Here is a 71,271-nt window from a genome sequence, read left to right as displayed (position 1 = left end):
GCAACGAGAAATGTTCTTATGATGAGCACAAATGACTAAATGATGTGGAGTTTGAACAAGTAGTTTTGTGAATTTCATTTCTGATCTGAGAAGCGCTCCAAAGCGACTGAGAAAAACTGTAATTTCAAGAGACCAGACAGGATTCACACTTTCACAGTTTTTCTCATTTACCTTGGAGCATTTCTTAATTCATCCATAGTATTTGCAAACTGGTAAGTACATTTTTAAAAAACAATTTGTACAAGCCAAACAATACATTGGATTTCTTGCAAAAGCTCATCTCTTAAAAGTAAGTATTTGTGTCAATGAACATCACATTGCCATCAGAACAATGATTAAAAATGCACAAGGCTGAATTTCTTATATGTAAATTATATGAATTTCAGCAGCAAAAATGTATTTATTTGATTGCATATTTGATTTATATTGTTTGCTAGAGATAAGACAGGATTCACACTTTAACTGTACTGTAATGTGTCTGTTCATTTCTTAGTTGTTCATCCGTTTTCAGAAATTGTAATTTCTGTTTTGCTCTGTCTGTATATGCTCACCAATTAAACGGTCATGAGATTCACATTAGACCTATTTTAGGTTTAGTTGATCATTGATTGATCTGATGTGGTTCACTCCACTTCATAAGTGACATTCAAGATTCATCTTCACAATTCAGCAATTCAAGTCACATTTACACATAAAATGTTTAATAGAATTTTTGATGACTTATGATGACAACTGGTTTAACCATTTTGCATTTAATAACTTATGCAATGAACTGATGCCTAAATGTTTTTGCGGTTAAAACTATTCAGGTGAAACCAGTATAATATATTTTGTACAACATGACATGAATAACTGATAATGTAGAAAACCGCAGACACTTGTACACAATCAAATAAATAAATGTACCAAAGCAGTCACAATTTGATCAAATCAACAACAATTGCTTTTATGATGTGACTGACTAAATTATGTGAAGGTTGAAGAAGTAGTTTTGAGACTTTCATTCTTGATCTAAGTAACGCTCCAAAGCAACTGAAAAAAACTGTAAGTAAACAGAAGACTGTATGCAAGCATTGTACTGTGATTGAGCAGATGGTCATCATGCCAATTTCTTTTAAGTATTTTGCTTTGGTTGATTCCTTTGTGAGTGCAAATATTAATGTCATCAGCTCAGGATTGTGACGTCATATAGGCAGTCTATAAAATCTCAGTTTTTTGTTTTGTTTTCTGGCTATTCTTACCAATTAAAAAAGGTGCCCTGCTGGTCCTTCACATAAACATAGAATTATGATTACATAGACATGTATGTACCAACTGAGAACTGCCATCTAATACATTTACGTTTACATTTGCGGCATTTAGCAGACGCCCTTATCCAGAGCGACGTACAAAAGTGCTTTATACACTCAAAAGTGCTAAATACACTCTGTCTAAGAATTTAATGTAAAGTATAAGTATCACTTTAATTAAAACCGCAGACAGTTCTAATGCAATGATGTGAGAAGCAGATGCAAGTTCAAATTAATTTATTAATAATACAATAGACAAAAAAAAACAAAACACAAAATAACTAGAAAAATGAACATAAAAATCATAATGGCAAGAAGACAAACATGAGACAATGAGCGTGATGCATAGTGATACTAAATACAAATGCTAATTAACCAAAAATCTGAAATAGGTTCAAACAGTAAAATGCTATGAAACTGTATGAGACAACCTGAAATCTCTTTATACCCACTGACAGCATAAAATCATATACAAATGCATGCAGTCCAAAGCCCAAAATATGTGTAGGCTAAAAAAAAAAACTAACATAATAAAAGAAGATCATTGACACATTCTCATAAAGTTTCATTCTTAGAAAAATCGTAGGGGATTCGCCATGTGGCATGAACTGCAAGAACATTTTATTGGTAAAATTATGCAACCCCCCACATAATTTTACCAATAAAATTTTCTTGTAAAAGCAATAAATCTTGTATCATGCTCTAATAAAATCACACATTTTTAACATAAACCACATTTCAACTGGAATCAGACAAAAGTATTTACCTTAAGCATTTCTGATCATGCTGGTATGGTAATTCATTGGTGCATTGTTATTATAAACATAGTTATAAAGTAAGTTTTAATAAGCTTTTTATAGAGATGACAAAGTGCAATTTTATACCTTTGTGCTGATCAGAGACTATTATTTGATCACTTATATTTGATAATTGACTCTGAGATTACAGTTTTTCTCAATTTCTTTAGAGCTTTTCTCAAATCAGAAATGTAATTCTCAAAACTACTTGTTCATCCTCCCCATCATGTCGTCAATTGTGCAGATCATAACGACAATTTTTTGTTGCTTTGATTAATTGAGCATTTTTGTGCTCTTGTGCATTTTCAATTACTGTAATCCAAACTGTAGATTATATAAGGAAATACTGAAACTGCACAGTCATACTGACAATATTAATAAACATTTTGACGATCTTGTTTGTGAACAATGACAAAGGACTTTTAATTTTAATGGCAATGAGATGTTCATTGACACAAATACTTAATTTTGAGAGATAAACTGAGGATTTTGAGAAAAGTACAGGCTTTTGCAATAAATACAATGCTCTTTTGTACAAATGCACTTTGATTTGCAAATATAAAGGATGATTTGCACTCGTTCTTGATATATAGAGTATAATTAAAAACTATGTGTGTGTGTGTGTGTGTGTGTGTGTGTGGCATAAATACATGCATCAGTTCCTCTATTCATAACAAACAAATATGGAAAAACTAATTTTGCTTATAACCTTATGGAATCATTACTGCATTTTTTTCACAGCTTACATGTCTTGATATCTATCATACCTTCATTACAACTTTTGTTTCATATAACCACTGAGCAGAACCTAAAGGCCACATTTGTAATGGCAAATGACAGCCATGCTCTCCTACTCTACCTCATGTTTTCAATTACAGTGTGTACACTTACACAACTGAACACATATGTTTTGCTTCAGGCTAGAGTATTTTTAGGAACTGGTGGTGTCTGAATGCAACAGATCAGGGCAGAACATAAGTAGACCATTGGACATTATTCGAAGTGTGATCATATGACACACAAATGGTGCGCCTTACCGAGGTTACCGAGGATGTACACAGTCAAACAGAACCTAATTGATTGAGATGGAGGCTTTATCTTACAGCAGAGGCTTTATTTAACTTGTCCCCTGAGTGTTATTATTGTTATTTATGTGAATTCCTTTGTTACACCTGCAAGACACATTACTTACACTTGGAAGCTTCTTTATTCTGCAGTTAAACACAACAGTTTGTAAATAAGTAAATACATAAATACATTAATATATAAATAAGAAATAAAATTTAAGTATGCATAAACCACATATATAAACATTTACTTATGTACTTTAATTGTCTGGCAGTTGGGCTGCTTGTGAAAGACAGCAATGATTAACTTCTATGGCTTGGTGTATTAAAAGCATATGCCAATGTCAATGCACAAAAAACAACAATATTTCATCGTTTTATTTTTACACACAACGGAAAAAAGGAGCAATGGGTTGCTGATTGTATTCTACCAGTTCATATTATGTGAAGAAATCTGTGCATGCCTGTGACTAAACTGGTCTGGATGCTTTCATGGAAAATAAAATCAGTATCATTCCATCTGACAGACCAAATAGTTCACAGCAGCTGGTGGTCAAGGGATGCAGTAGAGAGTGCCTTTAAGGCAGTTGCCACTGAGTCATAGTCTCACGCAAATTTATTTTTACCCAAGTTTAACCCAAGTTTATTTTTAAAACAAGTGGTTGCAGTTGGTGGTTTGCATTTTATCTGAAAGGCAGTTTTAGTCAAAAACAATAAAAAAGAAAACAAAGATGCTTGAGGAGTAATGTGTTATTGAATGCAAATTTAATAGTCACATCTAAAAGACTGATTACATTAGTGATTATACATATGAGGGCATTCCACTGCATTCTGAGTACTGAATTCTACAGCCGAGCTTTAATTGTGAACAGCAAGTTTGGCCTATTTAGTCCATTTAATACATTTCACACCATTCTCAGTACATTCCTGTGTGCCTTGTTTAACCATGAGTGTTCCTGCACCACAGGAGAACAGCATAATTAATAAATTATATTTGCCACATTTAATTCTTTTCTTGGGCACAATTCATTGTGTAATAAACAGTGCTGAAGCATTAAGGGGATTAGTTGATAGTATAAAGCTGTGTGTGATTAGTGGACCCTCTAAAACATTAATTAAGGAAAAGAATACTAAGGATAGATTAAAAAAAAAGCTAAAACGGCATTAACAACAATGAAGAAGCTGTCATCTACAGACTCATAGAGAGCCAATACACTAAAGAAGGCTGTGGGATTTTTGTTGTTGTTGTTGTTTTGTTTTATGTAGCTTTTTTCATTTTTCGCATTGTATATTCATATGTCTTATTCTTTTTCTGATATGGAGGAACAGCTTTGCACAAAGTCTAATTAAATTACTACACTCTTTCATTTGTCTTTAACTTTATTGTAAAGTTCCTGACTTCTACACAACAATGTGTTTGTATGAATTACTGCCAAACTTATAAAGGGAAACAGGAAAATCCCGTAGTTGGTAAAAATATGATTCTAAATCAGGTAAAGGGGAGAAAGTCTTTGTCCTCTGTGTCACCTCGGATACATGTGTGCTGTGCCTTTATCCTCCCTCTCTGTCTTTAGACTCTGCCACCCACAGACAGGTGCTTCCTCTTGCTCTGTCTATGCAGACACATTCAGCACAGCACAGTTCAGGGCCAAGCTGTCTTATTACTACCTTTAGTTTTTACTTCAGTGCTGTGTCCTGGTCTGGTGCTTTCCATTAAACATGACAGGAGAGCAAGCCCACAATCATTTCCCATAAACACTGATGAGAAACAGTGCTAAAGCAACAAATACTAGGGATACAAATCGGGAATCAGGAGTCAGGTGTCAACCTGTGTGTCACATGCAAAGCCAAAAACACAAGTAACTATTCTGTCTGTGATACTCAGATAATCAAAGAAAAATTATTCTCATTCTCTTGAGAGTGGAGGGGGCATCTTTGTCCCCATTAGAAATAATGGTACATTATCATGTATAGAGAAAAGGGTAGTGTCTTAGAGACTTAGGAGGAATCTATGGAACACCAAAGCTTTTTATTTGACTACAATTTTTTTTTTAGTCTACATCTGAAACTATTGCTCTATAGTATAAAATCAAACAAAAAAGAAACAATTGGAAAACTAGAAGATTTCATGAATGTTATTCCTGTTATGCAGTGCTACACTGTATCTTATAAGAATGACTTATGCTTTACAACCTTTTTCTAGGAAAATATGTAGGTAAGAGATATAGTTATGTGGATGTAATAAGTAATAGAATAAAATAGAAGTTTTTAATATCCTCAAAATATACCATGACCCTGTTGCAATCAATGCAAAATTGTTTTCAGCTCCTCTGGTAGCAAGGGCATTTTCATCCAGAACATTTAGCACTTTTTTTAAAATTGAACAAAAAATAAAATAAATGTGTGACAAACAGAAAGAAACATTGATATTTCCATCTAAGACCTACAATTATTTTTCCTCTCTTTCTTGAGATATCATGCATTGAGAAAAGGACAGACAGTTGAACAAATTGACAGGCATAAAGATGGAGGTATGACATAATTTCTCCACCACCAATTTTACACAAAGTTACTCCAGAGACTGCTGAGAGAAACCTTGAAAAAATCTCATCCGTCCTACTGACCTACTGCTGATTTTTGTCTCTGATTAAATTACAGGAAGCAACTAGATATGTATAACTGGTTTTATAAAATGAGGAAAAAAAAGTCTCTTTATAAACCAAATCAACTTTCATTGTGTTGGTATATTGTGCATTCCATAGTGAACATCAACTTTTCCACTGCTGGCTCTTGCCTTGTGTTTACAGCATGTAATCCTGTCCCATAAACAATTTAAGCAGAGAAGCTGCACTAGTTTAACATTTTTTGCATTTTTGCCTGGTTCTTTGGTCTGCGGGGGGTCAATAACTCCAGCATTAATCAAATGGTAGAAAAAGAATCCTGTGGTCTGACTGGGAAAAAAACAAAGCACATCACAACTACATACCCTTCTTGAAGTTAGCATAAAACACATGCTTGAAATGAATGTTAATGTTAGGATGCAAAATACTTTGGTTAAAACAATGAATGACATGTTATTTATGGGTTCAGTATTAGGAAACATTCATTCTAAGCAAAACTGTGATGTCACCATGAACTCTAAAACAAAATTACAGGTTGACGAGCAAATACTTAAGCATTTGCAATCATGATCTAATCAGGATCAAGTGCTGGAAAATTGTTTCGCTTAGTGCTGTGCTGTGCATAACTATTCCATTACTCATGAACTTTTTAGTGTTTTTACTCAGCAAATCTTTGTGTTGCAACCTGAAGTTAAAAATTGATTTTTGAAGTTAAAATTGAGTTCTGTTTTTGTAACAGAACTGAGCAAAGGTTTTAAGTAGTTGTGAAAATGTTGTAAAATGAAAATATTTTTTATCAATTAACACAATGGAAAATAAATGAACAGGAGAGGACTCCAAATCAAATCGATATTTGGTGTGACCACCCTTTGGCTTTTAATTCTTACTTTGTACACAATGTTCAGTTGCACAGTTAGATGTATGATTAACCATTTTCACCAAGCAGGTCCGAGTGATAATCATTTTCATCATTTTCATGCCATCATTACTTGAAACAGAAACAGCTGTGTAGGAGGTTTAAAACTGAGTGAGGAACAGCCAAACTCTGCTCCTAATATGGAGATGTGTTAGACGGTTTCATGCTACAGGACATATACAATGGCAAGACTAAGAACAGCAACAAGACACAATGTAGCTATACTGCATGATATAGGTCTCTCCCAGGTAAAGATTTCAAAGCAATTCAAGCTATTTTGAAGAAGCACAAAGAAATGGGACATTTTGAGGACCATAGACAAAGTGGTCAGTCAAGGAAACAATGTTGTGGATGAAAGACACATTGTGCTTACTTACTTTCAACATTAAAATATGTCCAGCAGTGACATCAATGAAGAACTGTTGGAAACCAGTGGGACCCAGGAATACATGTTTTGAATTGTGGCCAAAAAGCCATATTTCTGACATGGAAACAGGAAAATGGCAGCAGGTGCTCTGGACTAATGAATCAAAATGTAAAATATTTTGCCTGTAGCAAAAAAAAAAAAAAACAAGTGGTTTGTTAAAGGTTTGGAGAGTGGTACAATAATCTGCTCTGCAGGTAACAGTGAAGCAACGTGGAGATTTCTTGCAAGTTTGGGGCTGCTTTTCTGCAAATGGAGTTGGAGATATGGTCAGGATATTCATCATGCAATACCATCAAGGAGGCGATTAATTTATTCTGCAGCAGGACAATGACCCAAAACATACAATACATACAATATCATTAAGAACTATCTTCACTGAAAAAAAGAATGCTGCAACCAATTGCGATCAGAAGTCACATAATTAGTTGATTGGAGTACACCTGGGTGGATTCTTTTGAAAAACATACCCAAACAAATGGATGAATATTAAAGAATATTTTGGGAGAAAGTTCAGGAACTAAAGTATGAATCAAAACTATCCAAATCTTGAGCATCTCGTAAGCATCAATAAATCCAGTATTAAAATAGTGTAAAGAAAAAATGAGTGTGAAAGGAGACTTTTAGTCAAGGAAATGAACATGATCTCACTATGATACCGCCACCATAATAATGAGCAATGTTGGCTTTCAAATCTCAACTTAATTACTCCTTTTTCTTTATGACACTGCTTTTTTTGTATATCCCCCACTAACATTCCAGGAACGGTTGAGATCATGTACCATACAGGTGAATTCAACTAATCATAGGACATTTACATTAATGATATTTAGTAGATGTCCTTATCCAGAGCAACTTACAATTATCTCATTTATACAACTATGCAGTTAGCGGTTAAGGGTCTTGTATATATATATATATATATATATATATATATATATATATATATATATATATATATACAGTGGAACCCACTTTTCTCGACCTCGGTTAACTCGACAACCCTATTAAGTCGACGTTTTTGAAGTGGAACCGCCAAAATCTCGCTTTGTCTAAGCATTTTTTATTGGTTATGTCGACTTTTTTATGTTGCCGAATCCTAATATCTCGAGCACAAGGGGGGAAAAATTTGACATTTAACGTCAGTTATCTTGATCCGCACTGTGCAGCCGCAGAAGAACACGTGAAAGTGGCGGAAAAATCAAGCCTTACAGCTGCTACAGGTGTTGTATTGTATACTGGTGAATCTCTGCTGTTAGTTAGTGCACATATGCCTTTTGTTGTTAAATGTTATGCAATGAACGGGAGGCGAAAGCCGCTTGGTAGGAGCGCGGCGCGGAACGTGGGATGAACAGCAAAAGCATAGAATTAACAACAGCAGGATCGGGGAATCCGCGATGCGCTTTGGGAAGAAAAGAGCAGCCGTTGAGATGAGCGATAACTAGGACCGCCGTGAACCAACATATACCAACAATAAGATCATCGGTTATCTCTATGCTTTTTGGCAACCCCCTAGGAAATCGAAGTAACCGGGTTCCACTGCATATATATTTGTGCTTTTTTACTTTTGTTAAAAAATGTGTAGCAATTAAGCTCAATGCCCATCATATTGTCAAATATATTGAAAATCATATTGTCTGATTTTTTAAAGAATTTATTTGCAAATTATGGTGGAAAATAAGTATTTGGTCAATAACAAAAGTTCATCTCAATACTTTTATATACCCTTTGTTGGCAATGACAGAGATCAAAGGTTTTCTGTAAGTCTCCACAAGGTTTTTAGACACTGTTGCTGGTAATTTGGCCCATTCCTCCATGCAGATCTCCTCTAGAGCAGTGATGTTTTTGGGCTGTTGCTGGGCAACATGGATTTTCAACTCCCTCCAAAAATGTTCTATGGGGTTGAGATCTGGAGACTGGCTAGGCCACTCCAGGACCTTGAAATGCTTCTTGCGAAGCCACTCCTTCGTTGCCCGGGCGGTGTGTTTGAGAACATTGTCATGCTGAAAGATCCAGCCACGTTTTATTTTCAATGCCGTTGCTGATGGAAGGAGGTTTTCACTCAAAATCTCACGATACATGGCCCCATTCATTCTTTCCTTTACACGGATCAGTCGTCCTGGTCCCTTTGCAAAAAAACAGCCCCAAAGTATGATGTTTCCACCCCCATGCTTCACAGTAGGTATGGTGTTCTTTATATGCAACTCAGCATTCTTTCTCATCCAAACACGACAAGTTGAGTTTTTACCAAAATATTCTTTTTTGGTTTTATCTGACCATATGACATTCTCCCAATCCTCTTCTGGATCATTCAAATGCTCTCTAGCAAACTTCAGATGGGCCCGGACATGTACTCACTTAAGCCGAGGGACGTCTGGCACTGCAGGATTTGAGTCCCTGGCGGTGTAGTGTGTTACTGATGGTAGCCTTTGTAACTTTGGTCCCAGCTCTCTGCAGGTCATTCACTAGGTCCCCCCGTGTGGTTCTGGGATTTTTTGCTCACCGTTCTTTTGATCATTTTGACCACATGGGGTGAGATCTTGCGTGGAGCCCCAGATCAAGGAAGATTATCAGTGGTCTTGTATGTCTTCCATTTTCTAATAATTGCTCCCACAGTTGTTTTCTTCACACCAAGCTGCTTACCTATTGCAGATTCAGCCTGGTACAAGTCTACAATTTTGTTTCTGGTGTCCTTTGACTGCTCTTTGGTCTTGGCCATAGTGGAGTTTGGAGTCTGACTGTTTGAGGTTGTGGACAGGTGTCTTTAATACTGATAACGAGTTCAAAAAGGTGCCATTAATACAGGTAACAAGTGGAGGACAAAGGAGCCTCTTAAAGAAGTTACAGGTTTGTTAGAGCCAGAAATCTTGCTTTTTTGTAGGTGACCAAATACTTATTTTCCACCATAAATTGCATATATATTTCTTTAAAAATCTTTTTTCTCATTTTGTCTCTCATAGTTGAAGTGTACCTATGATGAAAATTACAGGCCTCTCTCATCTTTTTAAGTGGGAGAACTTGCATAACTGGTGGCTGACTAAATACTTTTTTGCCCCACTGTATGTTGCCTGGTTCATCAAAACAGAAGTGGCCAGAGTAAAAAAAAAAAAGAAAAAACAAATACAGCTAATGGTATGGTCACTTTTTTCTTTTAGATATAAGTATTGAAACAATTTTATACAAAAATTTAACCATCATATTTTAATCTGGAATAAAGATAAAACTATTAACATTGTGAAGAGATTAATTGTTCCCCTAACTGTAGTGCTTCTAAAAAACATTGCATGAAAGGACTAATTAGATGCAGCCAAAGTGAGACCTAAAATGACCCACGTTGTGTACCATCAATAAAATGCAATATTACGTTAGAAGAACAAAAAAAAAGGTGGAACATAATAGCATGCAGCCACAGGCTTATTCTAAGATTCCAATTGTGTTTTTAATATTGCCTCAAAATGGATGTAAATCAACTACAATTACCTTTTTGATTGCAGCGGGTGAAGAAACAATGTCCTAAGATTGCAGGGGGCTGTTGTGAATTAATTCAACATGTGTGAAGAATGTGTGATAAACATGCAATGAAAGGCAGCCGCTCCATCTGAATATACAGAATATAACACATGTTTATCGTATCACTATAATTCAGAAATATCAACATTTTGTCAGGATATATATCTGTAACAATGCTAAAAAAAATGGCAAAAATCATATTCACTAAATAATGTAGAAACTGTATTTTTTATACCCTAATTGGAAATCATTTAAAAAGTATGATAAATGTCTCTATGTGGTTACTTAATTCATTATTTTATATTTATACTATTATATACTACTCTATACTAATATATTTAATATTAATATTTGAATTTTTCTTAGAAAGTATCTCATTTCAAATTTGCTCACTTAATCCTTAAAAGCCCAGCATTAGCTCATATTTTCCTCTCAGTCAGTGTCTAGCTCTAAAGCCATTAGTTCAGAATAAAGAAACATAGTGCTTTTAATCACTCATGCCCTCCGACAACTTCAGCAAACGATTTAAAGACGCATAGATAACATTCCCTGGACTATTTCTGGCATCGTGTAATTTGTGTTTAAGATACCCCCTGGGCGCTAAGGAATGGAAGTCTAATTCAAACCAGAGGAGATGTGTGTTGCGTGTCAGATGTATTAACTGCCTAACGTTTCTTCTTGATGTTTAATGGATTCACCCATCCTTGACTAGTTCTTATTATTATAAATTGTTTATTCGCTACGTTCATCAGTTTATTGCGATTTCATTGATTAGATCAACATATTTGTCTCGTACAACAATATCAGAAGAGTTGTGGAAAGTTTCAAGAAAGCTGCCCAGCTCATGTTGAGTTCAAGATTGTGCAAGTCTAACACTTTGTTCATGTTCTCATCTCTGTTTGTCTGTGCATATTTGATGGCGTGACCATGGAGAGTGCATAAGCCTGAATGAATCATCGCTTGAATAAGCACATCCAGACTGGATAAGGTGTATGTAAAAGTCTACAAGATTTTGATATGCAAGCGTTTTATGCATAATGCTTTATCAAAATCAGAAGTAATAGCAACAGAGCTGCATTTTCTGGTACTCAATATTGCACATATTGCCTCTCTCAAACCAAAACTTCACTCCGTTTCTTGTAATGCACAGGAGTTTCATGCGAACAAGACACAACAGGTCCAGTGGTGCTGCAATGATTTGTTTTGTGATCTAACTAAGCTCCAACAATCCGAATTAAATAGTAAGGCATGTCAGTATTATTCTTCAGAAAGATGTGGATTGCAGAACTTGGCAACTTGGATGTGCAAGTCTGAATGATTCATTTTCTATTTTTACAGCCCTCTAATGCCCCCTCCAATGTGTATGGATGCTTCAGACATGACGCAGGGTTGTTGGAGTCACAGATTGTTTGGCTGCAGATGCAGAGAGCTGAGGCATTGAAGCTGTCTCAGTTCAACCGCATCCCAGGCTGAAAGTGAACAACTGGCACAAGCCTTAAATATTTCAAGCTGTATACACCTGTCATTTCTGTCCCAAAAAGTTAAACTGCAGCTAATCATGCATTCAAGACAACAGTGAATTCAAAGCTCTGACAAAAAACAAACAAAAAAAAAAAAAGTGGGGGGAAAAAACAGTGTAGAGTTTAAATGAAGATAAACTACAGCAAGTAAGTAAAAAAGAACATCACATGCACATATTAATAGATGATGTGTTAAAAACTATAATTATAAAGGTGTTTTTCATGCTGCATATCGGTAGCAAATGTTTATTATACACAACAAATATACAGAAGATTTTCATTTTTGTCCCACTTATAATACATTTATAAATATTTATTTAAGTGAATAAAAAATTCACTTAAATAAACTTAAGAAAATAAATTGTCATTAACAGCAGGTACATTTCATGTTTAAACTTTTTACTTATTGTATACAATCATTATAAAAAATAAAAAATAAAAAAAAGTTTATTACACCTGAACCTTCCTATTTTACAACCAGATTTAATAATATCAAGAAAATCATTAAATCTAATGAAAAAACACGTAAAGGTGGGGTAAATGACAATCATTACAATCATTTCAAGAATCCAAACATAACACCACAACCACAATCATTCATAAAAAAAATTATGAACTATAATAGAACTATAATAGACTATAATAAACTAAACAGAAGGCTGGGTTTTAAGAAGCCTAATAATAGGTATAAAATTATAATAATAGGTAAAAAAAAAATTTAATTAAACTTAAATAAAAGTTACTTTTTAAATACATTTCCAGTACACAGCACTGCAAATGCATCACAGCCCAACATATCATGCAGTATACAGTACGTTTAGGAAAATGAGCAACTTACAGATGTGAAAGGACATAATTTATTCCATATTTATACAATTGAGCAGATTAAAGACTTTGTTTAAAAGCCCAGAAAGGACAGCTTAGTAGTGTTGGGACTTAAATTCATGACCTTTTGATCAGCAGTTAACCAATGAAAAACCAACAACCTAAGCAGCGTCCTATTTACATATTCAAATTAAATGCTGACTCATGTCCTTGTACAATACATTTCTTTAGTTGCTAATTGTTTTGTGTGTTGCTTATCATTCATTGAAGAGGAAAATTAAATCTACTGTCAGCCAGTAAATCAAGTAAATATCAAATATTGTTGTCTGAAATGGATTAACAATTAAAACTGGTTCAATGATTTTCTTTAGATTTATAATAAAATATTTAAAAAACAATTTGCCAGTGTTTTTTTGTCAGAAACAATCGTGCAGTTATACCACCTGTAAAAATGTTTCAAATTAAATAAAAAAAAAAAACAGTCTATGTGCACAATCAAATGCAGCCCAAATTAACGCATGTCTAATGTGGTTTGACACCAGTTTCAAGTTTAGTCATAGCATTATTGCAAAATACATTTTTGATTAAGCATGAGTTAAATAGAAAAGATTTTTCAATTGTGAATAAGCCAAAAGTTATAGACAAGGATTTATGGGAAGCTGCTCATGTCATCCCAACATGATAAACAAGATGACACTGTATCATGCATTATTTCCTGGAAAACAAATCTTTTTCACGTGAAGCTATAAGTGCTTCTTGATGCATAAATTGCTCTCCGCTCTACTTGCTATTTCATTTTTGACACTAGAGTCACCATAAAACTAATACCATTCATTCTGCACATATTACGTCATTGGATGCACATGTTTGGAGTGTATTGCTGTCTCATTTAAGCCGACTGGAGATAGCAAAACGCATCTACATAACAGCTACGTTATACATTCCAAGACAATCGCTATAAATTAGTGTAATGACAAAAATAAGCGCAAAACATATGTTTTGTATTGAACAAGTCACATGTGGAGAGCAGCTCTTTAATTACAAAAAGACCCCACATGGCTCCATAAACACTTCAAAGCTGATTTCATTCTAGGATGGATGAAGTTTAAATAGCAGTTTTTTAATATTCATCTTCATTTAGCTCTAATCAGAAACAGTATAAGTCCAGAATGTAATAAATTATATGTACATATTTACTAAAGTTTTGTCTATTGAAAACCATGTATTAATTAATTCAGTCATTCATTGATCTTAACACTTAACACTATTTTTTATTTATTACCTATTCAGGAATGTTCTGGACCAGAAAAAAAACAAAACCAATAACCCTTGGCACTGGAATAAAATCTGGATAGGTCGCCAGTCTACTATAGTGAAGAAAAGCATATTAAATGCATATAAATATTAATAGGGTACCGACCATAAGAGCTGTTTTAAACCTTATAACATTTTAATGTACAGACTAATTTGCAATCATTATCCGATTCTGCTATGACATTTGATTCAGTTTGCTAGAAAATCTAATGACCTCTTTTGCCCATAAATTGCCTGTAATGTCACAGAATAAAAATAAATAAATGCCTATTTTTGGATGAGTGTTAAAATGTATGCATTCTGTGCCTTCTCCATCTGTCTAATGAACTTATGCATCTAACAATTTATTATTTTTTTTAACATGTTATGCATTATAGATTCATTTTACGTGGTTTTAAGAACTCAAGAAAGTGTGACGAGGTTGCGTATATTATACTAAGCTTGTCTGTGTGCAAAATAGCTTTTTGCTATTTTAATATTAGCTATGTTTTGCATCCAGTAAGACTATTTTGGGTAGAATTTTAGCCCAAACACTGTTTCTGTTGCACAACTATTTGTGTGCTGGATTTTTTAAAGATACTACAATTTCACCTCTGTTTTGAATAGCAGCTGTATAAATGACAATTTAAAGCCTGACATGCTGAGTCAAAACTCATCTGGAACACTGAATTCAGTCACAGATGATAAATAATGGACTGATTTGGATTAGGTCAAGATGTTCACAAGGAATGTGATAAAAGATGAAGTGTGAGAAAGAGTGTAAGGACAGTTAACACAAAGCAGACTCTGAAAACAACTGCTTGTTTTGTTACAAGTGTCTAATCCACAATAATCCATGCCATCTTCACTAGAGCTTTTCAAAGTGGCCGACATATACATCAATGACATTATTGACAAAAAGACATCATGAATACAAATGCAACAGCAAATGACCTGATTTAAAACACCAAACAATAAATAACTATAAAAACCCACACACAAAAAAACATAAAATCTTTAAGTTTAAAGACATCTTGCATACTATACTGTGCCAAAAGTTTTTCTGGACAAAATTTCTGTCCAAAATGTAACACCCCTCGAATCCATGTAAAAATGTTATCAATTGCCCAAATGGACCTAAACATAGATGTAGTAAATATGTGTTATACATTAAATCATTTGGTCAGGCATAGTGTGGATTGTCTGAACATAATACATCAGGTGTTTATACAGGGGACAAATTCAAATCACATGTTGGAAATCGGGAAAGTACAAAATTTATTTCCTCTCACACTATAAAGATAAACAGAAAAATTCTTGACATTCTGAAAGGATAGGCTTTTTTTTTTCAAGGCATTAAAACCATCCGTGCCATTACCCCCTTGATGATAAGGTTTCGTGCTTAGAATGATTCACCACCTGACCTCTCTGATCACGCACATGATGCAGAAAACTGTCTTTGCACACAATATGAACTTAGAATAACCTGTTGATTTCCTGCTATAATCCTCCCTACATTCCAAACACTGCTCAGATTCCTTCAAGATACATAAACACAATGTCATTTTCTCGATTGCATGATTGAAAGGATTTGCTAAAATCCAGGAGACTTAAAAAGGCTTGAAGATCTGAAAAGCATATCTACAAAAGTGCATACTTTATGAAAAAGAAAAAGTGAACACCTGTAAGATTTAATTCAGATATCAGCATGCTTTCTGAAACAGGGTATTGAAAATATATTTTGATATTTTAGCACTAACACGCAATGAGCACTTGCACACCATGGTATAAAGCAATTACCCAGACCAGTGCTGGAAGACTAGAAAAATGCTCAGCTTGATAATAATGCCATTTATTGAATCAAATGGACAAATAATCCACTGTTATACTGTTTTTAATGAAACCTTTTAAATCAAATCCTTTTCCATATATATATATATATATATATATATATATATATATATATATATATATCTTTCACAAAATTAAATGCAATTCCATCAATTGCCCTGCAACTGCTATATAAATGTAGGTAGAATATGCCGTTTTTCAATTGACAATAAAGGTAATAGATTTGTTCATTTTGCAGTTATTTATGCTCATATGCACATACTGACCATTGTAAAAGGATACAACATTGTAAAAGGATTTTTAATGACTGGAATAAGTTACAGTGCTTAGTTGCCTACTTGGTAAACATCCTACTTGTACAGATAATTTGTTTATCTTCAGTAACCACTTTCTCCTGGTCATGAAAAAAGGGAGTGGGGTGATGATACACCATGGGTAGGATGCCAGTCCATTGCAGGGCACTGTGCAATACAAATAGGGCACACAATCACACCTAGGGCAACTTAACATGGCTAATACAACGAATGTCATGGTTTTTCTAACTCTGATCTTCTCAATTCTTCAGCCATATAGTGCATATAATTAAATGTATGTAAATAATAAAATATTTGAATTGTCAAGAATTTATGTATTATGACAAATATAGTCTTGTTCTGAATGAAACATTAAGGAGAGTTTGAAAGCAAACGAAGGAAAGTTATTTGTAAATGAATGTGAATGAAATGTTAATGACTGGTGGTTGGCATTATTGTTTGTATCAAAGTGTTTTAAAATAGTCAAGATGGTCAAAGCAAGAGACAAAGAAACGAGTGAAAACTGAGGTGAGTCAGGTAGGTGTATGTGGGGTTGGTGTGGATTGGAAGGCCAGGGATGAAGAGCATGAAAGTCGGGAACTGATTACATGAGTGGAAATGTGCTACTGTAATGCAAAATGATGCGATTCTGCACATTACATGCTTTAAGAGGTTAGAAGAGATTGCTATGGTTCAGGTAAGAAATTGACAATACAGTAAAGGCAAGAGGATTGATGCTTGTTTAGTTTAGTTAAAACAATATGGATACAAACCTAACAAAATGAAACCAATACTGTAATGTGTTGTGTCGTAGTTGTTGTAGGGGAAGTGCATGAGTAAAAATCAAGTCATAAAAACAATACCATTAGTAATGTCCACATCATCTTGTTCATAGCAGCTTTGTGAAATGGAAGTAGGACATAAATAGCACAGTGGCTACTTACCCATTCACCAGGAAAAAAAAAAAGTTATGTGAATATGAGCCAAGCTCAGCCAGGGTCCACTGGGAGCTATATTTGTATTTCCTAGAATCTTGGCTTAATATGTTCTATGCAAAAGACATGCCATACATACGGTTTCAGTGTAGTCACATCCTGTTAAACACTAACAATCTGCTTCCACAGCCTTTCTGTTCTGAAATAACATTTCCACAACTAGTACTTAAAATATGTAAAGTATTAGTGGACTAGATAACATTTCATAGTAAGTTAGTCTTGAGTGGTTGCTCAATTTGTGTTCTTAACCGTGTTTGTGAGCCTGAATGATGTTATGGCTGAATTCCAGGGCAAAATTAATGGACCTATTAAACTGTGAACTCTTCACATTTTTTAAAAACAGCTGATGTTTTAGAGCTTCCAAGAAAGTTGTAACATTGCAGTGTTGAAAAACGGCTGTTACTATTTTAAGCTCAACATGGAGGCACAAGTCTTCGGAGACCTTTTGATTAATGAAGTAGTCAAGGTGTAGCAGTGAGTGCCGGAGTGACTTGTGGATTTGCTGTTGAAAGAAGACTGTGTGCGCCTATGCTGAGAAATTGCCTGCAGCATGTGGAGTTCGCCTCTCATGTGGAATGTAGCTCATTCTTTAAAACTTTGCGTAAATGTGAGCAATGTATTGTGCTTTCCATTTATTAATGAGGAACAGACGCAGATCAGTTACTAGACAGAGACGTGACATCCTTCATGCTAGCTGATCGCGGCGCACATGCTACATCACGTGGATGCATCAAATCACATAAATGTTGATCATGTAAGAAAATGACATATTTAAAAAACAACCTTTTAGAAACAACTGTAAAGGTTTAGATCTGTTTGCAATTATTCGCAATGCACAAATGCATTCTTTATAACATAGGACTGGGACTATAAAAGCAGCATAAGGCACTTGCTTTTGATTATGCCCATATGTTATTCTCAAATGGATGTTTATGTAATTGGTACTAAATAAATGAATATTGATCATCAAATAAATACAATTATAACAAATTACACATGTAGAAAAAAACTCTTGGTAATGGTAATGGTTAGCACAATTTTAAAGTGCATATTGCATTAATTACATAGAAAGACACTAAAAGGGAGACTTAAACAGGGAAATTACTTTAGGACGTTTGAAATGCTTGAGAAGAATAACCAGGTGGGAATTCTTATGCATATAAATATGCATGTCAAATTCATTTTAAGGGGTTTCTAGTGGACACAAGAGTTGAAAATGATTAGTGAGAGTGCACATTCTGCAGAAAAAAGATGATTCCTGTATGACTGGAAGCGCAAGAACTTGGCCTGTATCCATAAATGCTGATATCATTCAGTCATGCTACAACATGCTGAAGGCAATCAGTCTGAGCACATGCATTGCAAATGTAAATTTAATATGTCACATGATGCTACAGTACCACCTATCACAGTTATCACAGAATCGTAGTGGTCTGAAAATGTGGGTGGGTTCACATTCATACTAGATGTTATTTCAGTAATATACCCATAATCAACATTTGCACTGTATTTTGAAGTGATTCTGTTAATATAATGAACAAATAAACAATAAACAGACAGAAATGCTAGATTCTGGATATTTAGTATTTGCATCAAATTTTACATATGCAGATTAAACAACAGCAAACTATAAAGCGAACTAGTCCAAGAACACTATGTCCTACTAAATACAAATACTCATTTATCATATCACTCACAGAGATACATAGTGAGGATAGACACTGTTTACCCATACGCCTCCAGGCCAGACAAAATTCAGCTGCTATGAAGTGTGACTGGCCAGATAGCACAGTGGGCCACGTAATTCGACCAACAGCTGTTTATTCCAACAAGGGATATTGTAATATATGTCTTCAGAGATGCATCTGGAAAGGATCCTTTGTAAGGATGAATTAATTTCGGTCATGTTCTGTAAGTGAAAAATCATTTTTGGGTGTTGTTTAATGCCTCGGAGCATTAAGCAATGTTCTCAGCACGTACAACCCATTTGATCAATTGATTGCAGTATTTTCAGGGACGTGCGAGAGGCTTAACGTGAGGTTACCATAGTCACCAACTCTTAAAGTGAAGCATATTTGCAATTCTACTCCAACATAATAGAAGAGGTCACTAAAGCCAGTTCACTGCAGCACTACATCTACAACCTGGACAGAGATGTGATCATCATAAGCAAGCTTCAAAACGGACACTTGCTCAGTGTCTGCATGCTGAAATGTCAGTGAAGCAAAGGTCAAAGGTCAGGAAAATCGATCATCAGTTTTATTCAAATAACTCTCTTCTTTAGGTTATTAATGGAAAACTTAAAGCTTTGTCCTAAAAATCTGAACCCGGGCATTGTCCTTAATGCAACTGAAAGGTTTTAACTGTACGTTCATTTTACCATAGTAGCAGGCCTTACAGGAGATAAACACATTTTAAGCATAAACATATACAACTAAATGTGGCATAATGCCAATACTTTAATAAATATTTTATGTAATAATTACAATTGATAATATAATTTCTGAAAATGAATATTTTTAAACAGTAACATCTGACCTTTTTTTTTTTAAACAAAATCAAAATACATGGTTGAATTTTTTAATTAAAACCAAAATCAATGAGAAAGATGCATTGCATGAATATTAAGTATTAATGCTATTCAGGTTTATACAACATGTTTGGAATATATTCTAATATCGATTTAGACTACAAACAAATTTAGACACCAAACACTCAAAACTTCTCATTGTTTAGAAGAAAACATATATATTTTAAATGGATTTTAACAAAAGCTGTCAAACCAAAGATGGACAGTTATTTTAAAGATGCTGGAAAGTTATTCCTTTGTCCGCACAAGACAGGGCATGTAAGGTTGGGGATGTGGCTGAATGTCACTCATCACTACTCCCGCCTCCTCCCACCCCCTGTAAAGTATAAAAGGCTCCCAGGTTTGCCTTTTAGACTCAGAGGATTGGTAGTGTCACAGCTGCATCCTTCTCTAAGACACACACACACACACACACACACACACACACAGACACACACAGACACACAGACACACACTGGACATTACTTGGGAAATCCTATTTCTCTAAACCAACCAATCAGTGTTGAGGAGTCAGGAGTACAGTTCTTGATTCTTGCTCAAGAACAAAACTTCTCAGGTATGTATCCTTGCAATGCTACTCAGATATAATTATCATCAGTTGAATGTTTTGGCATTTCCTCAGAGGACAAGGCTAAAATAAGTTTATTTTGGAAAGACATCCAGCTGTCAGCAGTCTGGTTATCATCATGTGTAAGGTAGTACTTACTGACCCCCAGCAAAGCAGCACAGCTCCATACCTGTTTCATGCCTTATTAAACCACCAATGCCATCTGCCTGAATGTTATGTCTTTGTCATACAGTGACTAATGCAGACTAGGGAATGATGCTAATTAGACTTAATGTCTTATGCATATAAAAAAAATTGTTTAGATTTAAATAGACAGGCAGTATTTAGTATTTCATTAATTAACACAATCACCTAAACTTTTTCTACAGGTTGAAGTCAAAATGAAGAAGGTTTCTCAAAGTATTTTGTTTTGGTGTTTGCTGGCTGCATTTGTGCCATGTGTTATGAATGCAACACTTCCTCCCAATTCTGATGGAGAAAAAAGGTATGCATCAGCTTTTTTTTTCTTGACTCTCTTTTTGCAATTGCATAGATGGTTTGCATTTCTGATGCTGATATTTTTGTGCTGGTCTTTGTGTGTCAGACTGAACGTGACACAGAAGAAGGATCTCTGTATGCATAATGGGAGTTCAGAAGATTCAGACGAAAACAGAGATACAGGGTCACTTTCATCACAGAGCAGGTAGGCATTCTTCCTTTTATTGGCAGGTCTGGGTTTTTGGATATGGGGTGGCATCAATACAGTGTATACAAGTTTTAATGTGACTTTCTGACTTTCAAAACAGTGTAAAATGAGCACCGTTTAAAGAGGCTTTATTTTAGATATAAAATTCTTAATAATTAATAATTAAATTCATTACCTTATAATAATTATTTAAATCAACACAAGCTTTGTACGTTTCTAAAGTTTTTTTTTAATTGCATAGGAGTAAATAGACAAGCTGAGATGTGATCTGAGGTCAGCATTGGTGTGGCAATTTGGGGGGCAAAGCTTGTGAGACCCAAGTGGCCATACCCTAGATTTCATCCACATTTTACATATTTAATATGCCGTGCAGAGTCTCTCCGGATGCAACATTTCATCAGCAACAGAATACACCAAACACCAATTACCTTTAAATACATTTTTTTAACTCCCCTGCAAAATATGCATGTGTCCCTGAATGACAGTACAACAGAATCATTGTATAAATTGGCCTTTCTGGATGTTCTGGAAGATTGTAAGTAGTATAACCCCAATTTTAATTTTTTTTGTTTCTGGCTTGTTTGCTTTTTGCAGTGATCAGCCTAATGGAAGGGTGAAACGGGGCTGTAACTTGGTCACCTGTTCAATCCATGAGCTAGCCTATCGGATCAGTCAGCTCAGTACTAAGACGAATAATGCTCCCCCACGCAAGATTAGTCCCTGTGGCTATGGCAGGAGACGGAGGCGTTCCCTCCTCAGACGCTCCAGCCCACAGGGAGGGCCATCTGAATCTCTCCATGCTGCAAGCCCATAGACGTCAGGCAACTCAAAAACTGACTTAAACATCTATCTGTTGGTTTGTCCTGAGCCTTTTACTAATGTTGGCTCAACTTGCTGAAATACTACTGACAACTCCTTTGCAGGCACAAAAATGGGGAACTACCATGTCCAAGCAGCTGGAACTTCTTCCTCCATTCTTTACCAAAGAGACAGGACTCAAGATAAGGATTCGGGTCATCTATAACGGATAAGTGTTTGTATAAAGTGGGTCAGACAGTTCTGTTTTGTGAGAAAGAGAAGCAGGAGTTCAAGTGAGATAACAAGGGTGTTCTTACTGTATGGTAATGATATGAAAGATACTCGAGCAGTTGTGTGTGCATTAGTTTGGGATATTTCTTGATCTTACGGAGTTCTGGGACAAGGTGCTCTGACAAGGCTCTCTGTCTTTCCCTCAACGCAGGACATGCCATTTCTTCAAAGCTCTGGAAAAGAAATGGGGTTATCCAGGAAACTAGCTGCACCTCTGTGTTTTTTAACAAGGGATAAGAAGACAGAGAAACTCAATACTAGCTAAACACTATCTCCAATAAGGCTTCACATGGGAAATGAACTGAAAGAAGAGGTCTCTGTTAAAGCTGGATGTGAAAGGCTTGGACACTAATATCTGCTCACCTGCTTACATACTTGAAGCTAGATATGTGTATAATAGGGGAATGTGCAATAATTGTAGCAATATGTATTCCATCAATAATGGCATAAAAAGTATAACAAAAAAGAAAAAGAAAAATAATGTATGTTATGGACTCGTATTTTTATATATTGTTTTTATACAATAATATACATGTAATCTCAGAGATTTACTATTTTTATACATGAACTAATATGGGCATTGTATATTAAATATATTAATGTAAAAAAATATCCATTACTTTTATACTGATTTAATGCTATTCTTAAGTCTATGTCAAGTCATCGCCATTGTCTAGTGAAAACCAGATGATATAAGCAACTATTAAAGACTTGTGAAAAGAAAAAAAAGAATGTGTTTTATTTCTAGCTTTCAGTTGCCACAATAAGGATCAGTGGTGTGATCATCCATATTTCATCTAAAAGTTCTTCATTACTCTTTCTATATCAATGTGAATCACTGTTAAATAAACAGCTAGAATTTACAAGATGTAAATCTCAAATAAAATCATGCAGAGCATGTATAGTGCAGACAAGACAGCAATACTGTATACTGCATGGAGCTGCAACACTATCCTCCAGTGACAATTTGGAATGATATGGAATCTCACATTAATATTAGGTGATTTTAATAAAACCCAAAAAATAACTAAGTCTAGTTTTTCCATTATTAATACATACTACTTGTAAAAATTTCCTGTTTCTGTCGATCAGAAATTTGAGCCTATGATACTATTAGCAATATTTAATTAGATTTATTTGTGTGTTTTAGATCATGCATTGTCTTAAATGCAGTGTCTATGAAACAAGAATATTGCTTACACAGAGTTCACAATGCTATAATAAACCACAACCTATTACACAATCATTTCAATGTCCATACAATGTAGCCATTTCATAGATTTACTTCTAGTGTTATGCTGCCATCTAATGCTTAACTCACATTGAGGAAGACATATTTTAAAGAATAGTTTGTTTGAATGATTGAAAATAATTCATAAGCTCATGATTGTATTGATTGGACATTATACTTTTATAAGTCATATATAAGTCATTATACTTTTACTTAATTACTTTTAGTGATTAATGTCTGACCAAAATGTAATGTAGCCATCTTTGTACGTTAATGACTATTCAGAAATATAGCACAAAAAATGCACAAATGAACATGTAGTCTTATATGAACCTAAGCTACAAATAATAAAATGTCTTGAAAGAAATATATAGAACATATAAACAGCAAGTGTACTGAAAGAACAGTGAGAGCCATGCACAATTTTATACACACATTTTCACACAAATTGTTCACCTAATGAAGTATTCCTTAGTTAAAGAAGGTGTGTAAGATCAGATAAAACAATAACATGTACAAGACAGCAGGTATTAAGGACAGGTTTGGAAGGATGTGCCTTAATCTTTCTTTGCTTGATTACTAACAGCAATAGGCTTGGCATAACTGTATCGTGTCATAACTATATATGTGCAGTAGGGGGAGCTCTTTGAGGTCTTTTGGTTTGGTAAACCAAAGGTTTGTTTGCTAATTATCCAGTAAAATATATAAAGCAATTTACATGTTGCAGTGAAATTAGACACATTAGTATAGCAGATATATATTACAAATATCAACAGTTACACGTTAAAAGTACACATTAGGAGTGTTGTACAAGCTTTGTTTCATGCTAATGTGCTTACAGAAGGAGGCCACAGACATTCGCAGTGGACTCTGTGTTATCGGTTCCTTCTGCTGATATGCACGAGACACGTGACTACACAAAGGCAGCTGGGGTCTAAAAATTTTGCACTGCTGCCAAGTTTCAAAATATTTTTTGCAAGCAGACGGAGGACATACTTGTGAAAGGAGGAAATACTTAAGAGGAAGAAGGTCAAAGCCACTCCCATGCCACTTTGCAGTTGTTGGCTTGGTGTGCTGGCAGTGAGGGGGTTAAAATTGTGGGACAGTCACTTGTAAAACCTTATTTCTTACAAGACTGACAGTTTGTGTTCTTTCCCTGAGAACAGGCACAGCAACATCTTTCTAAAAGAAGGCATATTGAAAAACAGAGAAAATTCACAAAGAACAAGAAACATTTCTACACTCTTCAAGGTGAGTACACTTTAGCTTAGTGTATTATTATTTTTTTTATATATATATTATTATTGTTTTCATTTTTAAGCTGGAGTTTTCCCTGCTAGTGCACACATCTGTGCGTTTATTTCCCCAATGTGCACAGTGCTTGTTTTATCCTTTAGTAATACCAAAACAGGTTGAACATTGCACAGTTTTTCTACCATGCATGTCTCAACCTGCAGTTCTTCATACCATCTAAAACTGAGAAACATCCTGAGATCAGTCTTAACTTGAGAATCTGCCAGTGAATTCATTTTGGATGAAAAATACTGAGATACACATATCAGCAAGTAATATTAGTAAAGGACAGTTCAGTATCTCATAGCACAGGACACATGTCTTTTTAACATACACATCAGATTACGTGTATGTAAACAGTGGTAAAATAAAAGTATAAACAAAGCTTGCATTACACTGCAATTGTAGAAATTCAGATGCAGAAACTAATATTACTTATGTTATAGGTTCTGCATGCTGATAGAATTATCAGTTGTGCTAAATGAACAGGCCAACATCACAATAAAAGCAGTTTCCTGTTCCTGTGTAGAGAAACACAAAGAAACCAAAAGCTACCTTCCATTGGCCTGCTTTAGGTTACTTTATTTTTATAGACTTTCACTCAGAAATAAAGTAGTTGAAGTTATTTACAGTTTGCTAAATACTTTCAAATTTGTCAATAAGTGCATTATGCAGTGTGTGTGACATCCTAATTCTCTCTGATCTGAAAATATCAGATGGAACCGACAGCACTAACCAATATCAAGAGAAAGGGGATTCTGAACAAGCAGCAGACTATGCCTAATCTAGGCAAAGGTGAGTGCACAATTCCTATTAGGTATACGGTTTGCCCTAACCTACCTTTGACAAAAATTTTAATAAAGCAAATTATTTCCTACACCTTATGGCACAATTATGGCCTACACCTAAATCAAGATGTAAACTTAATCTAAGTGTATAAAAAAATTTGCAGCTAAACAATGGACCCATAAAATGTTCCTATGAGGTTGAAACTTAACACAAACTACTCCAAGCCATTGTAAGTCTGTGTTGTTCATCAGAATGCACTAGTTCCCCATGCAGCACTGTTAAACTGTTGTAGCAGAAGTACATTAAGATGTTTAAAATAAAACGTTGCTACAACAACCTTACAACACAGCTGAAGTTAGAATAACTGTGCACATCAATGATATGACTTAGTAAGGAAGCCCAACTTCTTCAGATAGTACAACTGAAACACTGAACTTCCTTTTTATAATTTTGTCTATAAGAAACAGATCATGTTAAGTTAGAAACACACACAGACATATGCATACTAGGGCTGCACGATTTGGGAAAAATGTCATGTTGTGATTAGTGTGGTCAATACTGCGATATCTGATAGTGATGGTGTGGGAGTGAAGAAAATAGTGGCAGGGCAGAGCCATCGGTTGGTTGCCAGGGGGGGTAGGGGGTTGTGTTACGGAAAGTCACATGACCAAACATGCCACACTTGACTAAACTGAATGTTTTTTTTTTTTTTTGTTAGCAGCAAACTGTTCTCAGAAAGTACGTGTCCACACATGCACTTATTTATTTTGATAAATTACGTAATGCACTAATGCATGCATACATACATACATACATACATATATACCTGCATGTAACAACAAAGTTAGACCCAAATTATAAATAAGTTGGAAAAAAGAATGTAACAAGTCACTCTCTTAATTGCAATGGTATTATAATTATAATTATTATTATTTTTGTTTCTGGTGTACACTAGATTTGCATTTAGGATTATAACTTACTAAACACCAAGTAGTGTTGTAAGGGCTTACTGACAGTTTACTGGCGTTAACATGAATTAAATTGCTATGTACAATTTAACCCTAAAAATTGTATATATCGTGTGTTTCGTATATATTTATTTTTGAATGTACAGTATATGGAGCTTAATATAGGAGTACAAAATATCCTCCTCTACACAACAAACAGGAGTACAAAATATCGAGCCCTGCATAAAACAAAATTCAGTCGTCTTATATCTAGGTCAATGAAATTGGGACACTTGTATTTCTAAGATCTTATTATACCCCTTGTGCAATAAGCATGTCCAGGTTATGTTCTAGTTTAAGAGAGCTGCTGAAAGAACTTCAGCTGGACTATAAAAAAGTTAAACTGGTTTATCTGTTAAAGGTGGGTGTAAATATTTAAAGTGCCCATGTTAAATATTTGATTTAGATTTTTGCCAGCAATGTGGAGCAAACAGTTATGCCATCAAATTTTTTTATCTGCAAATCGTGATGAAACTTATAATGATTTTTTTTTTACCTATTTTAAAATTATGGGCTATTATATGTTACTTTATGGCATAACAACCCAAATTGAATCCATTTTAGTTCTAGTTTACAAAATATATATAAAAGGTTCTAGAGGTGGATACTATTCATTGCCAAGCTTTAAATAAGGGTTTATTCTTTTTTTTCTACTCCTGGTTTTTTAATAAATACTCACCTGATTTTTTGTATTTGAAACAAAAATAAATGATAGTTAATACAGGGTGATCAAAAAAATTCACTTACAACCAAGATTGTGATAAATATATATTTTTAATATAAGAATTATTTATATGGGATATACATTTTTTTTTTACATTATTTAGAACAAATGCATAAAATATGACTCAACATGTTGGTTCTATTTATATGTAACATTCACATTCAAAATGTTTGTACAGACACTTATTTTAATAATGGTCAAAGCAGAATGCACAAATGCATTGTTGGCACTCAATGAATAGTTGTGTTATTTTACACAATATAATGATGTCATATTCGAACTACCTTTAGAAACACATTTGGTGCTAAATGCAATTTGTTAATTCTTTTGTTCAGATGTCTCTGTAAACAACAGGTTTGTTCTTGGTTATTGCTGAAGAAAAAAATAATGAGTAACTGGGGATTGTGTGAGAAAGTGTTTGGACAGTGAAACAGAAGAGGGAGCTTAGAGCTTGGTGCAGATTTAGTGGGTTGTACAGGTATACAACCCGAGCTATGTGCATAGGCGGAGTCTGATTTCTCCCAACTGTTTTCTTGGAACGATCGGAAAGGTCAGAAATAGCCATAAAAAGACTCATAAACAGAGTTGGCCCCTGCACTTCTCCTGCAAAACACTATAGTTCAAGACAGGAATCAGGCCGATCTACAACTCACACGAACAGGTAAACAGAAGTTTCTGTGATGGGCAAAACTTTACCCAAAGCGATTCTAGTATTTTGTGCCGTAGTGTACCAGGAAATGCTTTACATTCTGTGTTAACGCTGTGGTAATTTTAGATACTGCATTGTGGGGCTTTGGAAATGCATACAACACTTTTTCCAACTAGCAGGGCTGTTAGCAGCTTAGTGCAACACGTCAAAAAGTAATAACACACAAGAGCTGGCAAAGGTGTGTCAAGGTCATTTATTTTCAGCTTACATTTCATTGCGATCACTCAGCTGGAGCTAAGCTAGCGTGTATTCTGCAATAAGCCCTGAGCAACCTCAGCTTTAAATAGGCAAAGTGGTCCATCACTGAAAGGTGTTGCACAGTTAATGATATGAACTGAAATAGAAGCACATTATGAATCAATAAAATGTTTAGTTAGCAGATTTAAGTAAGTCACGCTGATGCGATTCACATCTCTGATTCACTTTGATTATAATGGGCTTTCTGACAAAAGAAATGGTCTGGCTGATCTTTTATAGATAAAGTTTTTTTGGTCTAGAATAGTTCAAAATAAATATGTAAATGAACAATAGTGTATTTATTTATCTATGAAAGTATACATTAGCATACAGATTCTGTATAGATATTATAAATGAGTAAAAAGTAGTCATATTTGCAAACAGACATGGAGTGAGTTATTGTGCCTTCATAGCTATAGGAAAACGATACCAACAAATGTATTTGGTAATGCTTAATCTATTGTAATGAGCTTGTTTTTCTGCATGCAAAGCTAAACATCTGGGAATAGTGCAGGGATGGGTTTGTGTTCATTTGGCACCAGTCGCTAATGTTTGGGTGCGGACAGGATTTGACATAACAGGGCAGTGTTGATAGGATCTATATTTTGCTTTGCAAAATGTTAAAAGGTAGGACAGTCTAAAAGAGACTTAACATTCATTAATTTTTCTGCTGCCGGGAACCTTTTATGACTCACCATTAATTTCACTGACCATCATCATTTTTTTCAATCTGTACAATATGATGGCTGTTTCATAAAGCTTCAGAGCATTTATTCCCTGTTAATGAACAGTCAAAGCTTAAACCTAAAAACTACGTTGAATCATTTTGTTAATGATTGTGATTTCCATTTATGTTAGATAATGTCTATGATCAATGATATGCTTGCTATACTGTTATTGTATGTATCAATGATTGGCATAAAAGTAAGATACACAAAACAAAAACAAGGATTGCATAACATGAACACGAAACAAACAAGAGAAGCCTATACATGAACATAGCAGGAATACGACAACGCACACCAACATTACACATTACATACCCTTGTCACCTTGACTGCCATACAAACAGGGCTTTAATCCATACATGAATCGTTGTGCATAAACATGGTTCATGTCCTTGTGATCATGCGACATGGTGCATGACACGGAGTGCAGTGGTTGATGGGTGCTGTAGTCCTGCCCTTCTATTCATTAAACAGACAACGTGCAGTACCTGATACTGTCCCTTTCTTTTGTTATATTTATGATATATTTTAGTAAATTAGAGTTTAATCATCGCTTATTAGTGATCTTTATGGAATAAGCAAACTCTTCATAGTTACTTGTGTCTTGATTGACATTAGCACAGTACATTATTATCTAGTACATCAAGTCTTCTCCTGCCAATTCTCCCATCATTCAATTCCAAATACTGGACGTCAGGGAATTAGATGTCTTTATGCTGCCAGCATTTCAGCACCCCCCCTCCCTAATGACTGCCAGTTATGCCATGAGAAAGACTCTGTGTACTGAATTGACATGACGTTGTCAGTGTCAGCCTCTTTAAATAGAGAAGGAGACGGACACTCAAGACACTGAAATGCTAACATTGATTTGATGTGCATTAGACAATAAGCACTAAGCACAGGAACTTTTTAAAGCAAAATAATGGCAAGGATGGCTTCAGAAGGTAAGAGCCAGTGTTTCCAGTGTTTTCCTGTTTCATCGATATTAGAAAAGCTTAATAGACTATTACAGGAGTGAGTGGCAGTCAGAACTTTGAATATTGTGTGTTTCAGAGATGCTCAGGTAGGATTGACCGTTTTTGAAACGGAAGGAAAGCATTTGAAGACTGCACAATTTCTCACTAATAATAAAACCCCAATATATTATTGTGTTGCACAATATCATAAATCCTTTCAAATCAAATGCATTCATAATGTATTTAATCAAATTTGAGCACAGGCTTAAATTCTTTTTTTAATTGCCTATTTAGACATTAAACACTTATGTACTTGTATACTGTATGTAATTCTGAGCAACAGTAAGCTTGGAAATGAGCTTCCGTTTGTTCCAGACCCCTGTGGAATATAAAGTAGACCGTCCGAAGAATGCTCTGGAAATATCAGTTGCACAGTGCTGTCACGTCTCCCAATAGACATTGCCAAAATTGTTGATACTGGATCCAGTTACATGTCAACAAGTCAATAGAAAGGAATTTTAGCATGAGCTCTTGGGCTGTTTATAGAGACAAGCCCTACAAGTGACCCAATTTTTTTCTTGACCACCATAAGCTCTGTGCATCATCTGTTTAAAACAGAAATGATTCGGGCAGTAAATTAGGAGCCATGTTTAAAAAGACAGTGGCTGTGCAGGACACAATTAGCTCAGCTGTACAAGGCATGGGATGAGAAAAGGCTTGCTAGGTTAGAGCTGTCATTGAAAATCAAACATTTACCATTCCTGAAACACACTGATAATGGGAGTTTAATTTAATCCCTAGACTAGATTCTATGTAATATATAGTCTATGTGTATGTAATAAGGTACTCACTCTATTGTACCATATGCTATAAATAAAAATGACATTAAGATCATAAAGGAGCATTTTAAAAGAGTTTGGATCTGATGAAGAACTTGTATTGCTCAGCCTTGATGAACCAAATGCTTACTTTACTTTCAGATTTGTCATTTCTGTCTTTATTGCTTACATGAATGTGCTTTACATAAACAGTACATAAACACATCTCAGAGTGGTTGCTGCTTACTCAGGACATGGTGCAGAGAGTCAACTGCTCTATTCAAGCTGACACATGAGAATCTACTGACCATTAGAGGGAATACTGCTCCCTGATATGTGCTTGGTAATGTTTACAGTAACCTGACTAATATACACGCAGAACTCAAAACTGAAACTGAACTGAAACTTGAACTTCATATAGAAATGTGATATGTACACTGCCTTCATGATATTGCATCACAAATCCATTTCACTATTTAGATGAGTACGAGCTTTAATAATTGCTTTCATCTTCCATCTAAAGGCTTTTTTTAACGATAGAACTGCTAATCTCTGGATTCCTAATCATATGCTGTTTATATGAAACACTCTTAGTATTGTTTACTGTTCAAAACTATACACTGCCTAATCCGATTTTTCTGGTGTCAAGAAGAGAATAAGTCTGGATCCCCTGAAAATTTCTTTCTCACATCAAGTTTATAGGAGGTAGAATCTGTTGAAATTAAATACAATTTGATAAAACAACACTTATTGATATTTTATAAACTAAATAAAATAAATCATTGAGCAAAGTGTTTTGCAAATTAGTATTAAAGTATTGAAATGATGACTTTTTAGCAATGTTTGCAGCCTAGCTTTGTTAAAGTGCAGAAGGATATTTAATCATTGATGCAGATTGTTATCAGTCATAAGTACGTCTGTTTTAAAAGCTGCATTTACAAGTACATGATTTATATGTGTGATGTTTGCTTGATCGACAAAGCAAAACATTTCTGCTTTTGTTTTTACACATGGTGAAGAAAAAGTGTCGGGAGGGTGATTCTCACACTTTTAGTCTTATGCTGTTGTGCCAACATTAAAAATAGACTCAATGTAAAAATACACATTTTAAAACCAACAAAGACATTTTAAAAGACATTTAATATTTAAAGCTCCATGTTTAATTTCGTGTTATGATTTTGCCTTAGCTTGTGCTGTAATAATGACTGTCACGACTGTTTGCATCACCTCTCATATTTTATGCAATAGACATGGCACCAGAACGTGCGAATGAAACAGGAACTCTGGCTGGAACTGTAAAGTTATTTTTTCTAGAAACTCTATAGCAATGTGTTGCAATTCACTTTACATATTTAAGAATTCTTTAAGATTTCTCTACATTTCTTAATTATTATACATGAACTATTTTAACTTAAACACATTAATTCAAGCATCAATCTGCATTCGGATTTATTTTACAGAAATGCCGCGGCAGTTCCCGAAGATCTCCTTGTCCGAGGTGGATGAGCAAGTGAAGAGGCTAGCTGAAAAGGTGTATGCATCAGCAATACATGAGGAGAACACCAAAGATGTTATGTCCTTGTTTACTGTGCATGAGGACTGTCCCATTGGCCTCCATCAAGCTAAGGAGCGAGAGCTGCGTAAAGAGCTGGCTGAGGATAATTCTGAAGAGAGCGTTAAACGGTCACTGAGCACAAAGACACAAAGGAAAAAACTAGTTCAGTAAGTGACTCTGTGTGTTTATCAGGCACTTATTTTTGCTCATTTTTTCCACTAATCTCTAGGAAGAAAAGTTTGAGGCTGATCCGTTCCCAGTCTATATCTTTACAGATCCCTGGGGCATCTGAGTGGGCAAAGACGGTCATTGCTCCTCTCCTCACCCCAGATATACCAGATTCTCCTGAAATAAGCAATGCCCCAGAGTTCCAGAGGGTCTCTATCAGTGGAGACTACTGTTCAGGGGTAAGAGCAGTCATTTTAATCAGTTATTGCTGAGCACAAAAGAACTCAATTCTTTCCACTTTTTATTACAATGACACATAATAAGGGATAAATAAGATATATTTATAAATCTTCTTCTTCTTCTTCCTTCGGCTTCTCCAATTAGGGGTCGCCACAGGGGATCTATAAATAGGATCACAAAAAAATAATCACATAATATCTTAAGACCTTGTAAGACATAAAATAGACATTAAAATGTAATGTAATGTAATGACATTTGACTTAAGAAGAAAGAATTTCAGCAAAGAAATTTTACTATTTTTAACCATAATTTTACCATCATCAAATTTAACAAATGTGATTATGTCTTTGTATTGATTCAATGGAAGCGGCTATACACAAAGTCTTTTCTGCTTTCAATGATGCTTTGATGCTTCATGCTACAATTCTGCATACTTACTCTGCATATAAATTGTGTATGATATATATATATATATATATATATATATATATATATATATATAATCTCATAAGTGTGTATGAAAATTAAATGTAGGGGTTAGCTAAAACTTGCCTAATTGCAGCTGTAGTTTTTTTATTTATTTATTTTAGAGATTTTTAGTGTCAAAGTGATATTCTTTTTGACAGATTTGCTGCCCCAGGCAATTAAAACAGGTTTAAATGTGCTACATTCCTTCTCCTATTAAACTTACTTAATCTTGTTGACAGAGCCTACCCTGTCAAGTAAAGATTGTTTTTGACACTGTTTTTTTTGTACTGCTTTTTATGTGATAAATAATAGGGCACCTATTTTGAATATTCAAATATTGTTTTGTACTGAAAGTGTCTTATATCCCTAAATTATATTATTTACTTGTATTACAGTCTGGTGTAATTCAGAATACAAATATAGTGATGTATTATTGTTCATGTACCATCCCAGATCACAGTTGAAGACTATGAGCAGGCAGCAAAAAGCCTGCTGAAAGCATTATTTATCAGGGAGAAATATGCCCGACTGGCATACCACCGTTTTCCCAGAACCACTGCCAAGTTTCTAAGGAGTGCCAATAATGACACCTGGAGTGAAGAAGATGATGTTCTGCCAGGTAGGTGTGGCTGCAGAAACTGAGATGCATTAAAGTAGGATCAGTACTGTTCAAACACTTTGTAAGAAGAATTCTATGCAAGCTTTTAAATATGTGTTTGTAAATGATGACAATTACAGATAGCACACCATGTCCAAGTGAGGGTGAGGACCCATACAGTATGGAGGACATCCCTCAGAACCTGAATTACCTCCTGAAGATGAAAGATGGCATCATATATGTGTATGATGATGCAGAAGCTTTGAGTAAAGACACGCCACACACTTTACCATACCCTGACATGGAGACCTTCTGTATTGACATGACTCATATCCTTGCCATGATTGCTGATGGACCAACGTAAGAACAACATGCAAAAACTGATGCTATCTGAAATGTTGTGATTATAACACACAAGAGCTGTAATTGTTCTGTACATCTGATATATGATATGTAAACAAAGCACCTCAGCCTGATGTCTAACTATATCACATATTTTTCCACTTATTTTCAGGAAGACCTATTGTCACAGAAGGCTAAACTTCCTTATGTCCAAGTTCTACTTACATGAAATGTTAAATGAATTGGCAGAGCTAAAGGAACTAAAGAGTGTTCCACATAGGGACTTCTACAATGTCAGGAAGGTATGGAACAGAATCAAGAATCCTATCAAGAACAATGCATTACATAACTTTTTTTTTTCCAAGTTTGTTTTCCGAAAGATTGTTTTGTTGATTTCTTCATTGACTGTATATGGGGCAAAATGCATTTTCTCTGTCACTGTTTTTATGGTGGGAATAAGGGGACAAATCTTAACCAAAGTGAAGCTCAAATTCTGTTTATTATTAGTATTTTATTCTGCTGTCTGTCCTCTTACACATACATGAGCACTAAGATGCCCATAATATCATTATATTGCTGCTGTAACTGACAGGGGCAGTAGGAGTATGCTATCCCTTTTTTCCTAGACTTGTAAGACATGTGATATCATTTACATGGATCTCTTTATTTTCAAAAGACATGTGGCTTTACACCATCCCTGGGATAAAAAAAACCCATAAGAGATAACCCTACTTTAACAGGTCATTCATAAGATCTGTATTTTACTCTGTATAGTACCAACACTCACCCCTCGGTTCATGTTATTTAGGTAGACACTCACATTCATGCAGCAGCCTGCATGAACCAAAAGCACCTGCTCCGGTTCATCCAGGACACATGCAAAAAAGAGGCAGATCGAGTGGTGTTGGACAAGAATGGGAAAAAGGTCACCCTAAAGCAGGTGTTTGAAAATCTCCACATGGACCCTTATGATCTTACGGTGGATTCGTTGGATGTGCACGCCGTATGTATTCCTTTTACTTGATTTTAATTCACTTAATTCATTTCTTTCATTGATGTGTTTTTAGAACTGATAATGACTAACAGTTGTTTTAATCTCAGGGCAGGCAAACATTCCATCGTTTTGACAAGTTTAACTCCAAATACAACCCAGTAGGTGCGAGTGAGCTTCGCGAGATCTACCTAAAAACTGACAACTTAATTAACGGAGAATATTTTGCACGTCTTATAAAGGTAAAACAAACGCACTGATATCTGTTATATAAAGCCTATTAGCGTAATTATATGCAAATTAGTGTTTTGCAAGGTATCAGAAAGCATGCATATGTTGTTGCCGATTTTTAGGAGGTAGGCCATGATTTGGAAGAGAGTAAGTACCAGTACGCAGAGCCCCGCCTCTCCATCTATGGCCGTTCTGCCAGTGAGTGGGAAAACCTAGCAAAATGGTTCATTCAGCAGAAGTTGTACTCGCCCAACCTAAGATACATGATTCAAGTGCCAAGGATATAGTAAGTGCTGCAGACCTATGGCTTCAGTTTTATGCCAGAATACTTTGTTAAGTTGACATATGTGTACTTTGTCACTCAGTGACATTTTCAGATCCAGGAAGATCATTCCAAACTTTGCCAAGATGCTCGAGAACATCTTTCTTCCTCTGTTCGAGGCTACTGTTAACCCTCAGAAGCACAAAGAAATTCACGTTTTTCTGAAATATGTAAGTCGGGATGTTATTCAGTACTTATGAATTATTTTCGCTCACATTAATCGTAACATTGTTTGTAATGGTTAATAATGTTTTCTTTACCAGATGTGACAATGTCAAAAGTTTATGGAAGCAGACAGCCATTATGTATTTATTATTTTTTTTTAAATGACATTTTGTTGTTTCCTGTCCATATTGTACATTATAGTTTCATTAAATTTCCCATTTTTTTCATCTGCAGGTGACAGGCTTTGACAGTGTGGATGATGAGTCCAAACATAGTGATCACATGTTCTCCTATAAGAGCCCTAAACCAGAGGAATGGACCATGGAGGAAAACCCACCTTACAGTTACTACCTCTTCCACATGTATTCCAACATCATGGTGCTGAACAACCTGCGAAAGTAAATGTTTTATTTCATCGAAAACCTACAATTATTATTATATAGTATTTTTCGGATTATAAGCCGCTACTTTTTTCCCACGTTTTGAACCCCGTGGCTTAAACAAGGAAGCGGCTCATTTATTGATTTTTCCTGGGTTTTTCCCAGTTTCCCTGGTATTGTAGAAATCATAATGCATTAGCTTTGCAGTTGGTACTACAGTCAGAGCTGCTGTTTATGATTTAACAAATTTAAAAGAAAACTGACATTAGTATTTGATTTAGATAGATAGATAGATAGATAGATAGATAGATAGATAGATAGATAGATAGATAGATAGATAGATAGATAGATAGATAGATAGATTGATTGGTTGATTGGTTGATTGGTTGATTGATTTAGTGATAGAGAGATCACTATTACAGAGGGAAAATCACGAAATTCATATATATATAACAGTTTATGTTGTTTTGTAGGGAACGTGGCCTCTGTACTTTTCAGTTCCGTCCTCACTGTGGAGAAGCTGGCTCCATTACTCACCTGGTGTCCGCCTTCCTCAGCGCTGACAACATCTCTCACGGCCTCAACCTGAAGAAGGCTAGTACTTTCTTCAATTACAATGAATGTCCAACCTACATCTAGAAATATTTCGAATCTTATTTTAGTGGTAGATTATTTGCTTATTTCTAGTGATAAACACTTGAAATAAGATTTCATTTGAAAAAAATGTATGTGGCAATCTTAATTTGGAAGGTGTAGGTGCAAAAATTTACATGTTACTTTTCTCCATGAGTGTATTTGCATGCCACTTTCTGAATTCTGTTTTTGTTCACAGTATTAACATAGTGATGGCAGTGTTAAATAAGTCTTAACTCTAACATTTGACCTCCACAGAGTCCTGTGCTGCAGTACCTTTATTACCTTGCCCAAATACCCATTGCCATGTCTCCTCTGAGCAACAACAGCCTGTTCCTGGAGTATTCTAAGAACCCATTAAGAGAGTTCCTCCATAAGGGCCTGTGTGTCTCACTGTCCACTGATGACCCCATGCAGTTCCACTACACCAAAGTGCGTCTCTCCCACACTTTACAATACTAATGGATTATTTCCTCGTGAATTAGTTCACTCTTTATGAACTCACTTTTCTTTCTTTTACATTTTGTGTTTGGCAGGAGGCGCTAATGGAGGAGTATGCTATCGCAGCACAGCTGTGGAAGCTCAGTACTTGCGATGTCTGCGAGATTGCTCGAAACAGTGTCATACAAAGTGGTATCTCACATCAGGTACATTGCTGTTGAAGATTTTATACACTTCATGTGTGTGCCCTCCTTAGGATATATTTCATGATTCTAGCTCTCACTGGGAACCTTTTGTGAGAAGAGGAACCTTCTGTTTTAGGGTTATGATTTCTTTTAGTATTGCATCATTTTTAAAACTATTGAACTGTAGAATTTCATTATAAAATGTCAGTTAAAGACTACAAATGTAATAAAATCTTTGTGACAAATTATCCTAATACAACACATGTTGTATATTCATATTTTAAAGTTTGATTCCTCTGAATTTATAGCACAGCAATGTGCCAGTGCTAACAAATATCAAGGAACAATATAATTAAATTATTTAAAGCTATAATTTATGCCACCATATGTCTGAACAGAGATGCAGCACAGATATGATTCACACATACTCCCTTCCATTTTCTCTCTCTCTCTCTCTCTCGCTCTCTCTCTCTCTCAGTGTTTCTCTAATAACTATGCAATAATTAATCTCGCAACCTTTTCTCTGTGTATAGTTTAGAGCAGGGTTTCTCTAACATTTAGTACACTATGGACCAGTTTACTTTTAATGTATATCCAGGTATATAAGTCATGTGAACTGCCAATAGAGACAAAACAATATTTCAGATGTGAGTAATACATGTTTTAATTTAAAGGCTGGGTTATTTTTTTTTACCCCTTTTTCTCGCCAGTAGCTGTCTCTCCATTATCACCATTGTTTGGTCTTTTCCTACCTCTTCTACTTCCTTTTGTGCGATTTTTTTTAAGCCTCATGTTAATAATTAGCTGAAGCAGTTGCAAATGTGGAAGTGATGTTTTCTAAAATTATACCATATGAAAATTTGGATAGTGCCTATTAAAGGGCAGATCACACAATAAATAACACAGTGCCATATCTAGGACCATATTCCCCAAACTTTCCTGTGACTTGGTAGCTTTTTTGGCCCACTACTGGGTCACAACTTGGTTGTTGAGACCTCTGGTTTAGAGCAGGCAGAACCCACAGCTAGGTGTGTTATACAATTTCAATGACCTACTCTAAATGTGGATTATCTCTTGTGTATTGCAAGTTGTGGAAACTCCTTTCAGTAAACACGAAAGTATTTATACCAAGGTTGTTGCAATCCACTTGTTCATGCCTAAACACGCCTTGACTTAGTGTCTCGCTTCACCTTCACGTGTACAGCTGGCTAGTGTTCTGTTTAACAGAGGTTGTACAGATTTGAATACATTTTATACCTTTACAGCGTTTGGCAGACCTTTATACAGAGTGTCCTACAATTTATACGATTGAGCAGTTGGAGCAGTTTGGTGTTAAGGGTTTTGCTGGAGGTTTTAACAGTGGGAGCTTGGTGGTTATGATTTGAAATTATATTGAACTCATTTAAACCCATAAATTCTACTTGTATTCAACAGGAGAAGAAACACTTCTTAGGTGAGAACTACCTACAGGATGGACCAGAGGGGAACGACATCCGCCGTACCAATGTGGCCCAGATCCGCATGGCCTTTAGGTTCGAGACTCTGTGCAATGAGCTCAGCTTCCTGGTGGATGCTTTTAAATCTGTGTGCATGACTGGAGAGAAAGCATAATTATATTAGGATTTATAGCAGTCATAGATGCAGAAATAGAGAACCAGGAAGCCTAAGTCCGTTATGAGCTCATTGAAAATATACCAATAGAACTTGATTCCTGCATACAGGAGTTTGTATGCTGTTGGTGATTGTACCAAGTCACACACGCACATGCATAAGTGCCTTACAGTTGATTCAGTTCTCAACCTATTCTGTTTAGAAAGGAAACATTTACAGTAGAGAAATATATACAAAATACATGCATGATTCCCAAAACAGACTAAGGGTTTAGTTTTACTTTGTGTTCTATTACTTAAGTATGAATACAATGTTGTTTTTTAATAAAAAATAACAAAAACACTTCTGTATGCATTAGTCAAATAAATGCTTGAGTTGAGTTACTAAGTACCTTGTTAAACTTGTAAAACCGCAATGCTTGGGGTTGTTTTTTTTTGTGTGAACTTCTTGTGTGAAAAGTGGAACAATGCTTTGTCTCTTTTATTCTGAGCTGTGCCATTTTGTTCTACCCTGTGAGAAACACAGCATTTGCACAATGTTGTTAATGTAGAAATGTTACCGGACCAGGATCTGTTTTCTTTTTGTTTGCATTTTTCTGTTTTTTTGGTACTTACAGAGATCTGAAAACTGTCTAGCAGTAAAGGTGTGCTCAACAATGGTGTGCTTTCGGGTTTAAGGACAAGCTTTTTACATTTAATAAACATTCTTTGCAAATAAATTTGTCCTTTGAACTTCTTTATTGTACAAAATATACTTAGATTTTTTTTAATTGATTTAAATGAAAAAACATCAACATAAGCTGGCGAATGCTTAAACATTTAAAATGTTTAATTATTAATGTTAACAATTATAATAATTACAATAGGATGTGAAGCAAATGATATATCCAGTGTGCTGCTCTTATCATATGCATGGCCTGTGATAAACCAGAAATAGTTTTTATTCAGCTGTTTCTTAAGAGAATTAACTGCTAAATTGAGAGGAGAAAAATGACTAACACACGTGTCTATATAAGTAAACATTTAAAATCTTCTCAGTAGCTGTAACGGCAGAAATCTATTCACATTGTACAAACTAATCAAGCAAATTAACTATGTTAGCTGAAACATTTTTCCTCTCACGCAATGAAAACTCTTCCTCAGAACTCTTTATGTAAGTAGCTTGTGGGTGCCTTATACCAAACTCACAGTAGATACACTTGTAATCAACCTCCTAACTGAAAAAATGATTTGAAACACTTCTGAGAACTAAAAGAAAATCTAATGCACTTGTACAGTCACTTCACGATCACCAGCTAAGATATACTATATGGTATAACTTATATGGTATAAGTATTGGGACTCCTATGTTTTTCAGCCACGTGTGGTTCTTCCCCAAACTGTAACCACAAAATTGGAGCATCTGATGAAACATATTCCCAGCCAATGTGGAGAAAAAAACCCCACATCCGAATCTTAGTCATTTGTCCACAAACCTTTATCCATATAGTGACGTTAGAACCTCTGTTCCTTTTCATACTTTCCTGTACACATTTAATATAGGATTAAAAGTTAAATCAGCAGGTAGTCAACAGATCTCACATAATAAAAATGTTCTACATCTAAATGTTTTCTAATGACTTTTGAAAGTGAAGTTAAACAACCCAGAAATATACAACAGGCCTCATTTGTCAACCTTTTGATAGTGTGTGTTGGGTGTGTTTTCATGAGCCAAACAGTATGAACAATTTGCAAAACAGTCATTCTGCTTCTGGATATGTTGATAAATGCAAATCATGCATAAAGTGCAAAGTGCATTCATGTTACAGATGATTTGCTTTTAGTGACACCCACAAAACTCAGCATCAACGTAAACGTCAAATCTCACAGTGAGCTGAATGCAAGAAAAGAACATCTAAATGGGAAAAGATCACCTCCTTAATGTGGTTTCTTAGTACTCATTCTCCTTTTACATAGCCGTATTTCTTTCATCCTCAATGACTAGCCAGAATTATTTGTCCAAATCTATGGGTTTGTTTTGGATTTCTTACTTTTAAGTTGTTAATATGAAAATGTACATTCACAATCCACGAGCTCCTGTATGATGCAAACTTCTATGATTAGCCAAGGTTTTTGTAAATCCCCAAGTGAATGATTTACAAATAACTTGGTTTCTTCCCAGCTTGAAAAATGAGGCCCAATGAGTGGTTATTGCCGTCTGTAAATGAGACAACAAAGATCGCTATATAACTTATAACATCATTCAAAATGGAAATCTTACAGTCAGTACATGAGTCTTAACAATGTGAGACAGTAAGTTTAACATTCACATAGTGCTTTACATTAAGGTCTGTGAGGGTGGCCAGCATCGTCAGCTAGATTGAGAATGTAGCCGGCTATGTCCTCCTCCGTAGGTGCGTCAGACATTACCCATGATTCATTTGCAGCTGTCAGCTGGATCCGGCAGATGGGACAGTTTCGACTCTGACCACTCCTACGATGCACAAGAAAGAAGCAAGAGTTGCTCCCTGAACAAGAGTTGCACAAAAAAAAAGCAAACCTGAGCTGAGGTTTGGTACTTACCACTTATCAATACATTTCTGGCAAAAGCTGTGTGCACAAGGCAGAATAAGATCGGCTTTTCCATCCATACAGATGCAACACTCTTCCTCATCCGTCAGCTGCTTCACCCTGTAAAAATGATCACGCGGTATAAAAGGAATTATCACAACAAGCTGAGGTTGATCCTTACCACACCTAAGCTGACTATTTTCCCATAACAACACCCTGAATTGTTCTATTTCTTTTATTCAACAGCAAATTATCAAATATTATATTCATTATATATATTTTAATTAATTAATGAAACACGTTAGATGATATGGAATGACTACTTATACTGCATGCACACTAACCATATAAAAATATAGTATTAGAAACACAATCTTTTTAAAAGATGATAGAAATATTGTCAGATTAGTGCTCTTACAGAATATTCATCAGTGTTACAGCTCTGAGGTATAAGAGCAAGTGAAATCACACTTCACTTCCAGCTCAAACCTACAGAGCCAGCGAAATGCAAAATATGTATTAAGACCATACATAAAAATGCAACTGTATACAGCATTTATACAACCTTGGCCTGTCTTTATGAAACTTTTATTACTGTCTTTTTCTTCTCATGGTAGTCTGGGATGATGTTTACTCTACCTGCCCATCCACATGCTGGCAGGGCAAAACGAAGCAGAGGAAACCCAACTAGAAGAACTCGCCATACTGCCCCCTGCTGTCAGCACTTCAGCTGCTTGGCTGGTGATGTCTTTGTAAAGCTGAATAAACTGATACAGGTTCATAATGCGTGAAGCTTCCACGATGCCATCCTGCTTATTAATCTGTAATTAGGTAGAAAACCTACAAATAGTTCTTTTGATCATGAGGCACAAATAACCACGGAAAAAAATCTGCTCTGCTTTGGAACTAAATAACTACATGACGTGTGATTAGACATGGAGCTTATTTTAACTCGAAATATGGGGGAAAACATACAAAAAACTATTTTAATTTAGGAGGATTCATTTTAGTGTTGAAAACTTATAATGCTATTATAGTTTCCATAAGTGTTTTCATTTTACATTCAACTTTTTTCTACATTCAGCTAGATTTTTTTGTCTCCTTTTACCTGGAATAAAAAGTTCACCCAACAATTATACACACCTGAATGTGAAATCCGTCTCAATTTTAAAGTCACACTCCCTCACATATATCACATGGAAATAATTCCATCACACATTATTTAGATCCTTATGATTTTGGAGTAAATATGATAAAAAAGAACTGTTTGCTCAATAGTTGTGCACACACTGTAGTTTGTACAGGAAAAGTATATCCATGTGTGGTCAGATTGCTCAATTCAACTGTGACAAAAATGTAGAGGTCTGTTTTTAGGAACTACAAAAGAACTACACTATCTAAATCTTTTGTGCTTAAAAATATTTGCTCAGTAATAAGCAGGCCTCTTTACTGTTTTTAATCTTATCAATTCGATCAGTGCGCTATTTATACAAGGCTGCTCACGTCTAACCAAAAATCTTAAGTTTTATGCCTTCATTTAATTCAATGAAGCATTTAATCTCATCTGCAAACCAAAGCATGTTTTTTCCCCACTTTAAAACTTGAAAGAGGAAATTACAAGACAATTTAAACTGCTGAATTTCATTTTCTTCAGTTGATCACTTAACCAGTCAACCACCATTGTGTTAAGTTAAAATTTAAAGTTGAAATGCCTTACATTGTGAAAAAATATGGAGTAATGATGAGTGAATGACAAGTGTTATGTTCACCTTGGTGCACACGATCCTCACAGCCACTTTCCACAGAGCAGACGCATCAGATCCTGTCTGAACTTCGAAGAGTAGGTGCTTTGGTTGGCCAACTGCCAGCTTAGCAGTTCTAACAATAAACATAGAATAAGACTTTATTAGGAACTATATAAAAAAAAAAATACATTAGCACAAAAGACAAAATGAGAGTCTTGCCATGTTAGATTCAACCAATCAATGAAGCTTATATTATAGCAGATATACACACTTGTAATATGAAATAATAGCACATTTATTCTTCTGTATTACTTTGAGAGTACTGCAGCTTACACTTCATTCAGCTCTGCTAAGTTCGCCAGAAACTCCTCATATGTGAGACTGCTACTATCCCGCACCAATCCTGCATGCCTGAGGAGCTTCTCAGGAAGCTTTCCCAAAACAGACTGGCCGGAGATTTGCTGCCCCATCTCAGCTCCACAAGGAGGACCACGCAGAGAAAACACGAGACCTCATTCAGTGCTCAAGACCCTGCAGTACAGCATAAATTCACAGCAATAAAACATTGCATGTGATTTGATGTGTGAGATTAACATACAACACATTTTAACCCGAATTTCCTTTAAAACGCCACATTACTCGACACTAGGAGAAATCGAAGTACTTGATTTCCCTCTAGACGTGTTGATTGTAAATAAATGCATGCTAACCTGCTGACATCTGTTTTGATGCAAGTCTTTATTCAAGGTTTCTTTATCACACGTAGCCTGCCACTTAATAATGATAAACACTGACGCTTAATGATGACGTCATCTGCCAGCCTGACGCGGCTGAGGGCTGAATAACAATTTGCCACACAGTGCACTCGAGTGTGTGGACTTGAATCCATCCCGTGAATGATCAAGTACTTGTCTATTAAGGGTTTAAATTAAAGCAGTTTATATATCTGAATTGCACTTTATAGGAAAATATACAGATTAGGGGAAAATTTTGTATTTCCTAACAGTTCTGTATGATGACTGAGCATTTAGTTAGAACTGTTACAGAGAGTGAAAACTAAAGTGGTGGAGAACAAAAAGCTGAAGAGACAATAAAACAAATAAACAAACTAACAAAAAAAAAACATTTAGGTCCGTGTGCCTATACATTTTTATAGAACCACATTCATTCTAGATATGAATCTGTGTACATCATGTAAAGTGATTATTTGTGCCACCTGTACTTAGGACACATCAAAACTCACCCTGTTAATTTTAGCCTAAACCTAAAGTATCTGATATTTACAATCTTTGGAGTCATACACAGCACTATATCATACCACCACTTCTCATTACATCCCACCTTGCAGACAAAAACAAACAAACAACAATACAATATAAACCACCAAAAGGTTTCCACTACAAAAAATACCATTACAAACCATCAGCTGTTACCATGGTTTCTATTTTATTGTGTGATCGAAACCAAAGCATTAACTTATTGACATTTGGATGCATCTTTTAATGGTCCCTATAGGTGTCTATTCGATTTCATCATGCAATCTACAGGTTGCCAAATGTGTTTTATTGGTCCTTTATGGTACCTACTAGACATAATATGCTACCAATGAACGACAAACAAATGACCAGTATAGACCCACAGGGACCATCACAAATTTCATTAAAAGCAATACAATTTTCATTATAATATTTAAAACCATTGCATATTCTATGAGGGTTTCGGTTGTTTAGTTTAGTTTTTTTCTTTTAGCTAGGATTTAGCAGGGATTTGTGATCCCAACCAATCCCTAAAAGAACTGTTCTTAGAATGATATTGTGTCATCGTCCATCTGGAAAGGTGTGTCATCGCCCAAGTTCCTATGGTCATTCTGCATAGTGAAATGCTGCTCATCGTGTTTCCACATCTCAGTCTCGAACATGTCCTTGTGGCAAATTCTCTCCCATGGAGAAAGACGCTGTGGCCGTTTACTGAAAGAGATGACACATAGTTAAACATGAGACAGTAAACCAGTCCAGGTGCACAATGATGTCCATGAAAGTTAATTATTGGAAGTCACATAGGGAGCATAGTGTTTTAAACTTACGTTTTAATATACCAAATTATTCCTGTTCCTGCTATTATCAGGAGCATCACAGCAAGGATGACACATGCCAAGAGCACTGCTGTAGGGGATGGGAAGACAAAATGTCAGCTGAGGATTTTAATGAACACCAAGAAAATCCAAACATATTTATTTTTTAAATGTGTAAAACAATTGTGATTGGGCTACCGCCAAAGGAAAATCCTTTTCCAGGAGGAGGTTGTACATCTGTTTCATTAGAAGAAATAGTTACAAAGGAAGAGTTAATGAATGGATGTGAAGAAGAAAGAATAGAAAAGGAGGTTGAAAAAGAAGAGAATGAGGTGGATAAAGAAGAAACGGAAGTAGAAAAAGAAGAGAAGGAAGTAGAAAAAGTGGAGGAAATGGAGGGCTGGTATATAGTATTTGGTAGTGTATTAGATGGTGGCCATGTCTGAGAGCTCTTTGCAGCTTTAGGGGTGACAGTGAAAGAAGATGTTGTAGGTATCAAGGAGGTGTTGGGACCATGGGAAATGGGTTGTGGTGATAGAGAGGAACCAAGGAGGTTTTTGTTAAGCCAAGTTGATGGAAAGAATGTAGGAGAGGTTGTTTTAGCATCAGTCCTCCCATCAGACACCGTTGTCATATTTAGGGTGGTGGATGTTGTTGCTTGAGTTTGACCTGCAGGTCATATAACACATATTTAGCAACACATGCTACACATCTTAATAGTATTCATCATTATATGCTAAATATCTGTTCATAAATAGTTGCAATTTAATCTTAAGAAATGTTATAAATACAAATAAACAGAAATATATTTTTAATAATAATAATAATAATAATAATAATATTAATATCAATATTAATAATTTTTTTGTATAATAAACCTGTTGATCTGGAGCAAAACACATCAAATAGTTGTGTAGGAGAAGCACGCCAAACAATTACTCCAAATCTATTTTGGCCACATTTTTTATTTTGCTGAATTCGAGGAATAATAGCAACTTTCTCCATAACCCAGCCATATCTGCAAAGCATAAATAAAGACTAACCTTAATATTTATTTATCATCTCATTTACCTAAATAGTATATTTGACTATCTATAAAATGTCAACCCATTATCCTAAATAAATGTGTGCGACTGTACCTGCAGGTCTGTAATCCATTGCGGTACGCTGTTTCCACTTCAGCCCTGCTGGCTATTCTAACACCCAGACTTGTGCATACATCTATAGCAGTAGTTGCATTGAAGCTGTATGATTGGTTTATGAGCTGGACAATAAATACTTCAGAGATTCCACCATTTTCTGGATAAACTGAAAAATCCCCAAATGAAAGCCATTTAACAATGCACAAAGCCAATACAAGCTCCTAAAAGCAATCTTTTACACATGATACTATTAGTAATTATTGCAATAAAATTCATCAATATATTTCTTAGGAGATAGATAGATAGATAGATAGATAGATAGATAGATAGATAGATAGATAGATAGATAGATAGATAGATAGATAGATAGATAGATAGACAGACAGATAGATAGATAATATAACTATATAGGAAATATATAATATAACTATATTATATAAATAATTGTCTTACCTTGGATCTGGCTCAGATCTAGACTGGCTGTGCAAAGCACAAAATGGAGAAAAGCTGCACATACTCTGGATCTAGAGATCATTGTATCTCCACTGAAATGGTGTGCTGTATACTGCAAACATGATTACCCATAGCTAAAGACAAAAGGAAACAGGAAACAGCAGGCTGAGGATGTTCTGTTAGGAGACCTTCTAGATAAGAGCAAGAAGGTATGCATACACAGAGCAAAGGTCACAAAACAAATAATGTTTTTATACAAAATGCACAATATAATTAAATTAAAAAAATAATACTTAATGTTATTTCTGTTCCTGTTTGTGTAGGATTTTTCACTTGCACCTCAAAAAATTCTGAGGTCTGTCATCCTGTCATGCCTTTAGCCTATTTATATAATGAGGTGACTGATAATGTACCATACAAGCATACTTCTAACAGGTCTTAGTCAGCTATTCTCCCAGAGCAATTTTACTTGTGTGTGAGTGCAAGGGCAGTGCATACCATCCTCAGATTTAACTGATAAGCAAATCCAGACCTAAACTGATGTTATACATATGCACATACATATCTAGATCATAAAATCAATAATTAAATAAATAAGTACATACTGTTTATATAATGTTTTTGTTCCATAATGATATATAGGGGAACACTTGTAATAAAATCATAATCACAAATACAGTATTAAAACTTTGGAATGCCTGAAAGTTGTAATAATGCATTTGTGATTATGATTTTATTAAAAATGTTCCATAATGATATATAGGGGGAAATTTTTTGTATAAAATTATAATCACAAACACAATAGTACAACTTTCAGGCATTTCAGAGTCACTAGTTAGAGCCTGACCTTGGGTAAAGAATATTGCATGCTTCTTGCGATTATGCATAATTCCTCTACTCACTGCCAATAGATGGATTAATAACACTGAACGAAAGCCCTATATATCAATGAGTATATAAATGTGTGTGCATTAGTGTACAATAAAGGCTGTTTAATATGATATGATTTAGTATTCAAAGAACAAGAAACGTAAAATCCTTGTCATGGTTGTCATTCCTGCATTCCTCTATGGGTTAAGTTTCCATTGAGCTTGAGATGTATTACGCTTATCTTGCATGTTGGCAAACAAACTTCTATGTGGTGTGGTTTCAAATTAGCAAAAGTTCATTTCAAAGTGAAAGTTTTCACATAAAATCATATAACAATTATTTTTACATTAACAGGCCTCACAGACTGATGTGTGTGTGTATAACTCTATATATAATATATAACTAATATAATATTTAGATTATTTCATTCTGTGTAAGGTACTACTATCTCCATCAATCCACATCAATACAATAGGATTGCACATTAGATTCAATACTGTACTTTGCACTGGCTCTAAAACCATCTAGAGTTGCAGAAGTATGACAAATATACTAAAAACCATCACAAAGTTTGCTAATAATGTGTTAGGCTATCACAAGCCTTTAGGTTAGTGTCAGCACAAGATGGCATTACACAAGCCTCTACAACTAAAGAGAAATGATCATGCTTCTTCTAAAATTTACTTCTGGATACACTTTACTTCCTTACAGTCTAAATAAGTCCTGCATTTAACATTTTGAAGAAACCTGAAGAAAAGCTGTTCCCTTTTTTCTGCCTGAAAATTATTCAATGTGATCAAATCAATTTTCTCTTTCCATTGATCTAAATAACACCTCAAACTAGTCAATTCCTACTGAAACACAATCTGGTCTTAGTGACTAAATCTTCTGTCATCTGTGGCCAAATAATGAACCCTTTTTCAAAGTCATCTTCTTTTTTACCTTATCTTAATTCAACATCAATCAATTTAAAATAGCCATTTATAAGAATCTTGACCAGTAATGAGATTTTTAAAGATAAGGGCCAAAATAATAAAAGAAAAGCTTAGCATGGCAAATGGAGTTTGCTCTGCTTGGTCTGCTTAAATAATACATTGGTAGTGGAAAGGTTTGTGAATCACTCATGAGCACAGGGCTTGTACAGTTTCAAATGCAGCCTGTCATGTTGCCTAGCAAACCTGTGGCTTTGTGGTTACTTTAAAAAGAAAAAAAAAGGATAATTATTTTTCATGCTACTCTGCCTTTGTGGTTTCAGTTTAAAGGTCAAAAGCTTTCAAGTATAATGACATTTATTAGCAGAACATTAAAAGCCTCAATAAAAACTATATAATCGGAATATTTTGGTTAAAAACTAGTTAGGATCTGGTGGTATATGTTTTAGTAGAAATTTCAGCCTCTTGGCATGCATAGAGTTTCTACTCCTCTTGAAAAGGTATCCGATGGCCTCGTCAATTATTAAAAAAAGCTGTCAGGGCACAAGTCTTCACATGCCTAGCTGTACACAGTATTTTTCAAAACTCCAGCTCAGCATCAGCAGCACACTTACACCTCTCTACTCGCAATCATAAAAACCTGGTGTATATGAACAGCACCAGACCACATCATGAGCCTGAGGACTGTGTCTCATGGGGACCTTCAGAACTTGTCTCTGTCAAAGCTTCCAGCAGCCTCAGACAGCAGTATGTTCAAGTCCAACTCTGTCAGCAGCAATATGGGGAGCAGATTTGGAAAGGAGAGCATGGAGGAGATCAAGGGAGTGTCTAAACCGTCTCATCCTCCTCGAAGGCCTGTGAGAGCAGTGAGGCCGGTGAGTGCTCTCAGTGGCTCTTTCCTTCAGATTAACCACCTGCAAGGAGAGCTGGTACGCAAGAGAAAGGTGAGCACTGGCTAAAGTTAGTCAAATATAAACAATGCTGATGGATTTTATTATTTTACACAAGGTTCCAGATCATGGTACCCTTATTCTGAGTTATGTAGTGGTAAGGGACATTTTCAATGCAGCACCATGGTTTACTGTGTTACACCATGCACACACATTCTAACGTTGGTGTGCGGTTTCACTACCAGCAAATCATAAATTTACTAGCGGTCCCACAGGACATTTAAAAGTCCTATTGTACTTACATATATGTACACTTAAATGTAATATCACAATATATGGTGAGCTTGTCAACTAGTTAATTATGATATTGCATCACTACAACTATGAGATTTGATGTTTTGATTATTACATATGACTCATTTATTTTCTTTATTTTCTCGTTTTAAAAAGGTTGAACTGTAAATTAATGGCTGGCAATCCTAGCAAAAGACTTTACGATCACTTTGCGTCGAGGCTTATTTTGTTTCATCAATGCTTCCACAAACCTATGTTTTTGATCCTAAAAAGATTGTCAGTCATCTGTGCATGCTAAGTCTATGTAGAAAAAACTATTTGCCAGATTGGTGCCTCAGTCAATGTGTTTAATGAATCAGTAAGTTTATTATTCTACGATATAAACATTTAAACATCGACTCATACCAAATGACTACTTTTGTTTTAATAAGGAATAGTGCTTTTTTGGTTCTACTTGTCCACACCTGACTTCCTTTCAATGTGATTAGGAATGTGAGGACCTAAAGAAGGAAAACAAATACCTATCTAGTGAGATTCACATGGAGAGAATCGTGATGAGAACTGAAAGTGAGCTTTCCATGAGGAACCTTAGAAACCTCAACCAGGAACTACAGGCACAAGTTAAAGAGGTACTCAATTACAGCCATCATTATGTCAGAATAAGTTGGGGGGGGAAGGGGGAAGCAACTTGCTAAATTCTATACTATAGATCAATGTAGACTGATTTATTGGGTATATTTTCTCCTATTTTCTGGATTAGTTAAAACAGAAGCTGCACCTAAACCAGCAGAGAGCAACTATGTGCTCGAGGGCAGTGGAGGAGGCTGACATGTCACGAAGTGAAGCAGAAAAGAACCGAACACTAGCAGAGGCTCGAGCACTAGAGAGCAAAATAGAGAGAGATGCAGCACTGGGAGACAAAGACCAGCTCACTGAGGAGTTGCACAGTTTGAGTAAAGAGGTAAACACACATCTGAACAATGCATCATAGTATGAAGGTGCATACCTCCTTTTTCTCCTCTATATTAATAAAAAAGTGTTTGTACAGTGAATCACACACTGTGTAATCGCTTTAAACTCTTCTCTTTGTCTCTAGCACAAAAACTTGCAGCTGCTTCTGGCACAGACTGAAAAGAATTACTTTGAGGCCATGCTGAAACTGGAAAGGGTCTCTGGAGAGAAACAGTTTCTCTTGAAGGATAACAAGAGCCTGGAGGACGAGAAGAACACACTACGTCAGAAAAACAAAGAGCTGACTGACGAGAATGCAAAAGTCAAAGAAAAGTGAGAACATTTATCACAGAATTTAGACGTCCCTTATGTGAATTTGTACTAAAATCTGCACCATTCTGGCTGTAGGGAGGCGTCATGGAGACGCAAGGCTGCCGCTGCCGAAGAGGAGAGCCAGAGAGCCATTAAAGAGCTACAACAGGCTGAGCACGAGAGTAGACTGTCCAAAAGAGATAAAGACAAATCAGTTAGTGAGTGTCTTAGCTGGCGGGAAAAACACCAAGCTCTAGCAGACATCTTCAGAGCACAGGAGGACCTGATATCACAGAGGCAGAATAAAGCTGTAAGTGTCAAGTATTTTAGTCAGATCATTAGACCCTAAAATCCTAGCCAAACATCTGGGAACCATTTGAGTGTGATTATAAAAAAAATCAAATCAGTTTTATGTGATCAAAATCTTTTTTCTTTTCTTTTTTAGTGTCAAGCAAACATTAAAAGCTATTTTCTTTGTATGACTGAAAGTGACCAGAAAATTAAGATCCTGAAGAACTATGATGGAACTCCAAGGAACTTCATGGTACCGTTTTCCTTGCCAAAAACTTTTACTAATTGCAATTAAAATATGGTCATATCTGATTACATTTTTCATTTAGGAGGGAGATCCTGTGTATATTTCAACAGCCAGTGATGAGGATTCAGAAAAGTCCTCAGGAAGGTAAATCACTGGATCACATTTCCCATTTTCATTTACTTTACTGAAATTTTTTAATTTTACATTTTAAAACACCATGCTGAATTGGCTTCTGAATGTGCATTTGCATTTTTTTTCTTTTTAGGACACTTCTCAGGGTTGCAGCTCCTACAGCAGGAAGAGACTCTGGACCAGCTCACTTTAGTGAACTATCATCAACAGGAGTGGATATTTCTGACAGCAACGCCAGGAGGAGAAGTCGAAAAGTGGTTGACTACTTTTGGATTCCCACTGATCAAGAATAGTCTGTTATTAGTGGCTTGAGAATTTCAAAATACACAAATAATAAAAAAAAAAACCAAGCCAAGATCACGCACCAGCATAAACATGTAAAAATTGTACAATTAAAAACCGGTTTTAGTGTGTTATTAGGGGTATTATAAGTTGATTATGTCACACTTTACAAGCCCATAATTTGTGGCAGACACCGTCATCCTCATGTTTGCTCCAACTTAAATTTTAGGATTAAAATAGATTGCTGACAAAGAGAATGACATCCCTTTTTTTTTTTTTTTAAATCAGCAAAATGTGTAGAATTCTGCAACATTGTTATGCAAGGACTGAATCATAAAGCAGCCCTGAAGCTTTCTACAGCACTCAAAACAGGAAGCACACACTTTTTGGTCATCAATTCCATTTACTGAAACAGTAGAGTAGCATACAGAGCACTAAAAACCTTACCATGACATGACCGTTAGTTATATACTCTTACATAGACAAAGTCACAAACACCTCAGAGAAAGTAATGGTGGGAAATCAATGCAAGTCAAATAAATTTAACACTTGTCAGTAACAGATTTCCTGTGAATTACTTAGTGACAAGGGCAAAAAACTTTCACTTACTCTTAATACAAATAGGAGACCGATGCTTCATCTTTACTTTTAATGTTTAAAATGTTCAAGATTAAAAAGATTTGCTTTGTTGGAATTTTGTTTGGAGTAGGCAATAACAGGCTACTGCAGAACATTTACTATTGCAACACTGAATGGTGCCTATAAAAGGCATTACTTATCAATCCCAGAGTCAAATTCTTAAGTTGACACAAATGCATGAAAACAAGGACATGAACTGTCACCATTCAGATTTCTACTTTTCTTCCCAACACTCACAGTATTCAATAAACATTAAAGCTTTACTGCAGATCCTGGAAATAAGTAGTGTGTTGTACATGATTTTCTAGACGAGGTAGAAATGGACAACTACTAGCAGGTATATGATCCAAAATCTCAAATTAGAGTATGAAGGTCATGCATGTTGAAAGCTAAACAGACAATGCATTGCCGAAAGTCACATGGCCTTAATTTGAGTGCCCCTTATATGCAGCCATTTAGATGCACCAACCCAATTTGTTTAATCACAGACATGCTAAAATGATTTAAACCAAAACACCACAGGCATTGATTGTTGTGTAAACCAAACTAGGACTAAAATCTCTGCCCAAAATTAGCAATCAAGCGAGCCTCTAAATGTAACTTTCACCAGTAAAACAAACTGATCTATATTAAAGTATCTGTATCTAGCCTCATTACATAAACAGCCAAGATTTTGAGTACAATAATACATGTTCAATATGTTATCTGGATCTAGCAGCAGAGAAGTGTGTTGTGGATGTGAGAAGCATGTGCTGTTACAGTGGGGTAACCAACAAGGTCTAGTAGATTGTGTGATTGGTGAATTTTTATTTTATTTTAGTCAGCCTCTTCTTCTGACTCCTCTTCCTCAGCTGTTTCCAGCCACGTCAGCCATTGATTCACCTAAAGAGTGAAGAAAAGAAACTGTAAACAATAACATTACAATTACAGTGGGGGAAATGATTATTTGATCAACTGCTGACTTTGTCAATTTACCACCTTACAAAGAAATGAACTGTCTACAATCTTAACAGAGACAGAATATAAAAGTATTCTGTATACTCCCAAAGACCCAAATTAGTCCTCCTGTCCCTTTATGAAAGTACTCATAAATAAATAAAATTATATATATATATATATATATATATATACACATACATACATACACACACACACACACATACACACACACATACTATAATATACATAACTCGTTGTGTGTATAAAAGACACCAGTCACAGAATCAACCTCTTCCATTCAAACCTCTCCACGGGCAAGACCAAAGAGATGTCAAAGAATGTCGGACAAGATTGTAGACCTGCATTGTGACAGGTGTCTTTTATACACATAAATTGATATGCAGGATGCAGGAAGGTATGCGTGTTTTGTGAGCTAAAATCTCTTTCACACTATATTTCCTCTACATCATCTCTGGTAAATAACTTAATGCTTTCAACAACAATTACCTGAAATAAGGCTTTTCCTTTTCCAGGAAACTCTTGTGTAATATCTTCTTTCCAAGCAAGGAAGGCATCTTCTTCAACAATCTCCAGATCATAAAAGTGTACAAAGTAACGTAGCAACATGCCTAAATTTGAGATGCCAGGAAAGAGGACAAATATTACTATAGATTCATAATATTTACATATACATGCCAAAATGATAAAAGCAGCAATTGTGAGTGGCTTACCTTTGGGAAAAGCATACGTGTTGCAGTGCACCTGTAGAGCATACAGGGCACTTACTTGCAGGTCAGTGTGGTCATGGAGGAACTTCTGCATAACTGGCTTGAAGGATAGAAGCAGCTGCTTTTCCTGCTCCAACTGTTCTTTACTGGGGGCACTCAGGTTGTCATCACCCTCAGACAAGCACAGCTCAGCTGCAATGAATTGAAGGAAGCTGAAGCAAAACAAAAGGGGTCAGGCACCACCACAGTACTATTTGCTAAATTGATAGATAGAAAGTGAGCTATAGTTTCATAGTATTATGATATTAACATGTTTTAATAATCTTTACCTTGTCATGAGAATGTTAATGAAGCCCTTGTCTATGTGAAGTTTTGGTGAGATGTTGTCCTTGATCCATTTGTAAATGCTCTGAGGAGCAGGGTCTGCTTTGATCTGCTTCAGAAGCTCTTTTTCTAGTTTCATCAGGGGGAAGAGAAAGCTCAGGCCCTTCCCTTCCAGAATCTCCACCATACGGTCCTTATTCTGATCAATTTCTAAAATAAATAAACAAATAAAATAGATGAGGTGTTGGGATTGGTGAAAACAAGAAACATCCAGAATCTTCGTTAATAACTGTTTAAAATAATTTCAGATACATCAGTTCCACTTGGATGGCCAAGACAAAGCAAAATGCACTTATGGCAAACATTGTGCATGTTAATGAAAAGTACACACCTGGGAGCATCTTTTGCATGTTAACCTTGCTCTGCTGGAAGTGCTCAGTGAGCCAATCACGGTCCTTCATTTTGGAGGCTTGCTGTAAGCACAGTAAAAAGAGAGGGAAGTGGGTGCCATTTTCAAGCGGGTGGGCTAATTCTGCAATGCTGACTAGCTCTGCAATGACAGCCTGGGCTGCAAACTGAGCCAGGTACGACTTCACCAACGGGATGTCAGTTTCAATCTTAGGACACTGATCTAGCACATTCATTAAGGCCTGGGGATGAATAAGAAGAAAATTATTACACATAGCAAAACTTGCATTAGTATTTGAATACTTTTTCAGCATCTCACACAGCTATTCAAAATTCATGCATGAAATTTTACCTGCATGAAATTTTCTCCTGTAACAAGTCCTTCTGTGCGCAGGGCGTGAATCAATGTGCCAACATGCTCCTTATCTTCATCAGTCCACTCCAGAGAGCACAGAATAATCTTACTCAACAATTCTGGCAGGAAATGTCTAGGAGCCTTCATCTCTCTCACACTATTGACAGCATCCTCCACATTCTTACTCTTTAGGTATTCCGCAATCAAAGTTTCCTAAAGGCACAAAGTTTCTGGTGAGATTTTTATTTTATTTCATTTCTTTTTTTTTTTTTTTTTATAAAAGAAGAGCACCTTTACCACAACAAGAAAAAAGGTATACATGCATACACAAAGCGTAACAGAACCAGAAATCTAAAGACATACAGTCATTTTCAGCAACTCCTCCTTGGTAGGTGCAGGCTTCTTAATGGTCTTCTGAGGTTTTTCTTGGATCAAAGGTGGATTAGTTTTCAGACCAAGCTGTGGAGGCTGATATGATGGAGCACAAATACACAAAAAAAGCAAATAAATTAGAAATTAGAATAACCAAAAGAGACAGATCTAGTTAAAACATAAATCCTTTTGTTCAGAGCATAAATGTGTACAACCGGTCCCATTGGTGGTGTCTGAGCACTGGGTGGCATCATGGTTGGAATCTGAGGCTGTAGCTTTGATACTTGGTTTTTATTCAACATGAATGACTGAGCAGGTCTCAGACTGATCTACAGTACAGAAAAATGGTCAAACCAGGTTAGTTCAAAATGTTTGCTGTGTTCACTAGAACTTTAACAAGTGTGCACCCTCATGTCTCATAATCGCAGTCAACGGACCAGTTGTCAGCTGCAGAGAAGAGAAGAGGAGAAGAAGGAATAGAGAGAAGAAAAGGTAGAAAAGCTGACATCTAGCTAAAACCCTCAGAATAACGCGTCTTTTTATAATCACTGGGTACACAACGATACGACAGATCATGTTTTCTCCTTATGCTTTACCTCATCTGCATTGAGCTGCCCCTTCTTGAAGCGTGGGTGCATGTCTTTGGACTGAACTTGCTGCTGGGCGGAATGGATCTGGAAATGTTGATTCTGTCCCTATGGATAAAGAAATGATGTACTCTTGTATCAGAATACCTTACTCAGCTCATGTATATGTGTTCACTAAAGCTTACATGCATGTTGCACCTTTTTTTTTTTTTGGATACTTAATACAAATAATATAAAATTATGCAGTGGTTTATTGCCATTGTAGGCTGACATACCTGATTAGACTTCATAAAGGGGTTCATAGCCAAGTCAAACTGAGATGGCGGTGCAAAAGCCATATGGCCATTGAAAAGCGGGTTTGTGCGGTGACGTCCCAATGTGGGTGAGAATCTGTCCTGGATTACTCCTGGACCAGTCCCTATTCCACAGCCTACACAAACACATTAAGCCAATGTTAAAACTAAATAAAAAATGATCCAAGCTTAGAAGAAAGTGTTCTGTAACAATTTGCCTTTATATTCACTGTTATTGCCAGGCTCACCTGGCATTTGTCCAAACATGTCAGCCAATCCTCCCAGCGTTTCTCTGTCCAATTTCATCTTGAATGGCATGAAGGGCCCTTCCAGAAAGAAGTCCATTCTCAATCCATGGTTCATGGGTGGAATGAAGACTCCCAATTCCTGGAGAAAGAATGGCATTTAATTACCTACTGTAAAATCAAATAAGACAATAGAAAAGAATGTGTAGTTTCTGACAACAACAAAAGGTTAAGAGACAATGCACTAATTCACCTTTACTGCTTCCTGATGAATCTGATTAATCGTCTTTGGTCCATTGTCAATAAAGGCTTTGCGGGGAACCCAATTGTTCTCCCGTAGCTCCAGCGTGTCTTGCAATAGGAAACGAATCCTGGCTGGCATGTCCTTGTTGTTCATTAAGGATCTCATGCGACCAAAGTACTGATCCATCAAAGACTGTGGTTTCAGAAGATTTTTTCAGGATTAAATCAGACAATTATTAAATAATGTGGTAAAACCAATATTTCCTAATCCCAGTCCATTTACCTTGGCTTTTTCATGATCAAGTCTAGGACCCACTGTTCTCATTATCTGACAGAGGCACTCCAGATCCTCCCCCATATCCTTAAGCTGAATTCTCTTCTTCTTTTCCAAAAGCTAACAGAAATAATGATAAACAATTAGGCAGTGCATAAAATAACCATAAAAAAAAAGAAAATAGTAGGGATGCACCGAATATTCGGCCACCGAAAACTTTCGGCCGAAAATGTCCCAAAAGTGCATTTTCGGTTTTCGAAACAGTTTGTTGTGATGACGCAAACAGAAACCGTTTTAACCGTGACAGCACGTGCATGTCTAAAGCAACATGTCTGCGGTGTGGACGTATTTCAGTATATCTGAGAAAGACCCACGGATAGTGATTTGCAAAACATGTAATGCCGAAATTTCGTCTGCAAAGACTTTCTCCACGTCGGGTTTAATTTATCACCTGAAATCCAAACATCCCGATCGCTATGCTGAATATGAGAGAAACGCGGCACAGAAAAGCAAAACCCCTCCGAGCATGCGCACTCCGTCTGTGGCGGACGTTTTTAAAAGGCAGGAAGTTTCCCAGTGATAGTGTTGTATTGTTGTATCTTTAAGCAGTTGCACTTTTTCTGAATGCACTTTGTTTTTATGAAAGAACATATTTAATTTTACAACCTTTCAGCAGGCCAGAGGGCCTGTACATTATTATTTAATGTACACGAGTGCATTTAAGTTAAACATTTAAGTTTGAATTTTAATTTATTTTATCCTGTGCATTGTTGCAATGTGCTATAAATAAATATTTTCATAATTTGTAATTGATTTATTCTTTGAAACTTTGATATTAATTTATGCAATTGAAATGCCTTGATTTTAGTAAGGTTAGTACACAGTCATAGCCATAAATGCAATCATAATAATAATTGGCATAATTTCTTTTGGTGTTTAGGTTTTCGGCCTTGCTTTCCTCTTTTTCGTTTCGGCCCAGAATTTTCATTTCGGTGCATCCCTAGAAAATAGCAAACACTTACTGTTTTGATGCACTTATGAAGGATAGATTCGTGGATAAGATCAAGTTTGCCAAGTTCCCCAATGAATTTAATGTTACCCAGCATCTTGAGCTTGGCAATGGCACGCTGCTCTTCTTCTTCTGAAGTGAGAGGGCCGTCTTTTTTGTCATAGACTACAAGTAGGAGATTGAAAGGTATAAGTTCACCAAAAAAGCCCAACAACAAAACCACAGGCAAATAAGTAGAAAGTGGCAATACTCACTTTCAACATTTCTGGTGCGGTTTTCAAATTCATCTTGAAGTTTGGTAATCAGAAGTCTTCTGAAAGTCTGTAGGATATAATGCAAGATGGTAGGATTTAGTGAGAAAACAAAGAAAAAAAAAACCCTCATACAAATCTGTTCATTGCACTGCACACTTACTGTACTCTGTTTTTGTGGGGTTTGAATGTCAGTTCCTGGGCCGTCAAAGTTTGGTGCATCCTCTGCCAAACGCAGACATAGCTGAGCATAGAGTGAGCTGTATTTCGGCTCTTCTAGGGCTTTGTCTACGATCTACAACAAGAGATGAAATAAGACAAGTGGAATCCAGCACTAAATAGCTGCATGTTGTGTGGAGCAGGAGGTTTCTTCCCTGATGATAATCTGCCCGTCACTTTAGCTCTGTTCATGGTGTGTCGTACCTTGCTGCAATTGACAGCATACTCTATAAGATTGAGAGCTACTTGCTAATTACAGATCTTGGCTTGCTTCCGATGTATTAATCACACTTCAGAATTTACCCTGCTGCTTTTGTTTAGTAATATTAAAAGAGTGCACTGCTCCGTGCATGCCCATGCCATACACTGCAGTAGGGTGTTTCAGATCAGAAGTTCCAACCTCTTCCCATCTTTCTGGTCACATTTGCCTAACCCTAACCCTGGTCTTTCTGTTGTTGTAGCTTACACTGGTCAAAAGTTTTGCTTCACCAAAGAAATAAATCTGTTAGCCACCACAGTTATTTTCCTGGCCAGTGCATCCTTTCTTTTGAAAAGTGAATCAGATAGTTGATTTGGCCATACTTTTGGTGGTGTGATGGTCTACTGCTACTTCTTTGATGGGTTTGTTTATTATTTTTTTCAGTGTATTGTTGGCTTGATTCACTAGCAGAGACAGCACTTTGGAATTTATATTGAAACCAAACATGGACAAATTCAAAATGCAAATACCACACTTGAAACCAACTCTATTCTTTTCATTTTCTTTCTTGTATGTGAAGAAACAGCACATACCTGGGCACAGAACAGCTGAACAGATAAATGTTTAATTACTTTAGGTCCTCAATTAAATTAGATGCACCCTAAATATCCATTACTGAACATTTAGATATTACTAAATATGTATAGGCCTGAATGTATTTTTTGCTAAGCATAAATTGATTGTCCACTTGACAAGTCTTTGTTAAACATTTCTTTAAAATTAAACTTTTTTTTTTTTTGTTACACTTACCAGCAAGATGATTCCTTTGAGGACGAGCTTAGAATCTACGCCCACATTGAGGAGCTCAAGGCATAGCTTGTCAAACTTTTCAGGGGTCAGTTTATTAAGTATCCTACCAAAGAAATAATGAAACAGAAATCCTAGGCATTATGTTTAATATATCTGCAAACATCCAAGCTTCACAGTGTCAGTGACTTATTAAAAAAATAAATAAATAAAAAGGCTTTTAGATACTTACCCTCTTACTTTTCTAAATATTGCATCCTGGTGCTCTTTCTCATCAGTGGAGTTGACATCTCGTCTAGTGCTTCGTGAAGGAACCCATTTCTGAACGCTAGGCCCTGGGGTTTTCCCCAGGTACTCGCTAAGGAGGAATAGTCAGAGTTAGGTTTACTAGTGCAGGGCAGAATCAGCACATGGAACAGTTTAGCTGTAGTATTAATGATTCATGCAACAGAAAACAATAAAATTAAAATTAAAAAAAAAAGGGAGAAAAAGCACCATTTTGCTTTTTTGACTAAATCAGTAGTCTTTCAGGAAAGAAAACAAAAACAAACAAACAAAAAATTCAGTTAGAGTGAAATGAAATAGGTCAAAGATGGCCATCTTTCACGTTGTGGAGATACCTTTCTGTGTTCAGTATGTATTGTAAATAGAACTGGATATGCCCTGGTGTTCATTTTATAACGACTGCATTAAGCAAGCTTAAGTAAGCATAAATGTGTATGTAAGATGCCAGAGAATCTACATCTACAGTAAAACCCCTTTGTACGAGCAACCTATAGTATGAGCAAACGGAGATACGAGCGACCTGGATCGCAAAATTTCACCCTATTTCACGAGCAAACCCACGTTGCCAGTTCCCCGTTTTCGGCGGAGGGAAGCATCAGTCGCTTAGTTGATGACGTGTCACTCGGTCGCTCTCGTTGTTCAGTACAGCAAAAACTTAACTTTTTTTGTTTTATATTTTTATTTCACTAGAAATCTTGAAAAACGTTTCCCAAGAAAATCAGTGATGGTGCTGTGAAAACGAAAGTAATAAGAATGACCATGGAAACCGAGGAGGTTACGAGCGTGGTGCGTGTCTCACACTCGCAATCAACCACTACCACATGGGTAAGTGGTAAATTGTGTTTACATTCCGGTAGTTTGCGGTGTATTTGTTTGTTAAAATAGGCTACAAATACTTTTTAAGTGCAGAAATAAGCGATCGAATGAGGTCTCGGAACGGATTAAATCATTTTACATTCATTCTTATGGGGAAAATCAGTTCGAACGTACGAGCAAATGGACCTACGAGCAATTTTCAAGAACGACTTATGCTCGTACAACGGGGTTTAACTGTACCACCAAACAAAGCAGCTTTATTTATTTCTCATCAGGAGAACAAACACGAAGGTAAACAGAGTATGTACCAATCAAAAATGTTACTTTGATTATCTAGTTGCTTAAGCTAGAAAATTAACTACTGTTAAGTAGTTTGCACAGCAGCTAACAAAAGGCAGAAATCTTGGATCTAATTAGTACATTTAACAGCAAAAGTTAATGGATCAAAACGGATGTCTTGCATAAGAAAAAGAGGAAATGCAAGCAACCATTTACTTCCGTTGTTTCAAAATAATGTAGACACAATTAACCGGTTGCTATGGGTTTTTTTTTGTTCTCTGCCTGTAAGGTTGCTGTAATTATTAACTCTATATGCAGGACTTACACTACTACTACTTCTAGCATGAGTGATCCATCAAATTACATGTTCATTATACTCTCATCCTCAAACATACACACAGATCCTAAACTCTTACCTGTACCTAATGTTATTGTCAAATGCATTGCTTCCTGGATATGCAAACAACGGTGTGCTTATCAGTCATGACACAACAAGACAAAATGTACTGGCATTATGTTTCAATGAAAAATGTATGATCTGAAGCAGACCTGTGTATTGAAAAAATGCAGACGCTTACAGGCAAAAACAGGTGGTGCTCCCCTATCACATTATATAAATAAATAATAAAAACAAAATAGCACTTAATAATTATTCACCCGTTTCCAGCAGTCTTGGGATCGTGCTCAGGTGCACCCCTACCTCCTCCTTCGCCCGAAGAAGCACTGGAACAAAAGAGAAACGTTTACCTCGACATATAACCCCATACATGGCTTGACATTTAATAATGGCATGATCAATAGGTTCATCAAACGGAGGAGATCATCAAGAACACACACCTGAAACGAGATGAACCCCCTTCTGCGATCACACTCTCCACTTTGGCGGCTTGATAACGATGAATCTTCCGAAGAATAATGAAGAAAGGGTGGGGTGGAGGAAAAGACCGAGCTGCAGCAGAACGAAGCGGTAGACAGCGTTAGCGGACTACAGAATCACATTAACTATAGCTTCTAATTATGTATCACTCATTACTGATCTATACAAATACATGCAAATTTATATATATACCCTTATTAGAACACAATTACATCCTTAATGAAGTTTCAGCCTGCCGCAAAGGCCAAGATCCTACAGCACAATGGCCTGCAAGATCTTTTTGTACCAGATTACATTACATATTTGGGTTAAAGGTTCATTCAAAGCGATGCACGAATATATTAAAGAAGAACCATAAGAGTAGAATCAACTCGATTAATAACAAATCGTTCACATTTGATCGTGCTTTACTTCATATGTCGCATTTTATAACTGCGTATTTTCACCCCCCGACCGCAGCTAATCTATAACATGATATTGCGGCTTTTATTCACCAGCCGAGCTAGCTCTCAAATTAAACCGAATACATTAATTTAATGAATGTATATGTAATTATTTAGCTACATGACCAAGCTATAGACATCAATTTAATTAAAAAAAGAACAGGACGCCATTTTATGCAGTTAGCTAGCATGAGCTAGCTGCGTTATTTTCTCGACAAGCTAATGCTAAGTGCTCAAAGCCGAACTGTAACTGAAAATCAGCTACCAGCCATTTTGAAAGGTTTGCCTACATTCCGCTCTTACCTTTACCGAGGCAACTTCAGCTTTGATGGTTGTTGTTTCTGTCCAAAAAGAGAAATATGTAATAAATTAAAACAAACAAAGGTAGGTTAAGGTGTACCGACGCCAATCTGTATTAAAGGTACCAAACGAGAAATCTCTTCACAAAGCGCTCCGGCTAGTTATCTACACAGCACCGAGACGCGAGTGACGTCACCAGTACGTATGTAGCGATATACCGGTATGGTGATATTTGTCACGATCAGGGAAGCTAAATCTCGCTGCTAAATACTGCTAATTTTGTACTATCGTGAAATACATCCTTATGGTTTATACATTTCAGGCATTTTGTATTGTATTGTCTGTTAAGTTAATACGGTATTTTGTTATTGGGTTGTTCGTTTCTAATAAAGGTTTAGCATAAAGCAAGACCTGTATTTGATTAGTGCTCCAAATATTCATATCTGTATTTATGTTTGTAATTACACAAAGAATAGTGTTCTCCATCATAATGTGGTATGGCAGCTCCACAGTGTGTAAATAAAATGCCCTGCCAATATAATTCAATTAATTTTTATTTGTATAGCACTTTCAACATAATTGTCTCATAGCAGCTTTACACAGACACTGTGGTGATACAAATTAATAAGATGTTCTTTATGATTGTAAGTTTGTTCCTGATGAGCGAGCTGGTGGCGACTGTGGCAAGGAAAAACTCCCTGAGATGGCATAAGGAAGAAACTTTGAGAGAAACCAGACTCAAGAGGGAAAACATCCTCATCTGGGTTGCACAGAATGTCCATTTATTACAGACAAACGATGTTGCGGGGTGCAGTAATGGTAATCAGAAGCAAACTGTAGTCAGTGAAGCAGACTGTTGATATTAAGTACAGTCCAAATCCATCCTCAAAGCACCTGTTTTTACTCTGTAATTTCATGGAACCCCATGGTGTTAATGAGAAACCATCCTTAGCTGCACAGAGTGGCCTTCAATCGAAGAGAACCCTGTCCAGATTCAGGCCTGGATGAAGTGAGCAGAACTGAGGAGGGAAGAGGGGCAGGAACAGTGGTCACTGGGACCTCAGGAGGATGTTTAACTCGACCGAGAGAGAGAAGAGGGGGTGATAGCATACAAATATCCCAGTTCACTGAATACTCTGTTTCCATGATCCCTCCAGATCTGCTCCTTTACCTAAGAAAAATCTACTGATAAAAGGCTTGATTAAATAAATGTTTTCTTAGTCCCGAACACTGAACGTCTTCATTATTTGAGGTACCAACAAACAGCCTGCACCTTTTGATCTAAGTAGGCATTGAGGATCATATTGGTAAAGAATTTCACTCAGATACTGTGGCGCGACATCAGTAGTAGTATTTTATAATCAATGCGAGATTTGATTGGGAGCCAGTATAGACTGATTAAAACAGGGGTGATGTGCTCATATTATCTAGATCTAGAAAGGACTCTTGCTGCTGCATTCTGAACAAACTGAAGCTTAAGTATGCACTTACATGAATAGTAAAGCATTACAGTAGTCTAATCTAGATGTAACAAAAGCATGAACTAGTTTTTCTGTATCCTGTAAGGACATCATACTTCTAATTTCAGACATATTTCCAAAGTTAAAGAAGGCTATCCTGGTAATATTATTCATGTGAGCCTCAAAGGAAAGATTAGAGTAAATAATCACACCAAGGTCTTTGACTGCTGTACACACTGAGACAGAAACACCATCCAGAGATGCCACGTAATCGGTAAGTTTAATTCTAGCTGCATGTGGTCCTAGTAAAAGTACTTCCATCTTATCCGAGTTGAGCAGAAGGAAGTTATCAAGCATTCACTGTCTAATGTTCTTTACACACTCAACATTTTTAAGATGATCTCTCTCATCTGACTTTGCTGAAATATACAGCTGTGTATCATCAGCATAACAATTGAAGCAAATACCATGTTCATGTATAATTTTACCCAGAGGCAGCATATATAAAGAGAAAAGCAGTGGGCCTAAGACAGATCCTTGTGGAACACCAAACTTTACCTCAGAGAGTGTGGAGAACTCACCATTTACATCAACAAACTAATAGTGATCGGTCAAATAAGACCTAAGCCAGGAGAGAGCTGTTTTCTTTATTCCAACAACGTTCTCAAGTCTAGCAAGCAGGATAGTATGATCAATGGTGTCAAAAGATGCACTAAGATTGAGCAAAACAAGTAGAGACAAAACCCTGATCAGAGGCCAATAACAGGACATTTACCACTTATTTAACTAGCGCTCTCTCTGTGCTATGAAGAGGCCTTAATCCAGACTGATACATTAAAAAATATTTAGTCCTATGTAGATTTGAGCATAACTGCTGTGCTACAACCTTTTCTAAAATCTTGGCAATAAAGAGGAGGTTTGATATTGGCCTATAGTTGGACAGCTGACATGGGTCAAGGTCGGATCTCTTAATTAGGGGGTTGATAACTGCCAGTTTGAATTATTTAGGTACATAACCAGTGCTGATTGAAGAGTTTATTAATTTTAAAACAGGTTCATTTACTTTTGGAATGATCTATTTGAAGAAACTTGTAGGCACGGGATCGAGAATGCTGGTTGATGATTTTGATGAGGAAATTTTAACCCAGCAGTGTCATCTTGGTGGTGGTGGGATCTAAACTCACAACCTTCTGAGCATCACCACATTTAACATCACACTCATGACCAGGAAACTTAGCCAGGGATGATCAGGTCTGCCTTATGTTCATGTAGCTTCTATTCTATGGAATATACACACTTATCATGCACCCATGCATACATGTCTAATGCAGGAGTATCCTGGCCTCCTCAGTGACTAAAGCTGGGGCTATTCTGGTCTCCACAGTGACTGTAAAGGCTGTGACAAGACCCACTGTCACGTCTGCATGCTCATTTAGTGTCACTGGTTCCTTATGTATTTCCTCCTTGTATTCGGGTGCATGGAATATGATGCAGAATATACAAAGAGTAGATGCAAGTGTGTGTATGGCAATAATGTGCAAATGGCAATCTAATATTGTGGAAAAAAAGCTGCAGTAAAGTGTGTTTGGATAGCAGTTAACACTTAGTGTTTGCATAGAACATTGTTTGCTAAAGAGGAAATGGTCTTCTTAAGACTTTTTATATGGCAGTGCAGACTCATTTAAATATTTTACTGTTGAAAGATCTGCAGGCAACCCATAGTGAGAGTGGAGGTGTAATAATTCTCATCCTGTGGCAACATCTGTAATGTTCAGCAACTGTGTCACAAGAAGGTATTTCACAGTTTTCTCTACCCACTGTAGTTCCTTCTGGTCATGCACTGTGCAGTTTCAGTAACAAACTATAATGCAGTTCATAAGGATTCTTTCTATGGTACAACAATAGAATTTTCTCAGAAAGATCTAAAAGTAAATGTGTGGCTGTCAATTTTTTTTTACAAGAGAAGAGGTAATACCGAGGTTCCAGGAAAGATCAGAAGATATGTAGACAGCTATACATTTCAAGCTAGAGACTTGTTCTACCTCAGATCCATTAATAAAGATTGGGTGTGTTTGTGACTACTCAGTTAATTTTCTGCATGTTGAGCTGGCACAACATGTTACAATATTTTGATTCCCTTGCTTGTGCCTATGAAAAGTTGAACATATCTGTGATAGCCCCTGACTATCGGGGCAGCAACATTGTGTACTTCCACCTTGCACATTGTGGAGCACGCATCTGTGATGGAGAAGGAGAGATAGGGGACATCAGATGAAAGCTCAGTTTTGGTAGATGCTGTTGTGTTTTTCTTGTCAAAGCAAGCTTAGAAGGTTGTCAAGTTCCTCCAGGAATTAGCTGTCACAAGTTGTGTGTATGGTGCTGGCTGGCATGTTGTCTGTGAAAACCTGGATGCCTTGCCATGCACATCAAAGGATGTTAAAATTGTCCTCTCTCTGCATTTCCTCTGTATTTGTGCTTGGCATCCTGGATTCCTGAACTCTATACCTGACAGCATCGTCTCGGGCTACAGTGGGACTTCTCTATTCATACTTTCAAGGTGATTGGTTAGGGTATGTTTTAACTGTCTTGAAGGGCAGTGTCAGTGACTGAGTACACACAAAAATGTTCGATGCAGCATTAGTGTAGTGGTCGGTGTCTGTATGGGAGTCCTGTGTGTGAGAGCAGTATGTGTGCTGAAACTAATGTTGTAGTGACCAGTCTGCTCCCTGTATGCCACATTTTCACAGTTCGCATTCATGTTTTGAACGTTTTGACGATTAGAGTGTAGTTTGGTAGTAGCAGCAAGTAATGGATAATAGAATTGCCAAAGGTGGAAGAGGCTCTGTAAGCATCAGTCAGGTTGGGGTAGAATACATCCTAAGAACTTTTGCTTCTTATGGGACAAGAAACATAAAAAAAAAATCTAGGAAGTGCAGACTGGGAAGTGAAGTTACCAGTAAATTACCATTGATAATAATGGCACCATCTGGATATTTTGTTTGTCATACTTGTTTCCAACCTCTAATGCCTGTTTCTATCTTGTGCATGCATTTTGTTAATTATAATAATAATAATTCATTACATTTATATAGCGCTTTTCTGCAGCACTCAAAGCGTTTTACATATGAAAGGGGGGATTCTCCTCAACCACCACCAATGTGCAGCATCCACCTGAATGATGCAACGGCAGCCATATTGCGCCAGAACGGGTGTTAGGACCCACACAGACCACAGGGTGAGCACCCCCTGCTGGTCTCACTAACACCTCTACCAGCAGCAACCTTGTTTTTCCCAGGTGGTCTCCCATCTAAGTACTGGCCAGGCTCAACCCTGCTTAGCTTCAGTGGGCAAGCTGTCTTGGGCTACAGGGTGATATGGCTGCTGGCCAAATTTATGAAAATTTTCTTTATAGTAACTGATGTGATATTGATGCTTCCAGTTTTTTTTGCTGCAGATCATAACCATGAGTTTTATTTCTTATTTAGTTCTTTTATTTATTCTACAGTTTAAGTAGTAATTGATTACACTCATTTTAACCCAAACCTCAGCCATTTTAAATGAAATATTTCTAAATATATTCTTCAACCTAATGTGTTCTGCTGTTGTTTAGTTCATGAATAAACCTCCAATGGCTCCAATAAATAGCGCAGTGAACTAAATGAGCATAGTATATTAAAATGTATAGGTAAATAAAAAGGATCATTAATAATTCTGTGCTGTAGGTGCCTGTGGCTTTATATAAATTACAATTTAAAACAGTCTCAGTATTACAGAGCTTTCTCTTGCAAGAAGAAGGTGAGCACATTCTCATTCATATATATATATATATATATATATATATATATATATATATATATATATATATATATATATATAATAAAATCTATTATATTTATTATATATAGCATGTTGTGTACTGGATTAAAACATTTCTTATTTGATATAAATTATAGTCATGAAAATTAGGCATTAGATAAAAAGATGCCTCATTCAACACAAGCCTATACATAAATGTATAACTGCAAGCTAAAGCTTAATCAATCTAATTAGTTTTCTTTACAAGTAAATTTTAGGGTTGTAGGCAGCCTGGAGCCTGTCCAAGGGAATGCAAGGTACAAGTTGGGGGACAACCCATTGCAGAACACAAATGAGCACACACACACACACACACACACACACACACACACACACACACACACACACACACACACACACACAATGTCAATTATTTGGCAACCAGCTTACGATGCATGTCTTCACTGGAACCCTGGGAGAACATACAATTTTTTTTTTAATTTGTGCACGCAAGGAGGAGGCAGGTTCCAATGCCAAAGCCTGGGGGTGGAAGGCAAACATGCCCCCTTTCCAAAATCCACTGCCCTCTTTTCCTAGCATTATGTCAGATTTCCTCACTTCTCTGTATGGTTTATTTACAGTTTGTTAGTTTTGTTCTCTCTCTCTCCTCTCATTTGCTACAGCCCCTTTTGCCTGAAATATGGGAATAATCACTTTTTTCTGTTATACCTGAACTGATATATAACAGGTGTATCTCTTGTCAATTCCACTCTAACATCCCTGACACCGGTCTTACAGTGAATTGGTGTTGTAAAATAGTCAGGGCACCCCATGGCAGTTTAGGAACATCATATTATACCAAAGTTTTTTCTATAATAACATTCACCCTATTGGGAAGGCTTTAAATATTTTTTGTGCCCATTCAGTCACATGAGCATTAGTGAGGTCAGGCACTGATATAGGATGAGAAGGACTGTGGTACACTCTCTCATCCCAATGGTGTTCAGTGAGGTTGAGACAAGGGCTCAGTGCAGGCCATTTGAGTTCTTCTACTCCACCCTTTATAATCTATGTCTTCATGGACCTCAATTTGTAAATGTAAAATGCTATAGAAAATGAAGGCATTCCAGGCAACCAGTCCTGATTTAGAGACTCTTGTTGGAAGTTGCACAATTTAATTCCCTACTATTTCCGACTGGTAATTCAAACTGGTAATCCCCGATAATTTGCGGTTTTGAAAATTTGCAGGTTCTCATTTGGAACCCAACTAACAGCAAGTTGCGGATTATCTTAAAATTCGTGTGAATCCTGAATGTCCAGGAATGTTAGGAATAACATTTAAACTGTTTTCACACACAAATTACATACATTGTTTTAAAAACACATTATTAGTGACAATGTCTAGATGAATTCACTGAGGAACCATCCCAAAATTCAAGGGGTTCCAGAGGACCACTGTAAACCATATAAAATTTTAACTCGTCAACCTAGGGTAGTTTTCTTAAATATAATTTCCCATTTACCAAATAACATCCAATCATCATCATAAAATACCCTCTTAACTTTTACATGACTTAATAGCAAATTTTAGATTTAATAGGCAGTACATCTACAATATACATACTATACAGACTATATTAATCCTTGTTTTGAGGAATATTAGTCAAGTCAAGTCAAGTCAAGTTTATTTCTATAGCGCTTTTCACAACAGACATTGTCTCAAAATAGCTTTACAGAAATCAACAGTCAAGGTGAATGGTGTGCATTTATCCCTGATGAGCAAGCCATGGTGACTGTGGCATTTAGCAATATCAATATTGCTATCACAAATGCTAATCAGCATTTGTATTAAAAACATTATTTGCTAGTGTCTGCTTGCTAGCTTGTTGGTAAGCTGTTGCTGCTGTACAACAGTTTTCTAAATGTTGCATGTATATTTGAAGAACAGAACCAATACCCATTGGTTGTGTTAGACAGGTGTTCGAAAAACCTTTGGCAATATAGTGTATTTGTCTTGCAACAAACTACATATAATAATGCATGCAGTTTCAGTAACACAGTCAAAGATGTGTGACATTTGGGAAAAGACATCTTGACTTCCATCATTTACAGCCACAAATCCTACAATGCCAACCGTGTCCTGAAAATTGTGTGTGATAAATAGACCATATTCTGCATTCAAGAATAAACAGTTCAGTGCAGGATAATGTACAAACAATTTTATGCTGAGGTCATTAGATATTAGAACATTTCTTTCTAATTAATACTTCCCCTCAATCTTGTGCTTACAAGTTATAGAGTCTGTTTATGTTAATGGTGTATTGATATTTTCCCAGTCTATTTGTAAAAATGTGCTTATTTTTTTGTAACTAAAGGCACCTAATGGAAACTAAGATCTACCAAAACTCAGCTCAGATATTTGCTGTCTTACATTGTTGATTTTTGCAATTAATTAGTTTCCCCACTAAGTGGCAGTAGAGAGACAGCAAAAAAGAAAAAAAAAAAAAAAAAAATCAAAGATTCTTTCATCTTGGGTGTTTCACCAGCTTGTAACCAGGGGTCCTGGAATAAACTCCAGATCTACTGCAACCCTGACTGGCATAAAGCACATAACTGCCTGACAGAATAAATAAATAAATGAATGAATAAATATAGGAATTAATGAATGAATTAACGTATTAAATTCTGTTTAACTGAATAGAGGTGGCTTACATATTATAAAACCTTGCTGTTTATTATTTTATATTTTCATATGTTTACCATTACATTTTACATTGTGTTGTTCATTTTGTGACAGCTTTTCACCAG

General features: G+C 36.0%; 6 protein-coding genes and 1 non-coding gene across 10 annotated transcripts; 3 read left to right on the top strand and 4 right to left on the bottom strand.

The window, feature by feature from the left end:
* Positions 1-20,370: 20,370 nt before the first annotated feature.
* On the top strand, positions 20,371-23,053 carry admb (adrenomedullin b). Its single transcript, XM_046864686.1, has 4 exons — positions 20,371-20,547; positions 20,928-21,043; positions 21,143-21,241; positions 21,839-23,053. The coding sequence occupies exons 2-4, from the start codon at positions 20,940-20,942 to the stop codon at positions 22,056-22,058; spliced, it is 423 nt and encodes a 140-aa protein (XP_046720642.1). The 5' UTR covers positions 20,371-20,547; positions 20,928-20,939; the 3' UTR covers positions 22,059-23,053.
* Positions 23,054-24,536: 1,483 nt separating this feature from the next.
* ampd3b (adenosine monophosphate deaminase 3b) lies at positions 24,537-39,873 on the top strand. 3 transcript variants are annotated; one of them, XM_046864051.1, is made up of 16 exons: positions 24,537-24,815; positions 25,574-25,652; positions 32,286-32,508; positions 32,610-32,787; positions 33,710-33,875; positions 33,995-34,214; positions 34,369-34,498; positions 35,005-35,199; positions 35,298-35,429; positions 35,541-35,704; positions 35,784-35,910; positions 36,140-36,303; positions 36,759-36,879; positions 37,177-37,350; positions 37,455-37,565; positions 38,979-39,873. In XM_046864051.1, exons 2-16 carry the CDS (start codon positions 25,574-25,576, stop codon positions 39,153-39,155), a joined length of 2,361 nt encoding a protein of 786 aa, XP_046720007.1. In that variant the 5' UTR covers positions 24,537-24,815; the 3' UTR covers positions 39,156-39,873. The 3 variants fall into 3 exon arrangements, with proteins under 3 accessions (XP_046720007.1, XP_046720009.1, XP_046720008.1); XM_046864053.1 differs by lacking the exons at positions 24,537-24,815; positions 25,574-25,652 and adding an exon at positions 27,881-28,038; XM_046864052.1 differs by lacking the exons at positions 24,537-24,815; positions 25,574-25,652 and adding an exon at positions 29,610-29,995.
* A 92-nt stretch (positions 39,874-39,965) lies between these two features.
* rnf141 (ring finger protein 141) lies at positions 39,966-44,316 on the bottom strand. Its single transcript, XM_046864057.1, has 7 exons — positions 44,160-44,316; positions 43,783-43,980; positions 43,474-43,582; positions 42,344-42,525; positions 41,717-41,824; positions 41,476-41,627; positions 39,966-41,351 (listed from the first exon to the last, which is right to left on the bottom strand). The coding sequence occupies exons 2-6, from the start codon at positions 43,917-43,919 to the stop codon at positions 41,477-41,479; spliced, it is 687 nt and encodes a 228-aa protein (XP_046720013.1). The 5' UTR covers positions 43,920-43,980; positions 44,160-44,316; the 3' UTR covers positions 39,966-41,351; position 41,476.
* A 560-nt stretch (positions 44,317-44,876) lies between these two features.
* Positions 44,877-47,234, bottom strand: lyve1b (lymphatic vessel endothelial hyaluronic receptor 1b). 2 transcript variants are annotated; one of them, XM_046864054.1, is made up of 6 exons: positions 47,116-47,234; positions 46,660-46,828; positions 46,399-46,538; positions 45,719-46,189; positions 45,533-45,611; positions 44,877-45,416 (listed from the first exon to the last, which is right to left on the bottom strand). In XM_046864054.1, exons 1-6 carry the CDS (start codon positions 47,195-47,197, stop codon positions 45,251-45,253), a joined length of 1,107 nt encoding a protein of 368 aa, XP_046720010.1. In that variant the 5' UTR covers positions 47,198-47,234; the 3' UTR covers positions 44,877-45,250. The 2 variants fall into 2 exon arrangements, with proteins under 2 accessions (XP_046720010.1, XP_046720011.1); XM_046864055.1 differs by having other exon boundaries at positions 45,533-45,608.
* Positions 47,235-49,588: 2,354 nt separating this feature from the next.
* On the top strand, positions 49,589-53,253 carry LOC124395999 (golgin subfamily A member 6-like protein 22). The gene is made up of 8 exons (XM_046864923.1): positions 49,589-49,861; positions 50,590-50,730; positions 50,862-51,062; positions 51,198-51,385; positions 51,461-51,674; positions 51,810-51,908; positions 51,985-52,046; positions 52,168-53,253. Exons 1-8 carry the CDS (start codon positions 49,589-49,591, stop codon positions 52,325-52,327), a joined length of 1,338 nt encoding a protein of 445 aa, XP_046720879.1. The 3' UTR covers positions 52,328-53,253.
* eif4g2b (eukaryotic translation initiation factor 4, gamma 2b) lies at positions 52,700-67,183 on the bottom strand. The gene is made up of 21 exons (XM_046864922.1): positions 67,174-67,183; positions 62,426-62,537; positions 62,246-62,311; positions 60,441-60,566; positions 60,212-60,314; positions 59,147-59,278; positions 58,987-59,053; positions 58,746-58,897; positions 57,733-57,843; positions 57,460-57,642; positions 57,210-57,348; positions 56,944-57,098; positions 56,678-56,776; positions 56,297-56,410; positions 56,073-56,177; positions 55,707-55,922; positions 55,338-55,596; positions 54,952-55,156; positions 54,626-54,834; positions 54,402-54,523; positions 52,700-53,837 (listed from the first exon to the last, which is right to left on the bottom strand). The coding sequence occupies exons 1-21, from the start codon at positions 67,181-67,183 to the stop codon at positions 53,772-53,774; spliced, it is 2,751 nt and encodes a 916-aa protein (XP_046720878.1). The 3' UTR covers positions 52,700-53,771.
* LOC124396277 lies at positions 56,485-56,637 on the bottom strand. Its single transcript, XR_006927755.1, has one exon. It is a non-coding gene; the product is annotated as a small nucleolar RNA SNORD97 (small nucleolar RNA).
* Positions 67,184-71,271: the final 4,088 nt, after the last annotated feature.

Source organism: Silurus meridionalis, chromosome 13 (genome assembly GCF_014805685.1).
Source record: "Silurus meridionalis isolate SWU-2019-XX chromosome 13, ASM1480568v1, whole genome shotgun sequence".
NCBI classification, from domain to species: Eukaryota; Metazoa; Chordata; class Actinopteri; order Siluriformes; family Siluridae; genus Silurus; species Silurus meridionalis.
Note: the sequence above shows the minus strand (reverse complement) of the source record. Positions and strands in the feature narration are given on the sequence as shown.

Excerpts from the sequence above, each read along its gene's own strand:
- admb (XM_046864686.1), top strand. The coding sequence starts at position 20,940 with ATGAAGAAGGTTTCTCAAAGTATTTTGTTTTGGTGTTTGCTGGCTGCA. Across the intron at positions 21,044-21,142 it reads AATTCTGATGGAGAAAAAAG|ACTGAACGTGACACAGAAGA; the intron begins GTATGCATCAGC and ends TTTGTGTGTCAG. Across the intron at positions 21,242-21,838 it reads TCACTTTCATCACAGAGCAG|TGATCAGCCTAATGGAAGGG; the intron begins GTAGGCATTCTT and ends TGCTTTTTGCAG.
- ampd3b (XM_046864051.1), top strand. The coding sequence starts at position 25,574 with ATGGAACCGACAGCACTAACCAATATCAAGAGAAAGGGGATTCTGAAC. Across the intron at positions 33,876-33,994 it reads AGAAGATGATGTTCTGCCAG|ATAGCACACCATGTCCAAGT; the intron begins GTAGGTGTGGCT and ends TGACAATTACAG. Across the intron at positions 35,200-35,297 it reads ATTCGTTGGATGTGCACGCC|GGCAGGCAAACATTCCATCG; the intron begins GTATGTATTCCT and ends TTTTAATCTCAG.
- rnf141 (XM_046864057.1), bottom strand. The coding sequence starts at position 43,919 with ATGGGGCAGCAAATCTCCGGCCAGTCTGTTTTGGGAAAGCTTCCTGAG. Across the intron at positions 43,583-43,782 it reads TTAGCAGAGCTGAATGAAGT|AACTGCTAAGCTGGCAGTTG; the intron begins GTAAGCTGCAGT and ends GTTTATTGTTAG. Across the intron at positions 41,825-42,343 it reads GCCAGCATGTGGATGGGCAG|GGTGAAGCAGCTGACGGATG; the intron begins GTAGAGTAAACA and ends TCATTTTTACAG.
- lyve1b (XM_046864054.1), bottom strand. The coding sequence starts at position 47,197 with ATGATCTCTAGATCCAGAGTATGTGCAGCTTTTCTCCATTTTGTGCTT. Across the intron at positions 46,539-46,659 it reads AATGGATTACAGACCTGCAG|ATATGGCTGGGTTATGGAGA; the intron begins GTACAGTCGCAC and ends TATGCTTTGCAG. Across the intron at positions 45,417-45,532 it reads ATAATTTGGTATATTAAAAC|TAAACGGCCACAGCGTCTTT; the intron begins GTAAGTTTAAAA and ends CATCTCTTTCAG.
- LOC124395999 (XM_046864923.1), top strand. The coding sequence starts at position 49,589 with ATGAGCCTGAGGACTGTGTCTCATGGGGACCTTCAGAACTTGTCTCTG. Across the intron at positions 50,731-50,861 it reads TACAGGCACAAGTTAAAGAG|TTAAAACAGAAGCTGCACCT; the intron begins GTACTCAATTAC and ends TTTCTGGATTAG. Across the intron at positions 51,386-51,460 it reads AATGCAAAAGTCAAAGAAAA|GGAGGCGTCATGGAGACGCA; the intron begins GTGAGAACATTT and ends TTCTGGCTGTAG.
- eif4g2b (XM_046864922.1), bottom strand. Across the intron at positions 59,279-60,211 it reads TCAAAGGAATCATCTTGCTG|ATCGTAGACAAAGCCCTAGA; the intron begins GTAAGTGTAACA and ends CTCTTGTTGTAG. Across the intron at positions 59,054-59,146 it reads CCCCACAAAAACAGAGTACA|ACTTTCAGAAGACTTCTGAT; the intron begins GTAAGTGTGCAG and ends TATATCCTACAG.